General features: G+C 38.5%; 2 non-coding genes across 2 annotated transcripts; one reads left to right on the top strand and one right to left on the bottom strand.

Moving 5' to 3' along the window:
- Positions 1 to 49027: 49027 nt before the first annotated feature.
- LOC112768819 (small nucleolar RNA R71) lies at positions 49028 to 49131 on the top strand. Its single transcript, XR_003186205.1, has one exon. It is a non-coding gene; the product is annotated as a small nucleolar RNA R71 (small nucleolar RNA).
- Positions 49132 to 63259: 14128 nt separating this feature from the next.
- Positions 63260 to 63367, bottom strand: LOC112767643 (small nucleolar RNA R71). The gene has a single exon (XR_003185084.1). It is a non-coding gene; the product is annotated as a small nucleolar RNA R71 (small nucleolar RNA).
- Between the last annotated feature and the right edge of the window lie 8722 nt (positions 63368 to 72089).

Raw genomic sequence — 72089 nt, 5'->3', positions numbered from 1 at the left:
TTCGCTTATCTGACGTGGGAGGCCAAAACCTGGTAGCATATCTTTGCCCACTATGTCTTTCCCACCACTCACTTTTCAGAGATTCCGATGGATATGCTGGTTCTGATTGGGTGTGTGATGGAAGGGAAGGAGGTAAACTTTCCTCGACTGATCAGGCATAGTATGTGGAGAGCTCATATTTGCGGCTTGCTACCCTTCCCTACACTGGTCACCAGCATGATTGAGCTGGCAGGTGTCCCGTGAGAGGATGATGATGTGACACCACCACCCTCAGATGATGATGACAAGGAGACTACCACTCCATGGGGTGGGTGGGTGCACGAGAAGCCCCCGTCCAAACGCCGTTCCCGAGCCAGAGCAGTGGAGGAGGCAGCTCAGCCTTCATCGTTAGCAGCAGCAGCAAGAGCCTCCTCTACTTCAGCAGCCGCAGCATCCTTGCCACCAGCACCTGAGCCGACTTATCTGTTGCTGCAGCACCTGCTTCGCTTCATGGAGTGGTTCGAGCGTCGTGTCATGCGATGTCTCGATTGCATCGACCAGGTGTTTGTATCACAGGACATCGAGCTACCGCCGCTCCCAGACTCTCCCACTTTCGACGAGCAGGATCAGGAGGTGGAGCTGGCTGAGGAGCCAACTCATCAGGATGCACCTCCAGAGACACAAGCCACCATTGAGGTCCGGCAGCCACCTGAGGATCCACAGCCACACCCAGAGCCACAGCCAGTCCCAGTTCCACAGTCCGAGCCTGAGGAGCCCGGCGCGATAATTGACCCCCATCCCGAGCTTCAGCAGTAGCATCGAGGATGATGCTTGATTCTAAAGTGTGGGGAGGTCACCGTTTGTGACCGGTGTTTACATTTATGTGGTGAACTTTCGGACATCCATCTTTAGTTTCTGCTACTTTATTTTATTTTACACTTTATATTTTAGATCATTTTGGGATGACTGTATATATTTGCTACTGTAGATACTCTTGTTTTGGTTGTTGCATATATATATATATATATATATATATATATATATATATATATATATATATATATATATATATTTTGCATCTTAGTTTCTGATGGTGACTAGAAAAGTGTTTTTGATTGTTAAAAATCTAGTTGACCCTTTTTTGTATAAGAATTGTGTTTTGATTGAAAAAGGGCAAACTAGGAAAATTTTCAAAATTTTCTAAATCACAACATTGCATTAGAATAAGCTTAGTCAATATGATGAAAATTTCCAAGAAATTCAATTTTAGGGTACCACCCAATTGGTTGAAAAAAAAATTTTTAGAACTTGCGTGAATTATATACTTGTGGATCATGTTTTGAGCAAAGAACACAAGCATGTGAGATTTGAGCTTAATTGTGTGGTTACATCCTATGACCACTTACTTTCATTATTGTGTGCATTATTCTCCTCATATGATTGTAATCTTTGATTTGTTTGATTCTTTATATCCATTATTTTGTGTATACATGCAATTATATGATTGAGGCCATTGTTCAAATAGGCTCACTTACCCAAATAGCCTACCTTTTATCTTCCATTGTCAACCAATTTTGAGCCTATGCTTAACCCAATTGTTTATAATTATAGCACAATACAAGCTTAAGTGAAAAACAATAAATGTCCCTTGTTTGGATCTTTGATTAGCTTAGGCTAGTGAGAGTGTTCATTACTTGATTTTGGGAAGGTTGGGTACATTGGTTAGAGATAAAGTGTATTTATGTTTTTGTTGAAAAACTTTTAGGAATTGGGTATATACTCATGTATTAATCATGTGTAAACCATATGCATCGATGTTCTTGTATATATTTTAGTTAAAATATATATATATATATATATATATATTGCAACAAAAAGGGAACAAAAGGGTCCCAAAGTTTAAGGTTTCATAAATTCAATGCATATGTGAGGTATTAAAAAGGAATTGCATGAGTATGTGAAAAGTGAAGAAAGGATAGCTAGGTTTGTTTAGAATTGTTTAGGTTGTCATAGGTTAGGTGGGAATTTTAAGTTAATCAAAGATTCAAATTTCAAGCTCACTTGACCATATGCATCCTACCTTGACCCTAGCCCCATTACAACCTATGGGAAGTCCTCTTGATATTTGTATGCATGCATAAAGTAATTGTTGATTGTTAGATGAAAAATAAATCTAGGAAAGCATGATTAGGGGAGAATTTAGTGAATCAACCCCATATACTTGAGTGCCTAGAGCGGATACACATCCGGTGAGGGTTCGATCGCTCAATTACATGTTTCCACCCATGATCACCTTTTCTTGCAAGTTTGTGAACTCTTTCAATGATTCAATCCAATTGTGGTTTGCTTTGATTGCTAATACCTTAGCCCTTGTGCTTGTATATGTATTCTTGAAGATTGATTTATTGTGACTAAGCCATTGCATCATGTAGATAGGTTGTATATAGATAGATTGCATTTTGTTAGTTGCATTGAATAAATGTTAATACCATTTGCTTCTTCTTCATTTTAGCATGAGGACATGCTTAGTTTAAGTGTGGGGAGATTTGATAAACCCCGATTTCGTGATTTATCTTATGCTTATTTTGGGGGATTTTATCACCTTTTTCCACATTTATTCAATGAAATAGCATGGTTTTGTAATTCTCCCTTGAATTTTGCTTAAATGTAACAACATGCTTTTTAGGCCCAAAATTGGTGATTTTAATTCACTTTAATTCCATTCGATGCTTGATGTGTGTGTTGAGTGATTTCAGGTTTATAAGGCAAGTATTGGATGGAAGAAATGAGTAGTAAAGCATACAAAGGGGAGAATGCATGAAGAAACAAAGATTGGGAATGCATCAGAGGACGCGCACGCGCACAAGGCGCACACGCGCAAAAGTGGTCTCGCCCATGGACGCGCACGCGTACATGCCGCGTCCGCGCGGATGGAAAATTTGCCAATTGACGCGCACGCGCACATGGCGCGCACGCGACAATACTCTTACATGGACCACTTAAAGGCAAAATACTGGGGTGAGTTCTGAGCTGTCAAGGCCCAAATCCAACTTGTTTCTGAGTGTATTTCGCGCAGAATTGAAGTCCAAGAAAAGGGGGAGCAATTAGTTTAGCCAACATGAGCCTTTAGTTAGTTTTCTAGAGAGAGAAGCTCTCTCTTCTCTCTAGAATTAGGTTAGGATTAGGTTAGATTATTTTAGATTCATGTTAATTACTTGATCTCATCTTGTTTCTTTTATAATTTCTCATTTCTATACCTTGATTCTCTTAATTGTGATGTTAATTTCTCATTATGCTCTCTTTTGTGATGATGAACTCATGTTGGATTTAGTTTATTTTTAATGAAATTTTGATGTCGATGTTTTTTTAATTGATGAATTGAATTGTGATCTTACTTCTCTTGCACTTAGTAGTTGTTAGATTTTATTATTCTTGCAATTTGTGATGCTTACTTTTATTGCACTCTATGTGTTTGATAAAATGTTCTCTTTAGTTTTTGAGTAATTTTATCAACCCTTAGTCTAAGCCAAGAAAATTGGGTAATCTTGAGTCATTGGGCATTGACGGAATTGGTGATTTGAGAACCCTTATCAATATTCGGTTTGTTGACAAGGATGGTGATCCCAATTACCTAAGTCTTAACCAAGAGTTCTTTATCATACTTTCTTTACTTACTTGCTAAATTTATTTTCTTGCCATCTCATGAACCAAAAACCCCTCTTTACCCCTTCATAGCCAATAACTAAGCACTACATTGTTTCCTAGGGAGACGACCCGGAGTCTAGATACTTTGGTTAATTATTATTTGGGGTTTGTTACTCGTGACAACTCAAGTTTTTGATGTGAGAATTATTTGTTGGTTTGGAGCTATGCTTACAACGAAGTAATTCTTTTCTATAAGAAGAAAATTCTAGACCATCAAGTAAAAAAAATCTCATTATCACTTTTTGAGGTGCCCTTTTGGAAGGCGGCTTCTTTTGTGCTTTTCCCTTGTCCTTCTTGATGGCCATCTGAAAAAGAAGACATTAAAGTCAAAGAGACCACACCCATATTATAACATGCTAGTGAGAAAAAGTGCAACCAGAGAAAAGGGATCATGCAAACCTGACAGCTGTAACATGCAAGCAAGGCAACCATTGAAAACAGAGCAAGGCACGAGCATGGGATACAAGAGTAAAAAAAGGCATGCAAATAAGGCATGAGAAGAATAAACTCAAGCATCGCTAACAACCCCAAGTGACATATGCAAGTAAGATACAAGTGCGAAAAATTCAAATACCCAATCTAACTCCAAGACAATAAGGTATGTAAAAGGAATAAAGTGGAGTTAGGGAGGAGTGAAATACAATTCTTGCAATATGATCTAAGGAAGCAAGTCATGGGTATGCACATATAAGTGGTAAAAATGAAGTGCAAGGCGTGCAATGTGCAAAGCAAGTGTATTGATAGAGGAGCACCAATTTGAAAGCATAGTGTCAAAATTGACTAAAAATGTGATAGGTGCAATTTAACAAACACTTGGCGTGCACATTCGAACCATAAGCATATTGAACAAATGCAAGAGTGCAATACCCCAAAATGATATACCCACATCAAAACAACATCATATGATCACAAAGGATTCAAAAGATAATAAATCAACCCATCAAAGCAAGAAGTAATTCAAATATCAACATTTATAGAAAATAGCAAAGAAAAAGAAGAATGCAAATAAACAAGAGAAAATTAAACAAAGTGCAACTAAGAGAAATAAGAGAAAGTAAAGACATGCAACAAGAAAGAAAGGCATAGAATAACAACAAAGGGAATGGGAAAGAATATGACCTTGAGAGGAGATGGGAAGATAAGGTGTAAGTGAGAGAAAGGAAAGAAGGGAAAAGAGAGAAAAGAGGAGAGAGAAAAGAGGAGAGAGAAAATGGGACCACCAGAAGTGGTGGTCACCAGTGGATGAAGTCGCCGGTGGTGGTGGGCGAGAGAAGTGGTGAAGAGGGAGATGGAAAGAAGAGATGGGAAGAGGAAGAAGGAAGTGAAAAATGGGAAAGGAGAAGGAAAAGTTTGAACAGAGCGCGCTAGTTCATTACTTGCGTCCCAAGATCGACGCGTGCGCGCACGCCACGCCTACACGTGGAATGGAAGAAAAGAGAAACGGCGCGCGAGCGCCAACCACGCATGCGCGTGGGTAAGAAACAGGTAAGGGGCGCATTGATAAACCCCGATTTCGTGATTTATCTTGTGATTATTTTGGGGGATTTTATTACCTTTTTTCACATTTATTCAATGAAATAGCATGGTTTTGTAATTCTCCCTTGAATTTTGCTTAAGTGTAAAAAACATGCTTTTTAGGCCCTAAATTGGTGATTTTAATTAACTTTAATTCCATTCGATGCCTTGATGTGTGTGTTGAGTGATTTTAGGTTTATAAGGCAAGTATTGGATGGAAGAAATGAGTAGAAAAGCATACACAGAGGAGAATACATGAAGAAACAAAGATTGAGAATGCATCAAAGGACGCGTGCGCGCACAAGGCGCGCACGCACAAAAGTGGTCTCGCTAATAAACGCGCACGCGTACTTGCCGCCTCCACGCGGATGGAAAATTTGCCTATTGACGTGCACGCGCACATGGCACGCACGTGCCAATATTCTTACATGGCCCACTTAAAGGCAAAATGCTGGGGGCAATTTTTCAGCTGCGCAGGCCCAAATCCAACTTGTTTCTGAGTGTATTTTATGCAGAATTGAAGTCCAAGCAAGGGGGAGCAATTATTTTAGCCAACATGAGCCTTTAGTTAGTTTTCTAGAGAGAGAAGCTCCCTCTTCTCTCTAGAATTAGGTTAGGATTAGGTTAGATTATTCTAAATTCATGTTTAATTACTTGATCTCATCTTGTTCCTTTTATAATTTCTCATTTCTACATCTTGATTCTCTTATTTGTTATGTTAATTTCTCATTTTGCTCTCTTTTGTGATGATGAACTCATGTTAGATTTGGTTTACTTTCAATGCAATTTAATGTTTGATGTTTCTTTAATTGATGAATTGAGTTGTGATCTTACTTTTCTTACAATTTGTTAGATTTTTATTATTCTTACAATTTATGATGTTTACTTTTATTGCACTCTATGTGTTTGATGAAATGTTCTCTTTAGTTTTTGAGTAGTTTCGTCAACTCTTGGTCTAAGCCAAGGGAATTGGGTAATCTTGAGTCAACGGGTATGATGGAATTGGTGATTTGAGAACCCATGGTGATCAATTTGACACCCATTGACGCTAACCCACTACTAAGTTAATTAGTAGGTAGGTTAGGACTTAAGGGTTGATGTGATCAAATCTATTTGACGTACTTCAAGCTTAGGAGTAAACTTTACGTACTTAAAGCTTTCGGGAAGTAGACTTAATAGGTTGGCCTCTCATGATTATCAATATTCAGTTTGTTGACAAGGATGGTGATCTCAATTACTCAAGTCTTAGCCAAGAATTCTTTATTTTGTTTTCTTTACTTACTCACTTAATTAGCTTTCTTGCCATCTCATGAACCAAAACCCCCTTCTTTACCCCTTCATAGCCAATAATTAAGCATTACATTGTTTCCTAGGGAGACGACCCGGAGTCCAAATACTTCGGTAAATTTTCATTTGGGGTTTGTTATTCGTGACAACTCAAAATTTTTGATTGGGAGGATTGTTTGTTGGTATGGAACTATACTTGCAACGAAAATTCATTCATTTGAGGAAATTCTATACCACGACAACTATCCTCTTAAATCAAAATGGCGCCGTTGCCGGGGAGGTCACCGTTCGTGACCGGTGTTTACATTTATGTGGTGAACTTTCGGACATCCATGTTTAGTTTTTGCTACTTTATTTTATTTTGTACTTTATATTTTAGATCATTTTGGGATGACTGTATATATTTGCTATTGTAGATACTCTTATTTTGGTCGTTGCATACTTTTATTTTATATATATATATATATATATATATATATATATATATATATGTTTTGCATCTTAGTTTTTGATGGTGATTAGAAAAGTGTTGTGGATTGTTAAAAATCTAGTTGACCCTTTTTATATAAGAATTGTGTTTTGATTGAAAAAGGGCAAACTAGGAAAATTTTAAAAATTTTCTAAATCACAACATTGCATTAGAATAAGCTTAGTCAATATGATGAAAATTCCCAAGAAATTCAATTTTAGGGTACCACCCAATAGTTGAAGAAAAAAATTTTTTTAGAACTTGCGTGAATTATATACTTGTGCATCATGTTTTGAGCAAAGAACACAAGCATGTGAGATTTGAGCTTAATTGTATGGTTACATCCTATGACCACTTACTTTCATTCTTGTGTGCATTATTCTCTTCCTATGATTGTAATCTTTGATTTGTTTGATTCTTTATGTCCATTATTTTGTGTATACATGCAATTATATGATTGAGGCCGTTGTTCAAATAAGCTCACTTACCCAAATAGCCTACCTTTTATCTTCCGTTGTCAACCAATTTTGAGCCTATGCTTAACCCAATTGCTCATAATTATAGCACATTACAAGCTTAAGTGAAAAACAATAAATTTCCCTTGTTTGGATCTTTGATTAGCTTAGGCTAGTGAGAATGTTCATTAATTAATTTTGGGAAGGTTGGGTACATTGGTTAGAGATAAAGTGTATTTATGTTTTTATTGAAAAATTTTTAGGAATTGGGTATATACTCATGTATTAATCATGTGTAGACCAATGCATTGATGTTCTTGTATATATTTTAGTTAAAAATAATAATAATAATAATAATAATAATAATAATAATAATAATATTGCAACAAAAAGGGAACAAAAGGTCCCAAAGTTTAAGGTTTCATAAATTCAATGCATATGTGAGGTATTAAAAAGGAATTGCATGAGTATGTGAAAAGTGAAGAAAGGATAGCTAGGTTTGTTTAGAATTGTTTAGGTTGTCATAGGTTAGGTGGGAATTTTAAGTTAATCAAAGATTCAAATTTCGAGCACACTCGACCATATGCATCCTACCTTGACCCTAGCCCCATTACAACCTATGCGATGTCCTTTTGATATTTGTATGCATACATAAAGTAATTGTTGATTGTTAGATGAAAAACAAATCTTGGAAAGCATGATTAGGGGAAAAATGAGTAAATCAACCCCACACACTTGAGTGCATAGAGCGGATACACATCCAGCGAGGGTTCAATCTCTCAATTACATGTTTCCACCCATGATCATCTTTTCATGCAAGTTTGTGAAATCTTTCAATGATTCAATCCAATTGTGGTTTGCTTTGATTTCTAATACCTTAGCCCTTGTGCTTGCATGTGTATTCTTGAAAATTGATTTATTTTGACTAAGCCATTACATCATGTAGATAGGTGTATATAGATAGATTACATTTAGTTAGTTGCATTGAATAAATGTTAATACCATTTGCTTCTTCTTGATTTTAGCATGAGGACATGCTTAGTTTAAGTGTGGGGAGATTTGATAAACCCCGATTTTGTGATTTATCCTGTGCTTATTTTGTGGGATTTTATCACCTTTTTTCACATTTATTCAATGAAATAGCATGGTTTTGTAATTCTCCCTTTGAATTTTTCTTAAGTGTAAAAACATGCTTTTTAGGCCCTAAATTGGTGATTTTAATTCACTTTAATTCCATTTGATGCCTTGATGTGTGTGTTGAGTGATTTTCAGGTTTATAAGGCAAGTATTGGATGGAAGAAATGAGTAGAAAAGCATACAAAGGGGAGAATGCATGAAGAACAAAGATTGGGAATGCATCAAAGGACGCGTGCGTGCACAAGGCGCGCACGCGCAAAAGTGGTCTCGCCAATAAACGCAATTAAGTGTTACTAACTTGTCCTTCCTAACTATTATCTATTATTTAATATATGAGCCTGTGCCTTGTTAGAACGTTGCCAATTTTACGAGTAACTTTTTTTTATTTGCTGCGGATGATAATATAAAAATAAACAAGCATACATTGAGAGCAATAAAAGCAAGCATAGAGAAATATAGAAATATAGCAGATAATATACGTCATGTACACTATAATAAAACATGTAGCCTAACCACTATATAAAAGCCTAAACATGTAGCCTAAACCCTATACAAAAAGCCGCTAAACTGGCGCCCAGGCTAGCCTAACCACTATATAGCTCCTAGCTCTCGGGTATACTAACACAAGTGAGAGACTAACTAATAGATAATGTCAGACTAGAGTGTCATCAAAAGAATACCCCTACGGCTATCAAACTTTATCTACATGTGGCCGTTCAGAAGATCATCATGAGGCTCGCCCATCTCCTCATTCTGCACTATCTCTATCTCAGGGATCCTCCTCCTCATCGTTGCGGCTACAGCTATACGCTCAGATCCACCAGAAATACTACTGTCACTATGTACAAAACCATTCGTGAGCACAGGTCCATTCGCGTATATCGGAGCTACCTCGTCATCCGGTAGTGCCGACTCAGTAGGCTGTGGAAAGTCTAAGATTGGCTCAGGGGGAAAGTCCCACTCTGGTAGAATCACATGTACGTACTCTCCAGCTATCTCGGGCTCATCAGGAATGATAGGCTCAGGTGCCACCTCATTCAAGGGTTGAGCTGGTATAGAGTGTCTGTGATCATCGGGAAAAGGATTTCCAGGTGCATCAGGGTGTAACCAGGATAAAGGAAAGTCGTAGGGATCATCAGGATCAAAAAGCGGACTACACAAAGGATGTTGGAAGGGACGGTTTTGTAATGTATAACGTCTCATACGAAGCTCCGCACTCAGAATGTAGTAACCATAGTACACTGGATCCTCGTAAATGTATAGGTCTTCGACATCATAGAATATCACTCCCAATTCCATCTGAAGGGGAGGAAGGGAGAGAAGGGGGTAAGAATTGGGGAGTTCTTAGTAGGGCTAGGGTTATTAGTTACGTTCATTAATTCTATGTTGTTTAGCAGACTATTAGCAGAATACAAAGAAGCAGTAAATAGAAAACACAGATAAGTAGAGAAGATAGAGAAAATAGATACAGAACACAAACAAAAGAATACAAGAAAATGTAACACAGAAATAGCATACAAGCAAACAAACATAAGGAAATAGATCACATAGAAAGGAATGCAACAGAGAATGATGCGCAGACAAGAATGATGCATGTCTAGCCCTAGCGCAGGCCATGAGCTCATGTGTCGGTTGGCTGCCTGCAATCCCGACATTTATCCGGTCACGAGTAATCCCGATTTCTCAGATACGATTTTCCGTTCAAATAAATGTGCATATAATTATTAGCAGCTCTATTGAGATAGCCTCTGCTTTCTACTCGCAGGAAACATATACTCTTGGGAACGGAAAATTACTCTTGGGTTGCCTCAGGGCAACAAATAAATAAACATCTCTTAGGTTGCTTCAAGCAACAAACAAACATCTCTTGGGTTGCTTCAAGCAACAAACAAAACAAACAAATATCTCTTGGGTTGCCTCCAGCAACAGAAAATCATACAATAAGTACTTTATTCTTCTATTTTTCTTTCATAATTGCAGATACGCAAGTGGGACAAGACCCACGCCCTTGCCAACAACCTCATAAACTAAATAATCTTTTCTTAAAAGAATCATTGAAGTTATTATCGTTAATCAAGACTTAAATATTTATTTTGAATAAGTCCTTATACTTTTATAAAAATTCGGACATAATCTCTTCTGAAAATAGAACTTAACCACCCTTACGGGTTCAAACCAAACAATTTACTTTACTCTTTTCAACCTTTTCAGCATCACATCAATTCAGAATCAAGCAAAATTCAACATTGAATCAGCCATATAACACTAAGATTCATCTTTAGTTTTATAAACTCATAACTGTCACTAGGACATCCTCAACACTCTATCTTCTTTTCTATTTTTAATATAGCAAATAAACTCGGAATTACACAAACTTTATGTCCAGGCGTTCATCTTGAAATAAGATTTCTAAAAAAGTAAAGATCATAATTTTCTGGTTTCTCTAGCCTTAGGAATAGAGAAAAAACCGTGACTACTCTGCAGTGCGTAAAACCAGAAAAATAGAAGCAGCATGTGATATTCAAAAATCAATATAAAATCCAAGTTAAATCCAATGACTTTAAAAATTAATATAGTTCAACTTCACTCATCCGGGTTCCTTTCTCAATTAGTTCTGAGTTAATACCATTTTTAATGAAGAAGTTACATAACCTAGAATTTAAGTAAAAATGAGTCAGAATCTGTTTTAGAAACCAACAAGCTTGGTATTTTTCAATTTGAATAACTTTTATTACAAAACTACAATTAAGCTAAATTTTGGTTTGGAAACTCCTAACTCATCCAGAAACAATTGTATCTGGGTTGCAACCCAATTTCTATTTAATTCCAATAGTTTCAAGCATTGGAAGTGGATGCATAGCTTGCTGAAATCGATTTCTTTTTAGCTTTGACCACCAATATTCAAAAATTCACAACTCCCAATCCTTAAATTATAAACTTCTGAAGTTTTATACAAATAAAGCAAGTTAATCAGATTTTATAACAAAATTGGTTTTGCTCTAAAACTCAACTCATAGAATTCGCAGCAAGACAAACAAGTTGCTGCCTTGTTTAACCTTTTCTGCTGCAGGACAGATTTAACAACCTAACTTTAAAGATATGCCATAAATTGTGTATTTATCAAGAAAGTCCCAATTTTTTCAGTTTAGTTCTTTATATTCCCAAGTTTAGCCTAGACTTGGTCTCATACAATTCCGATCATTACATAATTAGTTATAGCTTTTCAAAGTTGCTTACTTGGTTTAGAAATTATGCAGAAAATCAGATTTTAGAATTCAACTTTGAAAAAAATCATAACTAATTCTCTAGTTGATACGAAACCTTCAAAATAGAATTTTCACAATTACACTTAATATAATGTACTTAACATTTAAATTCTTATCATTTCAGTCACTATAGAGTCACTAATTCACTTTCAAAGTTGCCGTTTTTCAGTCTTTTCAGCAACCGATTTTTACTATAATTCATAATAAATTAACAGCCACTAAAACCCCATCTTTTCTACATGATTCTAACAATTTAGGCCTAGGGTTTCGTTTTTCCAGCTGCTCCAAGAACATGAACTTTAAAGCTTGAATTTCATCAAATTTCATCAAAATTTCACCAGATTTTCACCAAGAATCAATCATACATGCAACCAATTTTTAGCACAGCCAAATCATAAAATATTCACACAACTCAAACACAAATAATCAAGATTAAGTTCGTGACAACATACCTTGATTTGCTGCTCCAAATCCGGTTACTCTTTGAAGTGTTCTTAAAGCACTTTTTCCTCCTAAAACACATCAAGAACAACTTTAAAACTCTAAACCATCAACTAAACAAACTTCAGCAGCATCTTAAAAAGGTTATCCTCACCTTTAACGTGCAGGAAATAAAAGATCTTTGGCCCACAAGTCAAGATGACCAAGAGATCTAAGGAAGAACTTCAAGAAAACACTTGTTTAAGCATGTTTCCTTGAAAACCGAATTGAAGAGGGAGGGAGACAGCCATCTCACCTTATTTCTAGCCTTGATAAATTACACGGTTATGTAGAGAAAGAAGAAAGGATCATTTTGGTGAAATCAGAATTTTGATTTGAGTTTTACTTTAGAAGAAATCAAGCTTTGAAGATTAAGTGTTCATGAAAGTTTCTCTCTTTTGTCTCTTGTTATTTTCGGCCAAAATGATGAAATGAGACAGCCTTGGAGATCTTGGGGGTGTAGGGTGAGTTGTGATTGGTTGACTTGGAGGTGGATTAAAATAATATTAAAATATCTCTAGTGTACAACTACTAAAACTAGGTGTATCGGAACACTCGTAAAAACATCTCTAAAAATTATTTTCTAAGCTACTAACATAAATGACACTAGTAACATATTTATTATGAGAATAGAATATGTATGATGAGGCCTTAGCATTGCTAAAGTCATCAGAGAGTGCTGGTGCTAAGTTGCACCAGTAAACCGTAAACCTGGTTAAACCGATTTCCTGTTTTTAACTAAAACAGACCATGTAACCTTATAATATTATTCAAGAATCTTCCAATACTAATATAATACTAATATTATAATATCATCTCTCTTCTCTCATGCATCGAGTCCGATTCGTCAAACTGATACTATTTACGACAACTAGAATCAAAACTCCTAAGCGATACGGTTAAAAAACTAGGTTCTTCTTGACTGCATTATCGAGCTTGCCTCAGAAAAGATTTTAGCTTAAAGATGACATAATGACAATGAGGATTGAGATACTTGATGATATATCAAAGGTTCTCCCCTTACTGATCTTCCGGAGAAATCCGTACTTTCAGAAAAGATCTCGCGTACTCAAAAATCAGGATTGTTACATTCTACCCTCCTAAAAGAAAATTTTGCCCTCAAAATTTCAGCCACGTGCAGAATTCATTTTCAGGCAGTCTATTTCCTTCAAGCCATCCTAACGAAAAGATCGGTTCGTTCCTTACAACATCCAAATCTCACACAGCCATAGCCATGAAGATCATAACAACTATGAGGATAGCTGTGTCTCGCATCGATTCGTTGTTCGGAGCTCGATTAAACTATGCCTATTCGCAGTCATTAAGGTCCTATCCGCACCAAATAATCAACATTAAGGTGATTGATAAACCACTATTTCATGGTTTATCTTGTGCTCAATTGAGTGGATTTTATCAACTCTTTACCCACTTATTCATAATATTTGCATGATTTTATATTTCCTTCCTGATTTTGTGCTATGATTCAAAACATGCTTCTTTGATCTTATATTTGCTTATTATTAATCCTCTCTTATTACCATTAGATGCCTTGATATGTGTGTTAAGTGATTTCAGATATAATAGGACAGGAATGGCTCAGAGGATAGAAAGGAAGCATGCAAAAGTGGAAGGAATACAAGAAGTTGGAGAAATTGCTAAGCTGTCCAGCCTGACCTCTTCGCACTCAAACGGCTATAACTTTAGCTACAGAGGTCCAAACGACGCGGTTCTAGTTGCGTTGGAAAGCTAACGTCCGGGACTTCGATTTGATATATAATATGCTATAGTTCCCTTGACGCTAGGCGATGCGACCGCGTGCTCCATGCGGCCGCATCGCAGTGACGAAAAACCAGCATGGCAAAATTCGAAACCAGCGAATTCTGGACTGTTTTTGACCCAGTTTGCGGCCCAGAAAACACAGATTAGAGGCTATAAAGTGGAGGAATGCATCCATTCATGGGAAGGCTTTCATATTCACAATTTTAGGAGTAGATGTAGTTTTTAGAGAGAGAGGTTCTCTCCTCTCTCTTAGGATTAGGATTTAGGACTTCTCTTAGTTTTAGGAGTGACTCTAAATCCCAGTTCAACATTCTTTTTTACTTTATATTTCTCTTTTTACTTTCAGATGCTTCACTGCTTGTATTAGATATGTTGCCCAATTGGCTTATGAACCTTTCCATGTTATGACTTGAATTTATGTTTAGACGTAGTTTGATTGCTTTATTTACATGAATACTTTTAATTTAATTTAGATATTTTCCCTTTTGGTCTTGGTTAAGAAATCAGTAACTCAGGAGTTATCCAATTCAACAGCATAATTGTTAATTGTTATCTTGCCAATTGAATTAAACTTCAATAATCCCAATCTTTTCTTAGGAAATAAATAGGATTCGAAGATCAAACTAATTAATCCCTTGACTTTCCTTTAATTTGGTAAAGGTTGTCCAAGTGGAATTAAGATTCAATTTTCATTATCATTGATAAGGATAACTTGGTCTGGACTTCCAATTTCTCTTACCTTGCCAAGAGTTTAGTTTACAGTTATTTATTTATTTTTATTGCTTTGAAAATATACCTGTGCCCATTGCCCAAACTCCAAATTTCCCCAATTTACAAACTCATAACCAATAATAAGAACATACCTCCCTGCAATTCCTTGAGAAGACGACCCGAGGTTTAAATACTCGGTTATCAATTTTAAAGGGGTTTGTTACTTGTGACAACCAAAATGTTTGTACGAATGGGATTTTTGTCGGTTTAAAGACTATATCTACAACGCGACTGTTTTTATGACATTCTATACTGGCAAAAATCCCAACGTCAGTGATCAGTCTTAATATCTCAAGTTAAGCACGAACATTCCCAAAATGAGTACTCATAGACATTCATGCCAAATGTATCTTAAAGATACCCTAACAGCATGAGACACACAACAGAGTATGCAATGAAGCATAGTCAGTCCACTCCCTAGGCTCTACTGGGAACGAACTGCTCTGATACCAAATTGTAATGATCCAACTCCCAGTATGCCATGTTCATAGAAGAAGCTAAGTGTTACTAACTTGTCCTTCCTAACTATTATCTATTATTTAATATATGAGCCTGTGCCTTGTTAGAACGTTGCCAATTTTACGAGTAACTTTTTTTATTCGCTGCGGATGATAATATAAAAATAAACAAGCATACATTGAGAGCAATAAAAGCAAGCATAGAGAAATATAGAAATATAGCAGATAATATACGTCATGTACACTATAACAAAACATGTAGCTTTTACACAGGATCAAGTCAGTTTACATCCTCGTCAACCTACGTAGCTAATATATACACGACACTCCCAGGGCCTGGCCTATACAAAAAGCCGCTAAACTGGCGCCCAGGCTAGCCTAACCACTATATAGCTCCTAGCTCTCGGGTGTACTAACACAAGTGAGAGACTAACTAATAGATAATGTCAGACTAGAGTGTCATCAAAAGAATACCCCTACGGCTGTTAGACTTTATCTACACGTGGCCGTTCAGAAGATCATCGTGAGGCTCGCCCATCTCCTCATTCTGCTCTATCTCTATCTCAGGCATCCTCCTCATCCTCATCGTTTGCGGCTACAGCTATACACTCAGATCCACCAGAAATACTACTGTCACTATGTACAAAACCATTCGCGAGCATAGGTCTGTTCGCGTATATCGGAGCTACCCCGTCATCCGGTAGTGCCGACTTAGTAGGCTGTGGAAAGTCTAAGATTGACTCAGGGGGAAGGTCCCACTCTGATAGAATCACATGTACGTACTCTCCAGCTATCTCGGGCTCATCAGGAATGATAGGCTCAGGTGCCACCTCATTCAAGGTTGAGCTGGTATAGAGTGTCCGTGATCATCGAGAAAAGGATGTCCAGGTGCATCAGGGTGAAACCAGAATAAGGGAAAGTCGTAGGGATCATCAGGATTAAAAAGTGGACTATACAAAGGATGTTGGAAGGGACGGTTTTGTAATGTATAACATCTCATACGAAGCTCCGCACTCAGAAGGTAGTAACCATAGTACACTGGATCCTCGTAAATGTATAGGTCTTCGACTTCATAGAATATCACGCCCGATTCCATCTGAAGGGGAGGAAGGGAGAGAAGGGGGAAAGAACTGGGGAGTTCTTAGTAGGGCCGGAGTTATTAGTTACATTCATTAATTCTATGTTGTTTAGCAGACTATTAGCAGAATACAAAGAACCAGTAAATAGAAAACACAGATAAGTAGAGAAGATAGAGAAAATAGATACAGAACACAAACAAAAGAATACAAGAAAATGTAACACAGAAATAGCATACAAGCAAATAAACATAAGGAAATAGATCACACACAGAAAGGAATGCAACGGAGAATGATGCGCAGACAAGAATGATGCATGTCTAGCCCTAGCGCAGGCAATGAGCTCATGTGTCGGTTGGCTGCCCGCAATCCCGACATTTATCCGGTCACGAGTAATCCCGATTTCTCAGATACGATTTTCCGTTTAAATAAATACGCATATAATTATTCGCAGCTCTATTGAGACAGCCTCTGCTTTCTAGTTGCAGGAAACATATACTCTTGGAAACGGAAAATTACTCTTGGGTTGCCTCAGGGCAACAAATAAACAAACATCTCTTACGTTGCTTCAAGCAGCAAACAAACATCTCTTGGGTTGCTTCAAGGAACAAATAAACAAAGAAATATCTCTTGGGTTGCCTCTAACAACAGAAAATCATACAATAAGTACTTTATTCTTCTATTTTTCTTTCATAATTGCAGATACGCAAGCGGGACAAGACCCACGCCCTTGCCAACAACCTCATAAACCAAATAAACTTTTCTTAAAAGAATCGTTGAAGTTATTATCATTAATCAAGACTTAAATATTTATTTTGAATAAGTCCTTATACTTTTATAAAAATTCGGACATAATCTCTTCTGAAAATAGGACTTAACCACCCTTACGGGTTCAAACCAAACAATTTACTTTACTCTTTTCAACCTTTCCAGCATCACATCAATTCAGAATCAAGCAAAATTCAACATTGAATCAGCCATATAACACTAAGGTTCATCTTTAGTTTTATAAACTCATAACTGTCACTAGGACATCCTCAACACTCTATCTTCTTTTATGTTTTTGATATAGCAAATAAACTCGGAATTGCGCAAAATTTATGTCCAGGCATTCATCTTGAAATAAGCTTTCTAAAAAACTAAAGATCATAATTTTCTGGTTTCTCTAGCCTTAGGAATAGAGGAAAAACCGTGACTGCTCTGCAGTGCGTAAAACCAGAAAAATAGAAGCAGCATGTGATATTCAAAATTCAATATAAAATCCAAGTTAAATCCAATGACTTTAAAAATTAATATAGTTCAACTTTACTCATCCGGGTTCCTTTCTCAATTGGTTCTGAGTTAATACCATTTTTAATGAAGAAGTTACATAACCTAGAAGTTAAGTACAAATGAGTCAGAATCTGTTTTAGAAACCAACAAGCTTGGTATTTTCCAATTTGAATAACTTTTATTACAAAACTCCAATTAAGCTAAATTTTGGTTTAGAAACTCCTAACTCATCCAGAAACAATTGTATCTTAGTTGCAACCCAATTTCTATTTAATTCCAAGAGTTTCAAGCATTGGAAGTGGATGCATAGCTTGCTGAAATCGGTTTCTTTTCAGCTTTGACCACCAATATTCAAAAATTCACAACTCCCAATCCTTAACTTATAAAATTCTGAAGTTTTAGAGAAATAAAGCAAGTTAATTAAATTTTATAACAAAATTGGTTTCGCTCCAAAACTCAAGTCATAGAATTCGCAGCAAGACAAACAAGTTACTGTCCTGTTTAACCTTTTCTGCTGCAGAACAGATTTAACAACCTAACTTTAAACATATGCCATAAATTGTGTATTTATCAAGAAAGTCCCAAATTTTTCAGTTTAGTTTCTTATATTCCTAAGTTTAGCCTAGAGTTAGTCTCATGCAATTTAGATCATTACATAATTAGTTATAGCTTTTCAAAGTTGCTGACTTGGTTTAGAAATTATGCAGAAAATCATATTTTAGAATTCAACTTTGAAAAAAATCATAACTAATTCTCTCGTTGATAGAAAACCTTCAAAATAGAATTTTCACAATTAAACTTAATATAATGTACTTAACATTTAAATTCTTATCATTTCAGTCACTATAGAGTCACTAATTCACTTTCCAAGTTGCCGTTTTTCAGTCTTTTCAGCAACCGATTTTTACTATAATTCATAATAAATTAGCAGCCACTAAAACTCCATTTTTCTACATGATTTCAACACAAATTGAATCTCAATTTAAGCCTAGGGTTTCATTTTTCCAGCTACTGCAAGAACATGAACTTTAAAGCTTGAATTTCATCAAATTTCATCAAAATTTCACCAAATTTTCACCAAGAATCAATCATATATGCAACCAATTTTTAGCACAGCCAAATCATACAACATTCACACAACTCAAACACAAATAATCAAGATTAATTTCGTGACACCCTACCTTGATTTGCTGCTCCAAATCCGGTTACTCTTTGAAGTGATCTTAAAGCACTTTTTCCTCCTAAAACACATCAAGAACAACTTTAAAACTCTAAACCATCAACTAAACGAACTTCAGAAGCATCTTAGAAAGGTTATTCTCACCTTAAATGTGCAGGAAATCAAAGATCTTTGGCCCATAAGTCAAGATGAGCAAGAGATCTAAGGAAGAACATCAAGAAAACACTTGTTTAAGCATGTTTCCTTGAAAACCGAATTGAAGAGGGAGGGAGACAGCCATCTCACTGTATTTCCAGCCTTGATAAGTTAAATGGTTATGTTGAGGAAGAAGAGAGGATCATTTTGGTGAAATCGGAATTTTGATTTGAGTTTTAGTTCAGAAGAAATCAAGCTTTGAAGATTAAGTGTTCATGAAAGTTTCTCTCTTTTCTCTCTTGTTATTTTCGGCTAAAATGATGAAATGAGACAGCCTTGGAGGTCTTGGGGTGTAGGGTGAGTTGTGATTGGTTGACTTGGAGGTGGATTAAAATAATATTAAAATATCTCTGGTGTACAACTACTAAAACTAGGTGTATAGGAACACTCGTAAAAACATCTCTAAAAATTATGAGAATATAACATGTATGATGAGGCCTTAGCATTGCTAAAGTCATCAGAGAGTGCTGGTGCTAAGCTGCACCAGTAAACTGTAAACCTGGTTAAACTGATTTCCTGTTTTTAACTAAAACAGATCAGGTAACCTTATAATATTATTCAAGAATCTTCCAATACTAATATAATACTAATATTATACTATTATCTCTCTTCTCTCACGCATCGAGTCCGGTTCATCAAACTGAGACTATTTACGAAAACTAGAATCAAAACTCCTAACCGATAAGGTTCAAAAACTAGGTTCTTCGTGACTGCATTATCGAGCTTGCCTCAGAAAAGGTTCTAGCTTAAAGATGACATAATGACAATGAGGATTGAGATACTTGATGATATATCAAACGTTCTCCCCTTACTGATCTTCCGGAGAAATCCGTACTTTCAGAAAAGATCTCGCGTACTCAAAAATCAGGATTGTTACATGTTTGATGAAATGTTCTCTTTAGTTTTTGAGTAGTTTCGTCAACTCTTGGTCTAAGCCATGGGAATTAGGTAATCTTGAGTCATCGGGTATGATGGAATTGGTGATTTGAGAACCCATGGTGATCAATTTGACACCCATTGACGCTAACCCACTACTACGTTAATTAGTAGGTAGGTTAGGACTTAAGGGTTGATGTGATCAAATCTATTTGACGTACTTCAAGCTTAGGAGTAAACTTTACGTACTTAAAGCTTTTGGGAAGTTGACTTAATAGGTTGGCCTCTCATGATTATCAATATTCGGTTTGTTGAAAAGGATGGTGATCCCAATTACTCAAGTCTTAGCCAAGAGTTCTTTATTTTGCTTTCTTTACTTACTCACTTAATTGGCTTTCTTGCCATCTCATGAACCAAAACCCCCTTCTTTTTCCCTTCATAGCCGATAATTAAGCATTACATTGTTTCCTAGGGAGACGACCCGGAGTCCAAATACTTCGGTAAATTTTCATTTGGGGTTTGTTATTTGTGACAACTCAAAATTTTTGATTGGGAGGATTGTTTGTTGGTATGGGATTATACTTGCAACGAAAATTCATTCATTTGAGGAAATTCTATACCACGACAACTATCCTCTTAAATCACGCGTACGCGTCAAGGCGCACGCATGCTTGGATATAACTGCGCGTCTCGCGCAATGCTTGCACAATGCTCGCACAAGTCTGGGGTGCCAAGTACTGGGGAGGCATGCAATAAAACCGACGCGTACGCGTCATCGGCGCAAGCGCGTGGTTGGCCAGGTTGGCGATCGACGCGTTAGCGTCCCCTACGCACACGTGTGACCAGGAGTTGTGTGTTGCACACAATGCTTGAGCAATTCATGCGCAACTGTTGGGAAAAATTTTACCAAGGATGGCATGCAGCGCAACCGACGCGTACGCGTCGTGTGCATGTACGCGTGGACAAGCAGATGAAGCAGGCGGCGCATGGGCGTGCCTCACGCGTACGTGAGGTAGGCATTTACGCGTTTCGTGCATTGCTTGCGCGATGCTTGTGCAACTTTCGGGAAAATGTACCCAGAGTTGCTTAAACACGATCGACGCGCACGCGTCCTGCACGCTTACGTGTGCATCCCATTTTTTAACATAGAGAGAGGTATTTTTAACACATTCCTGGCAGGTATTCGAGCTAGATAGTCAAGAAAACACTCACAAATACATGCATCACTCAAAATAAAGCATTTTCTCTAACCATATCAAATCATCCATGACAAGATTAATGAAATCTACATAACTATCATAGCAATTCAACAAAATCAATAAAAGCTAGCATACCTAAGCAACTCAACAACATCAAGAAATCACAAAATTTGCAAGAATCTAAAGCTAGAAGCAAGAAGGTATATACAAGGAAGATCTTACCACGGTGAGGTGTCTCCCACCAAGCACTTTTCTTTAACATCCTTAAGTTGGACGGTCAGTCGCTTAAGCTTCTCCTCCTCTTGGTGCATCTGTGAGCAGGGACACCTCTAGCTCCTTTGGAGACTTGTAGCCATGGTACTTCTTCACTCTATACCCATTCACCTTGAAAGTTGTATTGCTTTTAGGGTCAAACAACTCCACTACTCCATAAGCCTTTACCTCCTTCACCTTGAAGGGGCCTTCCCATCTAGAACAGAGCTTGCCATGCATGAATCTAAGCCTCGAGTTGTAGAGGAGAACTTCGTCACCTTCTTGAAAATCCTTTCTTCGGATATGGTGATCATGAAATGCCTTAGTCTTTTCCTTATAGATCAGGGCATTCTCATATGCTTCATTCCTAAGACACTCAAGCTCCTCTAGTTGTAATTTTCTGGCTACACCCGCCTTGGTGAAATCCATGTTACACTGCTTTACCGCCCAATAGGCTTTATACTCAATTTCTACTAGAAGGTGGCATGCCTTACCATAGACAATCCAAAAGGGACTCATCCCTAACGGAGTCTTGTAGGCCGTCCTATACGCCCATAGTGCATCTCTCGATCAGAAGCTCCAATCATTCCTTTGTGGATTCACCACTTTCTCCAAAATTCGCTTAATCTCCTGGTTGGACACCTCCGCTTGTCCATTGGTTTGGGGAGTGATAAACAGTTGCAACCTTGTGCAATACCCCATAGCGCTTGAGCAGTGCCTCTACTTTTCTGTTGCAAAAGTGGGAACCTTGGTCGCTCACGATTGCTCGTGGTGACCCATAGCGGCATACAATGTTATTTCTAATGAAAGAAATCACGGTATTTGCATCATCAAGGCGGGTAGGTATTGCTTCTACCCACTTTGACACGTAGTCAACCGCCAACAGAATATATAGATACCCACTTGAGTTGGGAAATAGTCCCATAAAGTCTATGCCCCATGCATCAAATATCTCACAGAACAACATTGGTTGTTGAGGCATTTCATCCCTTTGAGACGTATTTCCTGACTTCTGACATTGGTGGCACGACACACAGAATCGATTAGCATCTTTGAATAAGGTTGGCCACTAAAATCCACAATACAACACCTTTTTAGCTGTCCGTTGTGGGCCAAAGTGGCCGCCAAACTCGGACAAATGGCAAGCTTCAAGAATGGGTTGGATCTCAGATTCTAGGACACATCTTCGAATTACTTGGTCCACTCCCCTCTTCCACAAGTGAGGGTCATCCCAAATGTAGTATTTGGAATCACTCCTCAGCTTGTCCCTTTGGTGTTTAGAAAAGTTAGGAGGGAAGATCTTAGTAACCAAGTAGTTCGCCATTGGTGCAAACCAAGGAAAGCTATCCGACATAGCATGCAAACTATCCAATGGGAATGAGTCATCAATCGGAAAAGGGTCATATATCAGATTCTCAAGGCAGCTCAAATGATCCGCAACCAAATTTTAAGACCCACTTCGATCCCTAATCTCAATGTCGAACTCTTGCAAGAGCAAGATCCAATGTATGAGCCTAGGTTTTGACTCATTCTTTGTCAATAGGTACTTTAAAGCTGCATGATCCGTGTATACCACTATCTTGGACCCTAGCAAATAAGATATGAATTTATCTAAAGCATGAACAATAGCTAGGAGTTCTTTTTCTGTAGTGGTATAGTTGGATTGTGCCGCATCCAATGTTTTTGAAGAATAAGCAATGATATAAGAGAGTTTACCATCGCGCTGTGCAAGCGCGGCACCTACAGCATGGTTTGACGCATCGCACTTTATCTCGAATGGTAGTGTCCAGTTGGGGCCTCGCACAATTGGTGCCATGGTAAGAACTCTCCTTAACTCCTCAAACGCATTCACACATGCACTATCAAACTCAAAGTCTATATCCTTTTGGAGCAGGCGCGACAATGGCAAAGCAATCTTTCTGAAATCCTTGATAAAGCGCCTGTAAAATCCTGCATACCCCAAAAAGGAACGGACCTCCCTAACAGATGAGGGGGTGAGGTAAATTGGTGATAACATCGACCTTGGCCGAGTCTACAGAAATGCCTTCATTAGATACTACATGTCCTAACACTATGCCTTGTCTTACCATGAAGTGACATTTTTTAAAATTTAATACAAGGTTAGTATCAACACATCTAGCTAAGACTTTGGCCAAGTTCTCTAAGCAACAATCAAATGAAGTTCCATAAACGCTAAAGTCATCCATAAAGACTTCCAAACAATTCTCCATCAAATCGGAAAAGACATTTGTCATACACCGCTAAAAAGTAGCAGGTGCATTGCATAGCCCAAATGGCATCATTTTGTAAGCAAAGGTGCCAAAAGGACAAGTAAATGTGGTCTTTTCCTGATCCTCAGGAGCAATGTGAATCTGGAAGTAACCAGTGAAGCCATCAAGAATGCAATAATGGGATTTACCCGCGAATCGGTCCAACATCTGATCAATAAAGGGCAAAGGGTAGTGGTCCTTCCTTGTAGCGGCGTTCAACCTTCTATAATCGATGCACACTCGCCAAGCGTTTTGCACTCTCTTGGTAAACACTTCACCATCATCCTTTTTAACCGCAGTGATGTCCGATTTCTTGGAAAAAACCTGGACCGGGCTCACCCACTCACTGTCAAAAATCGGATATATGATACCCGCATCAAGTAGCCTAGTGACCTCCTTCTTTACCACGTCAAGGATGGTGGGGTTGAGCCTTCTTTGCGGTTGCCTAACCGGCCGAGCTCCCTCTTGGAGAAAGATACGATGCATGCACTTGCGGGGGTCAATCCCCACAATATCGGCCAGGCTCCAACCAATTGCTCTCTTGTACTTTCTTAGAACATCTAGGAGCTTTCCTTCTTCTTCACTAGAAAGCTCACTAGCAATAATGACCGGAGATCTTTGGTTGTCCTCTAAGAAAGCATACTTCAAATGAGATGAAAGAGGCTTCAGTTCACTCTTTGCCTCAAGTTGAGGTTCCTTTTCATCAAGCTCCTGGAGTTCATTCTCAACAACTTTCTTTTATTCACCCTCTTGGTCATCCGTCTCTTCAACAATGAGGTAGCACAACTTGTTGTGGTCTTCTCTTTGTACCTCCGCTACCACCTCATTGATTATATCACATCGGAGAACGGAATGCTCTTCGGAAGGGTGTTTCATGGCTTCTTCCAAATTGAACTTCATAGTCTTGTCTCCGACCTCAAAGGAATATGTGTCGATGAAGGCATCTAACTTGAATTTAGAGGTTTTTAGGAAGGGTCTACCAAGTAGAACGGAGGAGGCGCTTCTATTCTCTATTGGGGGCATTTCAAGGATGTAAAAGTCAACTGGAAATACCAAATCTGTGATTGCTACAAGTACATTTTCTTCTATTCCCATCACAGTATTCACACTTTTATCAGCTAAGGCAAATTTCGCCGCCGACTTCTTTAATGGAGCTAAGTTCAACTGCACAAAGATAGAAAGCGGCATGATGCTTACTCAAGCTCCTAGATCACACATACAATCGTGAAAAGTACGCCCACCAATACGAAAAGACACCAAACACGGTCTAGGGTCACCACATTCTTCTGGAATAGGCTTCATTAAGGAAAAAATTGAACTACCCAAGGATAATGTCTCCAACTCTCCTATCCTATCCTTGTGTGTACACAAGTCCTTCAAAAATTTTGCATACTTCGGAATTTGTTGAATAGCATCAAGAAGTGGTATGGTTACCTCAACCTTCTTGAGCACTTGAAGCATATTTAAATCAAACTCTGGAGTCTTCTTGGCCTCCTTTACCATGGACAGGAATGGGATAGGGATAGACTCATCTACTATAGCCTTCCTCTTGGGTTCCTTAAGGCTCACTTCTTCTTCCTCATGCCTTGTGTCTACCTCTTCTTCTTTGTGTGGAACTTCAACAACCACTTCTTCCTCATGAATGTCTTCCATGACCCTAGGAGGTATCTCCTCCAATGTAGTTCCCAACCGTAGAGTGATGGCGTTGAGACCGCCCTTTGGATTTGGGTTGGGTTGGGATGGAAGATTAAAAGAGCTTGAGGGTTGGTTGGTGTTGTTGTTTGAGAAGGACATGGCTAACTTTGAAATCATATCGGTGAGATTGGCTAATTGAGCGCTCATGGCATCAAATTGAGCCTTGTTGCTCTCGTCCCGTTTCTCCATAGCGGCACTAAGTTCATCAACTTAGTTGGCGGAAGAGGAGGAGGATTGGTTAGATTGTTGTCTTTGATGTGGTGCTTTGTACTTGGTGTAGTTGTTTTGGTTTTGATGGAAAGCTTGGTTGTGGTAATTTTGGTTGGTTTGGTGGTTGTTGTTGTTATGGTGGTATTGGGATGAAGATTGGTTGTTGTTGTAGTGAGAAGAAGAGTTGTTCCATCTTTGATTTTGATTGCTCCCTTATGCATTATCCCTCCACCCTTGATTGTGATTATTGCCATGAGAGTAGTTGTTTTGGCCTTGAGAGGGATAGGTGGACGGTTGTTGTAATTCACATTGGCCACAGCAAGGGCATACTCCTCTTGAATTTGGTGGCATTGATCGGTGTAATGTGTGGTGCTAGAGCATAAACCACAAATTCTAGGAGGACCTTCAAGTTAAGCAACTTGGGGTGGGGCTTGGATGGCTTGGATGGAATAGAATGCCTTTTGATCTTTTTGTATCTCTGTAAGGATAGTGGTCATATCCCCAAGCGCCTTGGTCAAGCTTGTTTCGGAAAGGGACGCTTCCACCACACCCATGAGAGGGTTGCTCCTTACTCTTACATGTTGTGTAGCCTCGGCAACATCATTTATTAAGCTCCAAGCTTCCCCCGCCATCTTGTTTTTGGAAAGAGAACCACCACTAGCGGCGGTGAGCAATCTTCTATCTTCCGCACAAAGACCTCCGATAAAAAAATTGATGAGCAACTGAGTGTCTAACCCATGGTGCGGACAAGATTCCAATAGCCTCTTAAACCTAGTCCAATACTCATACAAGCTCTCTTGATCCTTTTGCATTATGCCCGAGATCTCCTTCCGGATGTAATCGGTCTTCTCCGGCAGAAAGAACTTGTCTAAAAATTCCCTTCTCAAGAAATCCTAACTGGTCACAATCTCATCCAGTTGTGAATAAAACCATGTTTTTGCTTGCCCCTTAAGAGAGAAGGGAAGGCAAAAACCATAATAGCCACCTCATCGGCTCCATGTCTTCGAGCCGTGGAACAAGCAACTTGAAAATCTCTTAGATGTCGGATGGTGTCTTGACCCGGAAGCCCATGATACTTGGGAAGTAGATTTATCAAGCTATTCTTCAACTCAAAGTTTGGGTCAAGGTTGGGATACTTTGCTTGCAAAGGTTGAAGTATGATATCTGGAGCCCTTTGTTCATGTAGAGTGATCTGGCGTAGCTCCACCATATATGGTTCACCTGTGGAATGCAATGATGTATTAGTGGTGCCAACAGAAGAATAGGAAGTAGCGGATTCCAAGTCACTCTCGGTACTGTCTAGTGATTCGGTATGTTCCTCAAGAGATGCCGAAGTACTAGCCGTATAGTCCAACCGCCGTCTAGCTTGCCGAGTGTGTAACAAAGTTCTTTCAATCTCAGGGTCAAACTCGACTAAGCTAGAATTAGGTTGAGACCGAGTCATCAAACTTGGGAGTCATAGCACATGCATAAAAGATATCTAAACTATAACTAAAGGTTGAAAGCAAGTAAACTATCTACACTAATCACATATTCACATAACCAATGTCAAGGCATACGTTGCAACCATTCCCCGGCAACGGCGCCAAAAATTTGATGGCCAAGGATTTCTACCGGTCTAGAATTCTCACATTGATTTCGCAATAGTATAGTCCAAACTGATAGTCGACCCTCGAATCAAATTTTAAGGAATTGGTTGTCACAAAGTTCAACCCCAATAAAAGTAAACGAAGTATTCAAATATCAGGTCGTCTCACAAGGAATGGGCAAACATGCGCATCAACATTGGTTAAAATTCCGGGGTTGCAAGTTGATGAGCGGATAATTTATACGCTTTTTGGGATTGTTTTTAGTATGTTTTTAGTAGAATCTGGTTACTTTTAGGGATGTTTTCATTAGTTTTTATGTTAAATTCACATTTCTGGACTTTACTATGAGTTTGTGTGTTTTTCTGTGATTTCAGGTATTTTCTGGCTGAAATTGAGGGACTTGAGCAAAAATCAGATTCAGAGGTTGAAGAAGGACTGCTGATGCTGTTGTATTCTTACCTCCCTGCACTCAAAATGGTTTTCTGGAGCTACAGAACTCAAAATGGCACGCTTCTAATTGTGTTGGAAAGTAGACATCCAGGTCTTTCCAGAAATATATAATAGTCCATACTTTGCCCAAGTTTAGATGACGCAAACTGGCGTTCAACGCCAGCTCTCTGCCCAATTCTGGCGTCCAGCGCCAGAAACAAGTTGCAAAGTGGAGTTCAACGCCCAAAATGGCACAAAAGCTGGCGTTCAACTCCAGAAAGAGCCTCTGCACGTGTAACATTCAAGCTCAGCCCAAGCACACACCAAGTAGGCCCCGGAAGTGGATTTATGCATCAATTACTTACTTTTGTAAACCCTAGTAGCTAGTTTATTATAAATAGGACTTTTTATTATTGTATTAGACATCTTTTGATCATTTTTAGATCTCTAGCCCTCCATGGGAGGCTGGCCACTCGGCCATGCTTACCCTATATTCACTTATGTATTTTTAACGGTAGAGTTTCTGCACTCCATAGATTAAGGTGTGGAGCTCTGCTGTTCCTCATGAATTAATGCAAAGTACTACTGTTTTTCTATTCAATTCAACTTATTCCGCTTCTAAGATATTCATTCGCACTTCAACCTGAATGTGATGAACGTGACAATCATCATCATTCCCCATGAACGCGTGCCTGACAACCACTTTCGTTCTACCTTCGATTGAATGATTATCTCTTAGATCTCTTAATCAGAATCTTCGTGGTATAAGCTAGATTGATGGCGGCATTCATGAGAGTCCGGAAAGTCTAAACCTTGTCTGTGGTATTCCGAGTAGGACTCTGGGATTGAATGACTGTGATGAACTTCAAACTCGCGAGTGCTGGGCATAGTGACAGACGCAAAAGGATAGTAAATCCTATTCCAGTATGATCGAGAACCTCCAGATGATTAGCCATGCAGTGACAACGCATCGGACCATTTTCACAGAGAGGATGGAAGGCAGCCCTTGACATCGGTGATGCCTCCAGACGATTAGCCATGCAGTGACAGCGCATCGGACCATTTTCCAGAGAGGATCAAAAGTAGCCATTGACAATGGTGATGTCCTTACATAAAGCCAGCCATGGAAAGGAGTAAGATTGATTGGATGAAGACAGCAGGAAAGCAGAGGTTCAGAGGAACGAATGCATCTCTATACACTTATCTGAAATTCTAACCAATGAATTACATAAGTATTTCTATCCTTATTTTCTATTTATTATTAATATTCGAAAACTCCATAATCAATTATTATCCGCCTGACTGAGATTTACAAGGTGACCATAGCTTGGTCATACCAACAATCTCCGTGGGATCGACCCTTACTCACGTAAGGTTTATTACTTGGACGACCCAGTGCACTTGCTGGTTAGTTGTATCGAAGTTGTGACAAATTATGAATTGAGATTAGAGCACCAAGTTTTTGGAGCCATTACCAGAGATCACAATTTCGTGCACCACAAGTCATGAGCAAGAAATTAAACTAAGAGACTTAACAAGCAAGAAATCTTAAAGTGCAAGAAACTAATTCAAGTAACTAAAGCAAGGTATGAGCAAATCCAAACTAATAAGAGAACATCCAATATAATTCTACTCTAAAACTAAACAAGTAACTATAACTAAGACAAAGCAATTAGAATTTTTTTTTTTTGGGTTTCAAATATGATTAATAAAAGCAACTCTTGGCTAGGCATAGGAATTGGGATCACTATCCTTGTCTAATAACCATATATTAACAATTATGAGGAACCAAACTCATTAAGTTTATTTCTATACGAAGTATATTAAATGGCTTGGTCAACATCAATCCATAAGGTCCAACCTAGCTACCAATTGACTTAGTAGTAGGCTAGTGTCAATAGTTATCAAATTGACCACTAAGGGTCCTCAAATCATCAAATCCATTAGACCCAATGACTCAAGTTTACCCAATTCCCTTAGCCTAGGCCAAGAGTAAAGAAAACTACTCCATGATCAAAGGAAATATTTCATTAAACATATGGTAAGCATTACTAAAAGACATATTCAAAATGCAATTAAATTGAAATTAAAAGATACCCACTAACAATTATCAATGGAAAATTACTCAAACAACACAATTAATCATGGAAATCATCAATGTAACATTAACAATTCAAGATCCACAATATTCACAAAATGGGTAGAAAATGACAATTGACAAGAAAACATAAATCTAACACAAGATCTATCAAAATTATACTAAGGAATTCAAATTAAGTAATCAAAACTAGAAATCAACAAGATCCAATTCTGAATTCAAAAAGGGAAGATCAATCAAACTAGATCTCGAGAGGAATAAGGGTTTCTCCCTCTAGAAGAACAAAAACAAAAAAACTAGCTAAAATTGTGTCTAAGTGTGTAATGGTTGATCCCCCCTTTTCCCCTAGTGTTCCTGGGTCTTTTCCATGCAGAACCAGCTTGAATTTGGGCCTGTTGATCCTCAGAAATTGCCAGGCATGATTTCTTTAATGAAGTCACGTGCAGCTAGTCACGCGTACCCGTCATGTACGCGTGCGCATCGATGGAGAATTCGCTAATCCACGCGGATGCGCCAATCTTCGCATGCCATTCCCAACTTTCCGCACCCACGCGTGCGCGTGAGGTGCGCGTGCGCATCGAAGCTGAATTCCCCAAAATTCAATTCTTCATGTTCCTTCCACTTGTGCATGCTTTCTTTCTCTCTTCTAGGTTATTCTTGCCCTATAAACTCTGGAATCACTCAACAAACACATCACGGCATCGAATGGTAATAAAAGAAGATCAAAATATGGCAATTTTAAGACAAAAGAAGCATGTTTTCCATCATGAAGCAATATTAGGAAGAGAACACAAAATCATGCAATTCTTGTGAATAAGTGCGGAAAATATTGACAAAACCCCTCAAATTCTACACAATATAAACCACAAAATTGGGGTTTATCAAATTCTCAGGTCATCTCCCAACTAGTTGATAAAAGAGTGCTATTTTATTGGTCAGGAATTCGCCAACAAAAGGATTAGCGTTAGTGACTAGAGAATTCGCCAACAACTTCCAATTAAAATCAACACTTGAGTATTCCAACTCAAGGGTCTCCTTTTAATCAACTTCCAAGTCAAGTTGGGAGTCTACTCCATTAACATGAATGCCATTTTCATAAACGATAAAAGAGGAAGAAAAGAAGACATATAAATTCAAATAAAATAATAACAGAAAATTAATTAAAGGTAAAAATAAATCTTTGCATTAATAAATTCCAAAACCAATGATATCCATATGTAATATCTGAACATTGTTAATGGGTGATTAAAAGAGTAAGGAAATAAGGAAACAAACCAAAATGATGGCAACTTCAACGGAGGTAGTGACTCTTCTCAATATCCAAATCAAAAGTATAAAATCCTAAAAACTATGAATATGAAGAACCCTAGGGGAAGTAGTATTTTGTCTCCAAGATTCAAAACTAAAACTAAAAACTATGCAAAAGTGAATGTGTGTTGAGTCTCTGCTTGTCCCCTGGCTCTAGTCTGTGTTTCTGGGCCGAAAACTGGGTCCAAACTCATCCCAAAATCGCCCCAGCATCTTCCGCACTTTCTACACGTGGCGCACGTCATGCGCGCGTCGATGGTCTTCTTCGCGTGTCACGCATATGTGTCAGGTACGTGCACGCGTACGCGTCGATGGTCTTCTTCGCGTGTCATGCGTACGCGTCAGGTACGTGCACACGTCACTGTGGAATGTGCCAAGTTACGCACACGCGTCAGGTACGCGCGCGTCGCTGTAAAAATCTTCAGATCACGCGCACGCGTGAGGTGTGCGTACGCGTTGATGCTTGCTAGTCATCTCCTTTGTTTCTTGTGTTCCTTCCATTTTTGCAAGCTTCCTCTCTATCCTTTAATCCATTCCTGCCCTATAAAGCCTGAAAACACTTAACACACAGATCACAGCATTGAATGGTATAAAGGGGAATTAAAAATACATAATTTAAAGGCTTAGGAAGCAAGTTTTCAACTATAGAACAAAATTGGGAAGGAATTGTAAAATCATGCAAAAATAAGTATGCAAAGACATGATAAAAACCACTCAAATTAGCATAAGATAAACCATGAAATAGTAGTTTATCAATCTCCCCATACTTAAACATTAGCATGTCCTCATGCTAAGCTCAAGGAGACAGAAAGAATGAATGGGGGACAGTAAGACTCATGTAATGCAACCTATGTATGTGAATGCAACTATATGCTAAGATGTTTCTATCTACTTGGTTGAAAGTAAACAAGTTCTTCAAGACAAACATAGATCATATTCCACTAATTCAAATCATATAATAAAAGACAAGTAAACTTGTAAGAAGACATCTCATGAAAGCAGAGAACATAGAATCAAGCATTGAACCCTCACTGGTAGTGTATATGCACTCTAGTCTCTCAGGTGTCTAGGGTCAATCACTCTACTCTTCTCTAGTCATGCTTTCTAAAACTGTTCTTCATCTAACCAATCAACAAATATTTAGTGTACACATGCAAACATCATGAGGTCTTGTCAAGGTTGTAATGGGGCTAAGGTAAGGGTGAGGATATATGTATGGCGCACTACAAGAAAAATACCCATTCAGGTACACTTGAAAAGTGTAGCCAAAAGTAAAAAAAAAAATAATGCCTTAGGCTACGACTACGTTTTCTGGACTACAGCTACGCTTTTTAGAGTGATTCCTATTCGGCCGTTGCCTATTCTCAAAGGCTACGCTTTTCTGCACCAAGGGCTACGCTTTTGGTGTTTGGGAATAGGGTGCGCTTTTCAAGTGATGCTGTCCAGGACCAAAGGCTACGCTTTTCAGCTTCCATTTTTACCAGAATAGGCTACGCTTTTCAGTGCTACTGCATCACCTGTAAAAGCGTAGCCACATTATATACCATAGCTACTCTATATATGTGTAGCCTTAGATTCCTCTGTTTTTTTTTTATTTTCTATATATATATATATATATATATATTCTAATAATTTTTTGTACATAATATTTAGTAATATGATTACACGTATAATTCTGTATTTTTAATTAAATGAGTTAAATATTATAAAATAAAAATAGGAGAATTGTATAAAGTATGAGAAGCTCCCAACAATATGCTATTTTTGTAGGATGATAGGGTTTGATGAAGGGTCTTGCGAAAAAGCAGAGGAGAAAGAAGATGGAACCCAATGAAAATCTAAAGAATAGGGACCTTCGATCAGGGCTAAAATAATAGGGGTAAAAATAGCAAATGGAGAGGATGGAGATGACAGAAAAAAGGGAAAACGAAAGAAGGGCATATGAAAGATGCAAAGAATGGGAATAGCTAGAAGAAACTATTGGAGAAGCTAGCGAACCTGAAGATACAAAAATAGAACAATCCAGGCACGACTAGAAGAAGAGGCTCCCAACAAAAATAGAAAAGAAAATAAACTGCAGCAGGAGAAGAACAATACAGTTCAAATAAAAGAGTCAAACTAAAGCTACAAATGATGCAAAAAACAACAAAAGAGAACAAGGAAAAATCCAAAACAAATGCAGACAAAGATAAATGGGCAATAGACAATGATAAACAGATGCACAAATCTAGGCACAAATTCGAAAGTGCAATTCTAGCAAACAGAAGTGCACAAAACTAGAATTACAACAAGCAGAATTGCACAAACAATTTTCAGCCATAACAATACAACTTTAAGTGTTAAAGTGTCAATAAAGCTAACAACATATGATTTTCAGCCAAAGCCATTAACTTAACCATATGCAAATATAAGAGGTATAAGATATTATACATATACCTAATATATTATACATATAAAAAAAGGTGAAAAAGAAATCCTAATCTATTATTATTTGTTTTAAATAGGAATCCTAAAGTATACTTTGGTTTTAGTTTTGCAACTGCATTCTAAGAATTTAACTTTATATGATTTTTTAAAAACCGGCTACTAATTTAGTACGCTTCAGAAAAACAGCAAGCAGTAACCAATTTATAAAAATCATATAAAATCCATCTTTGGTTGGATTCTCCTAAAGTTTGGTGTGGTTGAACCAGACTTACCCATCTTTTACCCAGTTTAAGTCCTAGAGCATTTTCACTTCTTTAGAAAAAGTTATGCCTCTCGAAATATGGTTTTGTTTTAAGGAAAGGGTGCTGTCGCAGCAGTGAACAGCCCTGCTTCCAGAAGACACAACTTTCTCTATAAAATTTGAATTGTCCTAAAATTTGGACATAAAATACTAGACATTCTAATATTTCATTCCTCTTTAGTTTCACCTCCAAATCGTTTCAGAGTATTGAGATATATGATTTTGAAGTTGATGTTCCAGAATTCGTACAACATTATTTCTGCAGAAAAATGACCATTTTCTAAAAATCATATCTCCTAAACCACACATCAGAAAATTCTGAAATTTTAGGGGAATAATATAGACATCTTAAGGTTCCATAGAAAAATAATTTCACTCATTTTGAGTGGCTAGATTGCTCCCAGTTTTGTTCACAAATTGCTGCCCGAAATTGCATAATTCTGCAACATGTAACCTTGGGTTTTGAGAGGTCAAAAATTGATTCCTTGCTTTTCACTCACTCTAACCTTGCATTCTAACTTTCTTTTATCTATTGTAACTTGTTGGAAAGATTAAATCAGCCCCAAGTACTCAGGATTAATAAATCAATATTTTTTGTCACTTTTCACATTTAAGCATACTCATATGAAATCAACAATTTCTGCATTACTCAACATAGCAATCCAGCCACAAATCACTTAAACAATTCACATATATTATCGTCAATTTACTGCATCATATATAACAAATAGACCAGCATCATCTCAAATAATCATTAGCATGTATCATCAATTAATTCAATCATGAAACTTGGCTTTTAGCCTTTCATCAAATTCTGCACTCTCATAAACAAAATTTTCAGCATCATCATCATTCAATAAATCAAACAACATCATTCAATTAGTCACAACCTCAATTCTATTACCTCATTCCCGTGGCTACTCAGCAGTATCTGATGAGAGGAACTTTTGCGTGGTCTAGAAATTTGCGGATAAATCCTCGTTGCAAGTATAGTTTCTAAACCTTCAAAAGTCCTTTCATACAAACATTTTGGTTGTCACAAGTAACAAACCCCTTTGAAATTGATAACTGATTATTCAAACCTCGGGTCGTCTTCTCAAGGAATTGCAGGGAAGTATGTTCTTATTATTGGTTATGAAGATTGTAAATTGGGGGTTTTGGAAGTTTGGGCAATGCGCACAGGTATATTTTCGACCAATAAAAATAAATAAATAACTGTAAAATAAACTCTTGGTAAGGTATGAGAACCGGAAATCCTGTCCTTGTTATCCTTATCAGATGTGATGAGAATTGGATTTTAATCCCACTTAGTTAAGTCAAGTGGACTAATTAGCTTGATCCTCAAGTCCTAGTCAACTCCTGTGGAGAGACTAGTGTTAGAGCAATCCTAGCTAAAGCAAAATCTGCCAATTTCAACTACTCTTGAGTTTGACAACTCAAGTGTTACCAATTATTTAACCAAAGCCAAAAGAGAGAAAAATATCTAAATTAAATTAAAAGCATCAATATAAGCAAGGCAATCTTAAATCTGAAAATACCTCGAATTGCATTAACAAAAGAAATTAAATCTGGCATAGATGTTCATAAATTAAATTGAGAAAATAAATAAAAATAAAGAACCTGGGATTGAGAGTCACTCCTAAAACTAAGAGAAATCTTAAATCCTAATCCTAAGAGAGAGGAGAGAACCTCTCTCTCTAAAAACTACATCTATTCCTAAAATTATAAAAATGAGAGCCTCTTCATGAATGGATGTATTCCCCCACTTTATAGCTTCTAATCTGTGTTTTCTGGGCTGCAAACTGGGTCAGAAACAGTCCAGAATTCGCTGGTTTCGAATTTTGCCACGCTGGATTTCTGTCACTGCGACGCGGCCGCATGGATCACGCGGTCGCGTCGCCTAGCATCAGGGGAACTATACCATATTATATATCAAATCGAAGCCCCGGACGTTAGCTTTTCAACGCAACTGGAACCGCATCGTTTGGACCTTTGTAGCTAAAGTAATAGCCGTTTAAGTGCGAAGAGGTCAGGCTGGACAGCTTAGCAACTTCTTCATCTTCTTGTATTCCTTCCACTTTTTCATGCTTTCTTTCCATCCTCCGAGTCATTCCTGTCCTATAATATCTGAAAACACTTAACACACATATCAAGGCATCTAATGGTGATAAGAGAGGATTAATAATAAGCAAATATAAGATCAAAGAAGCATGTTTTCAATCAAAGCACATAATTAGGAAGGCAAATGTAAAACCATGCAAATAGTATGAATAAGTGGGTAAAGAGTTAATAAAAACCACTCAATTGAGCACAAGATAAATCATAAAATAGTGGTTTATCAGTATCACTATCAACATTTCCTCTAAACCAATTTGAAGCACGAAAGCAATTTCCAAAGCTGGACAAGATATTTCCAAACTTTTGAAATAAATCATGTAATCCCACATTATCTATGGATTCAGTTAAGTTCTCTCGCAGTACAAGAAAAACAAAAGAATTCACTTTAGAAATGATATTGATCTTGGCATATGATTAAGTATGGTGTATCAAAGCTGCAAACAAATAGACATATACGTTAACAAAAACATTCCCTCTGCCACTTTTTCCCACATCAGGATCGCGACAAGACCACATGACCCTTATCACTTTTTCATGTAGTAAAGAATGATTCTTCAACTCAATTGCACGACTTGCTATTCATGAAAATCAAAGAAAACGAATTGAATTAACAGTAATTAGACTACATTAATTAACAAGATAGCACTCTTAATATTCTATAATTTTATTTTTTCAATCCTTTTCAGTTAGTGAAAACTTAGAATTTTCATCCTACATATGAAAATCAAGAATAGTAGTAACACAACTTGGTTAGAAGAAACGACTAGAAAAAACAATTGAAAATTGTAAAACCTATCTTGTAAGTTCCTAGCTGATACGGTTTAATCAAACTCAATCACGTGTATGACTATCCTTTACAATTTACAATTTCTAGTTTATTAAAAACCGATACACAAGCCCAGCTTAATGGAAGCCTGAAGCTTATATCCACATATTCCCAAACTAATATAATAAGAAGAAATCAAATTAAATCATTGAGAATGTGAGAAAACCTCATATCGCAAGTTTTTTGTTTCAATTATAATCAAATGGCAAGAATCTGTGGTAATGACCAAACAATTTCAAAAAAGGACAAACTGAAAAGTCACCAAGGCAAAGCAAAATAAGGCAGTGTCCCTTGGAATTAATACTAAATGCATTTCTCAACTCCTATATTAAGAGAAAAATGCTCAGAACCTGAAAAGTACCTAGAAGCAGAACACACAATAATTCAGGACTTGCTCATTTCAGGAATAGCAGCACATTCATTAATGAACTAGAACACACGTTCCTCTATAAACAAGAAGTAACACAAAACTTTTCTACAACAAATAAACAAATTCCCTTGTGGGCACAAACAGAGAAATAAATATAAAGAACCAAATGTGCTCTCACAGTTTAATACAGAACAAGTCTTTGCACATCAATTCAAAGTAACTAATATTTATTATATCTATTATTTGAATAAAAGAATTTTAATTTCATATATGTACACACTAACACACACGTTCAAAATTCTCCAAATTGAAGAAAAAGACATCAATATGAGCCAAACTAGTTTGTATATTGTGAATATTGAGGATCCTGAATTAATTATTACTGCAGATTATTATTCATAATCTGTGGAAAAAGAATAGATGTATTTTTGTCCCTTTCACTCGCTACTATTCATTGGTACTATTCCATACAATTGAAAACTGATTTTTTTCTCTTTTCTTTTTTTTTTCACTCACTTCTAAAAGTAGCTTCCCATATTGTCCTCTTAATCTTACTAAGATAGCTGATTGCTTAATATCCACAATGCATGATTCATAACACAAGTCAATGCTAGACTACTAGGTAAGAATGAATATCTTCAAAAATTCAGCTTAACCATAAATGGAAAAGGCTGAGAGAGCATCTAGTAACTCTATAAAGCTTTTTATTTTTCCTTCCAATTTCAACGATCCAAAGCTATCTACCAACACTATTATGAGCACGGCAGAAAATGTGATGCATACCATTTCAAATACGGTGCAGAACTTACAAGCATCAATTATTCTCTGGAACAATTTCACTAACATCTTTATCTGCTATGTTCTCCTTCCCAAATAGTGAAAAATATACAATGGCCTGCATGGAGAAGGGTCATTGAGTCAATATAGTGAAGGGAAGGAAAACAAATCAGGTAATATCGTAACCAGGTGATTCACACATTATTTAAGGGATCAGACTTTCACAGCCATATTTTATTTTATTTTGAGTTCATCAAGAATCCAACAAATTTAGCTTGAGACCTAATAATAAGAATTGAAACTACACGGTACTTGAAACTATTAATAAGTAGAATTGAAAGAAAAAGAAAACTAATAATAAGCAACAAACATAATAAGCAACTAATCTTGGTATTCTTGCACCGCAACTAATCATGGCCAAGCTCACCTGTGTTAACAGAATAAAATCCCTAAATTCACGAGTTCTCCTGCGCTGAAACAATAGCATTGACGAACGTAATTTTTGCTAGTAAAGAATTTGTAAAAATAGTCGCGTTGTAGATATAGTTTCTAAACCAACAGAAATCCCTTCGTACAAACGTTTTGGGTGTCACAAGTAACAAACCCCTTTTTAAATTGTTAACCGAAGTATTCAAACCTCAGGTCGTCTTCTCAAGGAACTGCAGGGAAGTATGTTCTTATTATTGGCTATAAAGATTGTAAATCGGGGTTTAGAGGATGAGAAGCAAGTGATTTAAATGACAAATAAAGTAAATGAAGAACAAGTAATTTAAATAGCAAGTAAATTAAATAAATGAATGTAAATAAGCTTTTGACAAGGTATGAGAAATTAGAGGTCCTATCCTAGCTATCCTTATCAAAGATGATGATGATTGAATCTTAATTCCGCTTTGTTAACCTTTACTAAAGTAAAGGAAGGTCAAGGGATTAATTAATTGATCTTCGAATCCTATTTATTTCCTAAGAAAAGATTGGGATTATTGAAGCTCAAATTAACAAAGATAACAATTGTCAAGCATGTTTGAGTTTGATAGCTCCTGAGTTACTGATTTCTTAACCAAGACCAAAAGGGGGAAAAATAAATCTATCGAAATAAAAACGCCTTCAGATTGGGAATGACAGTAACATAAATAAAAGAAAGCGATATCAAACTGAAATACATTAATTCAAAATAGTAATCTGTAACATGGGAGTATTCATAAATTCAATTATAAAAGTAAACAAGCAACTAAAGCAATGAATAAAAGTAAAAGGGAAGCTTAAAGTAAAGGAATATTAAAACCTGGGATCGAGAGTTACTCCTAAAGAGAGAAGTCCTAAATCCAAATCCTAAAGAGAGAGAGAATCTCTCTCTAAACTAAATCTAAATCATGAAAACTAAACTAAAGTGGTCTCTCTTTGAATGAATACATTTCCTCACTTCATAACCTCTGGTCTATGCCTTCTGGACTTGGATTTGGGCCAAAAAGGGCTTCAGAAATCGCTGGGAGCGTTTTCTGCAATTTCTGGTGCTTGGCCTCTGTCACGCATCCGCGTGGGTCACGCGGTCGCGTCATTCGGAGCTTTTCTTGCCACGCGGTCGCGTCAGTCATGCGGCCGCGTCGCTGTTGATTCGCGCTTGGCACGCGTCCGCGTCGCCCATGCGATCGCGTGGATGCCAGTTTCTTCATAAGCTCCGTTTTGTGCTTTCCTTCCATTTTTGTATGTTTCCTTTCCATCCTTTAAGTCATTCCTATCTTAGAAGATCTGAAAACTACTCGACACACTAATCACGGCATCGAATGGAATTAAAGGTGATTAAAATAATTAATTTAAAAGCATAAGAATCATGTTTTTCACATACATCACATAATAAGGAAGGGAAAGCAAAACCATGCAATTAACATGAATAAGTGGGTGAAGGATTGAATAAATCACTCAAACTAAGCACAAAATATATCATAAAATATGGGTTTATCAAGCATGCATGTTCATCAATTCACAATGTCATTGATTATTGTACCAAACCCCCAAATTGAAACCTAAAATCAGAACCCTAACCTCGTGAATGAGGAAAGGCTTTCAGTTGAGCGCAGAGTCTTCGTGATGTGACCGTGCAGCGAAGAGAAGCGACAATGAAGATGAGTGAGCAAAGAGTCTTCCTGGAGTGGTGAGTGGTGACGCTGTGAGTGGTGAGTGGTGATGGAAAACCCTTTTCTCTGTTTTGGGGGTGATGACGATGGTGAGGATGGCGCAACGACGATGGTGAGGGTGGCATAGTGACGATAAGTGCAGGATGGCAAAGAGGAGCGACGGTCAGTAGTGCAGCAATGTGGAGAGTGGTGAGTGCGGGTGTGTGGTGAGTGGGGGGCGACGATGGTCAATGGCGAGAGTGAGACGGTTTCTTCGCGATGGTGAGCTTTGGAGGGTTTCTACTTCGCGATGGTGAGTAAACTTTGGAGGGTTTCTGAAAGGGGATGAAGGCGCTTTGGAGGTGAGTGAGCTTTGGAAGGAATGCATAAAAATTTTACTCAGTGTGAGTTTGCTTTTCGAGGGAAAGGACAAAAATTTACTAAGTGCGAGTTTGCTTTCAGAAAAAAGAGGAAAAAAATTTAGCAAGTGTCAAGTTTTTTGCTCTAGATACATTAGGCATCACTTTTAAAATGCACCCAAAACTTAACAAATAGGCTACCATCTAAAAGCGTCTTCTTTGATACGAAAAGTGAACCTATAGATATCAACCTACGGCTATGCTTTATAAGTGATTTCTATAATACCTAAGGCTACACTTTTTAAATGATGCCACAATTGTGTATCATTTTCTCTTATGAAAAGGCAACACGGAGAAAAGCGTAGCCTATTCATAGAATAGGCTACGCTTTTCAAATGTAGCTTAAAAAAAGTGTTGCTGAATGGGTATTTTTCTTGTAGAGGGCCAAGTGAGCTATAATATGAATCTTTGACTAACCTAAGTTCTCACCTAACATACACACACTCTATATATATGAAATTATTCCTAGCTACCCATAATCCCACTTTTTCATCACATACTCATGTATCAAATTTTCTTTAATTTCACCATTTATGCATTGATCTTTTATTAAGCTTAACATTGGGGTAATTTTGTCCCCTATTTATTTATTTATTTATATTGTAAGAATTTTTTTTGAATATGAAAGCATAATATATCAATGCATATGTTTCTCTAATTTCACATGAGTAGGCACCCAAATTCCCAATATTTGTCAATATAAGCAAAAACACATTCTCATTAACCATAGGTCCCACATTTCCCCACACTTAGTTGATACTTGATACACAGAAAACCTGTCTCATAACAAATTTCTTTCGGCAAGTGTACCGAATTTGTCGTCAAGTAAAAACTCACAATAGAGTGAGGTCGAATCCCACAGGGATTGATTGATCAAGCAACTTTAGTTAGAGGAATGTTCTAGTTGAGCGAATCAGAATTTGGGTTGAGAATTGCAGAAAATTAAATGGCGGGAAAGTAAATAACAGAAAAGTAAATGCTAGAAATAAAGAGCTGAATGTAAATGACGGAAAGTAAATTGCAGAAGCTTAAATGGGAATGGGGTAATTGCTCATAAAAGTAAATGACAGAAATTAAAGAGAATGGGTAAGATCAGAAATGGGGAGTTCATTGGGCTCAGGAGATGTTTCATTCTCCGGATCAATTTCATTTTCATCTCTTCCTCAATCAATGCACTCATTGATCTCCTTGGAAATCTTAAGTGATCGAATTACAATTCCTTGTAATTCAATCTCTCAAATCTTCATCAATAGCCAATTCCTTGGTCAATTGCTCATGAGAAGAGATGAAGTATGGTCACTGATTATACCACATGCATTTTCCAAATCAAGTGTTGAGAGGATTATAGTCACATATCCATCCAAACCCAATTTGGTCCAGCATGAGAAAGCATTTTAGTATGATCTCTTCATTCCTCTTTCAAGGTTCAGAAGAGATCCAAGTTTGAATAGCTTCTTTTCCAAGATAACTACCCAATTGGATGAAGATCGAAAGCTTTCAAGTAAAATCAAGAGAAAAGATAGAAGAAGAATAATGAAAACTAGTATTGATCCATCAAATTACAACAGAGCTCCCTAACCCAATGAAAGGGGTTTAGTTGTTAATAGCTCTGGAAAATGAAAATAAAGATGGAGAATACATTATGAAACTAGAAGTACAGAGAAAGTAAAATACAGAGAGTAGTCCTATGACAAGAGGCTCCCTATAATTTCCAACTCCCCAAAATAATTCAAAGCTACTCCTATATATACTACTCTTCTGATCTTCTAGTTGGCTCTTCAAGTCTTGGGTATGGGCCTTTGGATCTTGAGTTTGAAGCAGTTATCTTCTTCATTGGGCTTGGCTTTACGTGCAGAGAGAAAGTGTGAAGTGGGCAGAGACTTTAGCTCAGGACGTTAGTAGTGTTAACGTTCAGTGAAAATATGGGTTCGAGAACGTTAGTGACAATTACCTTTTTCACTAACGTTCCTCACCAGAGTAAGAGCCACGTTAACTTCAACGTTAGTGGCACAAACGTTGCCACTAACGTTGCCTCTATGTCCTTCGCACACGTTATTGGGACTCACCTTTCCCAGTAACGTTGAGAAGTCTCCCCCTTCCTTACGTTAGAGTCCACGTTAACTTAGTTAACGTGGCTCTTTTAACGTAGGCTTGCCAACCTTCGAGAACGTTAGTGAAACTTACCTTTGTCACTAACGTTCCAATGTGCCCTTAGCTATCACGTTAGAGTCCACGTTAACTAGGTTAACGTGACCTCTAACGTGGCTATGCTAGCCATCTCCAACGTTAGTGACAAGGGTGAATGTCACTAACGTTGGCTCATCATCTCTCCTCCTTACGTTAGCTTCCACGTTAACTAAGTTAACATGGGAGTTAACGTGGCTCATTGTGGCTTGTGTGGCCTCCTTCCAACGTTAGTGACAATGTTAGGTGTCACTAACGTTGGCGATCACCTTCCTTCTTCACGTTAGCTTCCACGTTAACTAGGTTAACGTGGGAGTTAACATGGCTTATTGGGGCTTGTGTGGGTTAATCCCAACGTTAGTGACAATGTTTGGTGTCACTAACGTTGTCGACCACCTACTTTCTTCACTTTAGCTTCCACGTTAACTAGGTTAACATGGGAGTTAACGTGGCTTATTGTGACTTGGCCAACGTTAGTGACAAAGTTGAATGTCACTAATGTTGGCTTCCCCTTTACCTCTTAACGTTAGAGGCCACGTTAACTAAGTTAACGTGGCTCTTAACGTGGCCACTTATGAGCTTGGTCCAACGTTAGTGATAATGTTAAGTGTCACTAACGTTGGCTCCCTTTCCTTTCTTCCACGTTAGAGTTCACGTTAACTTAGTTAACGTGACTCTTAACGTGGGCAATGATGGCTTCGAGAGCGTTATTGGCGATTACTTTTCTCATTAACTTTGCAAGTTACTCTCATTCCACGTTAGTGCCCACGTTAGTGTAACTAACGTAGCCACTAATGTGGTTCTTCTTTGCTTCCTTTGTCCTGAAATCAAGCAATAAAGTGCATCAAAGTTCTAGTCCAAGTCATGGTAAATACAACATCAAATTTGTCATTAAATTCATGCAAAATCCTCATGAAATCATGTAAAGTGCACAATGTATGCTTGAATCAAGATGTAAGTGAATATCTACCCAAAACTAGCTTATTTTCTAAGGAAATGCATGAAACTACCCTAAAAAACAGTAAAGAAAAGGTCAGTGAAACTGGCCAAAATGCCCTGGCATCACAACACCAAACTTAAAGTTTGCTTGTCCCTAAGCAAGTACTGGAACAAGAGAATGATGAATGGAATGCCAAGAGAAATGAGTCATTCTTGTGGAGGTCATGCCCCTGGTTTTATGGTCGTTTCATGCATAGCAACTTAGGTTCATTCCTGGCTTTCAGACCTTTATCATGTCCTAGAACACTCACTGTGATTGCATCCCATGAGACTTTTATTCATTGTTCCTTTTATTGTTATTTCAGGGCTTATTTGTGTTCTTAGGCTAAGTGCTCTGTAAGGGGGCGACTCTTTAAGATAAGCTTTCAGCCAACACTCCCGAACCAGTTGGTTCAAGGTGCTAGGTGTTAAGACACCCCTAAGAACTTACTCCCTCAAGTCTCTTTCCCCCATACATACACACCACAGGCATATAGTTTATTTTTTTTTCTTGAGACCTTGGTGTCCAGCACCTCTTTGGGTTACTAAATGCTCTGTAGTGAAGGTTACTCTTGATAGTGGACTTTCAATTGATAATCCCGAGTTAGTTAACCCAAGTTACCAAGTAATAAGGCACCCCTAAGAGCTTATTCATCCAAGTAGATCCCTCACACAGGAGCACCACAGACACATGCCTCAAGATTTAAACCATTGGTGCCTAGCCTTATTGCTTACTCTTTTTCTTTTATTTTTCAACCTTTATTGTTCTTTCCCTTTTTCTTATTAGGATCTTCTTATTTAGCTAGTCTCATGGGGTGTGTCTCAAGCATAGTTTTCCTGACAGATAGTTATCTTCCCACCTTATGGTTGAACCAACTTAGCTAACTTATGACTATACCATAAACTCATGAACTTACTCCATAGTATGAACTCCTCTCTGGTCTTTTGAAATACACATTCTCTTTTTCATTTGATTCAAAGGGACAAGCATACAAGTAAGTAAAGAGATGATGCAGTGACATAGACACTAGCAAACATAGACCTATTCAACAAAAAAAACTTTAAAAGACAGAATTGAAAAGGTTCAAACTATTATGGAAGCAGGTTCTATTTCATACAAGATCTTCCTTATTCAAAACATAGAAAAAGATGGACCAAAGAAGGAACTCCACCACCTTTTACTTATATGGTTGCCCATGCTCTCCTCCTTGCTTGTCCTCCTTGTGTCCCTCTTGAGTGCTCGTACTCCCACTCCCTTTGCTTTTTCCAATCAACTTCCTCCAGAAACCACCATCTTCCATCTTCTTCTTTAGTGTTTCCTTCTGCTGTTTCACCTTCCTTTCTTCTTGTTCTACAAAATCTTTTTGGACCTCATCATATGTAGGGATGGCATAGTATAGATGATACATATGACTAGACATGTAGTTCAACTTGGCCTGAGTGTTTATGTTGAACTCCTCCCTATGTAGTTGCCGTCCTTCATTAAGTACAGTGAACTCATTGAATGCTTTCATCTGAGCTATTTGCCGCTGATTGAGTTCTTGCAAGTGCTTATCTTGACGTTCTTGCCTCTCAGTAACTTGGTGGATGGCTTGAGTGAGCTGGGAGTATTGTTCCAGTTGCTGCTCCATTTGTTGTTTTTGCCACTCTTCTTGTTGTCTCATCTAGTTGGACTGAAGGTTTAGTATTTGCTCTTGTCCTTCCATATGTCTCATCCCCAAATCTTCAATGGCTTTTAGTAGGTGATTCATATTCAAGTCGGCTGGGTAAGGATGCTCTTCTTGTTGATATTCTTCCTGATGAGACTCCTTTTGGTGAGCTCCTTCTTTTGCTTTTAGTTTTCCTATTTGTGGCCTTCTTTGTTGCTGAGCAGGTGTAGTATAGACCAGACGCTGGATTGTCATTAGCCTCCCTGGGTTCACCCAGTCTGGATTGTTATCCTCAAAGACCACCTTGGCCTTTGTGCACAATCTAAAAATGGTGCTGGGGTACCAAAGTCTGGCACCTGATTCAAGCTTCTCAGCTGAATCTTGAATTCCTTCAGCTATCAGTTCATGCACATTGATTTCTCCACCTTGTACTAGGTAATGTACCGTAGTTGCTCGATTAATATTGACCTCTGAATTATTTGTAGTTGGGAGGATAGACCTCCTCACGAGTTCAAACCACCCCTTGGCTTCTGGGCTAAGGTCTCCCCTCTTGATGAACCGAGGTCTCCCATCTCCATACCTTTCCCAGTCAGCTGCTATAACACAGATGTCATTCACGATTTCTGTGAGCTCATCATTGTCTTGGCTTTTACTTATCCTTGCATGATAACTGGGCTCATCAAAATGTGGTGATTTCAGGTGAAGAGTTCTTGTTATAGCATTTGGGCTGAAGTCCACCTCCTTTCCTCTTACATAGCTTTTGAAGGTTGGAGCCCTGGTTTTGTCTTCTCTAACCACATTTGCGTAGAACTCTTTGATGAGATTTGCATTGATCTTAATGACCGGATCAGTGAGGAGCTCCCATCTTCTCTTTTTTATCTTTTTTGTGATTTCGGGACACTCAGTTTTCCTAACTTGAAATCCCAGCTCATAAATGATCTCCTTATCCACCATCCACCCGTATTGCAATGCATGGTGCAAGCTTCTAAATCTCTTTTCATCATATGGGTGTTGCTCCATAGGTTTCTTTCTCTTCCTTCTTTTAGAGCTCGAAGATGCCATGAATGAGGGTTAATGTGTGAAGTTGGCAAGGGTGTGGAGACTTTCGGTTGTTTAGGGTTGAGTGCAATGGATGGAGTGATTGCTTTGATGGACGGTTGGGGTTATGCATGGAGAAGGGATAAGGATCATCACTTTATGAGGGTTATTGTTTCGGTCTTCAAGGGTCTCTTTTTTTCAATGTTGCATGGCAACATTTTCCAATGTGTTCCCTTTTGAGAAAAAGTGTGTAGTCCCTCTTCATGAAGTGGCCGAACCTTTCTTATTTAGTTGTCCAATTAATCTCCTTCAATGTTCCTCTCCTTTTTCCTATAATGATCAAATAAGAAAAGTAAGAATTAATATCATAAAAAAACAAGTTAAACTTTACGGCTAGAATAATAAAAAGAAGAAAAGATTTTGTTTATTCATGAACTCCAACTAACTAACTAACTGTGTATCCTTATATGCACATTGGTGGCATCATGGGGTGACACCAAACTTAGTTTGGAGCACTGTGATGAAAAGTTCTGTTCAAAGTTCCAAGACTAGCATGCTCTCAGCTACATTCATGCTTTCTTGGCACGCTTTGAACACCAAACTTGTTCTTCACTATATACTGCAATATAAGGATTTCACCAAGTGTTTGTCAAGTTTGGGTTAGGATTCATGAATATTGACTTATTCACTATTTTTTAAAAGTATATAAAACATGGGTTGCCTCCCATGAAGTGCTTCTTTAGCATCACTAGCTTGACGTTTCTCCCTCATTAGGGTGGTTGGTAATGCTTAAAGTCCTCCCCTCTTGCTGTCGACTTATATCCATTGGTTGTATCAATGATCTCTACATGTTCCAAGGAGAGAACTCTGTTGATAGTGAAGACCTTAGGTATCTGAGATGGTACAGTGCGGAGATTAGGGGGGATATCTGGGAAGTAAGCTGAGATCACTTTATCCCCTGGAGAGAAGTCCTCTGTAGGGATCTTCTTGTTCCTCCACCCCCTTGGTACCTTCTTCTTTGTGACTTCTTCTTCTAAGGGAATTTTGTTGTTATCTTCACATGTCTCTGGTGGTTTAGGTTCCTCCAGTTTTTCTTTGAGCTGTGACAACTGCTTATTTCCTTGTTCATCAAGCAAGGGCTTTCCCAGATGGGCTGGTTGTGCCTCAGTGCTTGCTTCCTCTGTCAGCATCTCATTATGATCTTTGCTTGGTTCTTTGTTCTCTTGGTCTGATTCTTGTGAGAGTTTGAAGACATTAAAGCTGAGTTGTTCATTATGGATCCTCAATATTAACTCCCCTCGCTCCACATCTATGAGTACTCTGGCTGTAGCTAGGAATGGTCTTCCCAATATGATTGGGTGAATGTGACTCTCTTCCATGTCTAGAATGACAAAGTCTGTGGGAAGAAAGTATTTCCCAACCTTTACCAACACATTTTCCACCACTCCTATTGCTTGTTTTTGAGTTTTGTCTGCCAGCCTGATGACTACATCTGTGGGCATTATCTCATTGATCTTCAGCCTTTTCACCAGGGATAAAGGCATTAAGTTGATGCTTGCTCCCAAATTGCAGAGTGCTTTATCAAAAATTGTTCCTCCTATGGCACAGGGGACATGAAAACTTCTTGGATCTTTTCTTTTTGTAGGCAACTGTGGTTGAATGAGGGCACTGCACTCCTTGTTTATCACTATAGTTTGGCCTCCTTTGAGTGAGCTTTTCCTGGGAAGCAGCTCCTTCATATACTTGATGTATGTAGGCATGTGTTGAATAGTCTTGATGAATGGTATATTGACATGCAGAGATGCAAACAAATCTAGAAACCTTGAGTATATTCTCTTCTCCACAGCACCATTGAGCAGTTGGGGAAAAGGTGCATAGAGTCTCAGCAGCTCCTGTTTTGAGATTTCTGGTTCTTGGTAATCTTTTTCCTTCTTCTCTACTGAGGTATCTTCAGGTTGTTCTGACAGCTTGCTTGGCTTGTCCTCAGTCTCCTTATCACTTATAGTGACCATCTTGCAATCTTCCCATCTTACTTTCTTTGTTTCACCTCTCAGATTCTTCTCTGTGTCACTTGGGAATCCATCTGTGGGTTTGGAAATTTGCTCAGAGAGGTACCCCACTTGAGATTCCAACCTCTTGATTGTGTCTCCTGGTTCTTGAAACTGGCTCGCACTTCCCCCTTGAACACCTTGTTGTCTTGAATCTCCTTGCCTATGCCTTCAAGTAGGTTCTCAATCCTTGAGAGTCTGTCATCAAATAATTGTAGATCGGGATTAGAGGTGGAAGGATGAGGTAAGTTATTTTGGTTTTGATGTGGATGTGGAGAGGTGTTGTTATGGGGGTGTTGATATGGTCTAGATGTGAAATGTTGGTGGCTTGCATTGTTGGGATTTGGGCGTCTTTGATCAAGGCTTTGGTCTTGTTGATTTCCCCACCCAAAGTTTGGGTGATTCCTCCATCCAGGGTTGTAGGTCTTGGAGTATGGATCATGGTTTTGCCTAGGTGAATTCCCAATGTAGTTGACTTGCTCATGACTTCCCTCTGCTTCTTCATTCACTCCTTCTTGGGTTGTTGATGAAGTAGTGATTGCTGCTACTTGGTTCCTCTTCATCTTCTTGGTTAGGTCAGCCAGTTGCTTGGTGATAAGCTTGTTCTGAGCCAGCAGAGCATCTACATTGTTTAGCTCCATCACTCCTCTAGTGTTCCCTCTTTCGGAAGCATAGAAGTAGTCATTCTCTGCTACAGTTTCAATGACATCTATGGCCTCCTCAATGGTCTTCTTCTTGTTCAAAGATCCTCCGGATGAATGGTCTACGGCCTTCTTTGACTCATAAGAGAGCCCTTCATAGAAAATGTGCAGCTGCACCCATTCGTTGAACATGTCAGGTGGACACCTCCTTGTTAGGTCCTTAAACCTCTCCCATGCTTCATACAGAGTCTCACTATCTTGTTGACTGAAAGTTTGGACCTCAGCTCTCAGCCTATTGATTCGTTGAGGGGGGTAAAATCTTGCTAAGAATTTGGTCACCACATCTTCCCAAGTTGTCAAGCTCTCCTTTGGAAAAGACTCCAGCCACTTGGCTACCTTATCCTTGAGTGAGAATGGAAATAAGAGCAGTCTATAGGCGTCAGGATGAACACCATTAGACTTCACTGTGTCACATATTCTCAGGAAGGTGGTTAGATGTTGATTGGGGTCTTCTTGGACACTTCCTCCGAACGAACAGTTGTTCTGAACAAGGGTAATGAGCTGTGGTTTTAGTTCAAAATTGTTGGCATGGATGGTTGGCTTTTGAATGCTACTTCCACAGTTTCCTGGGTTTGGATTGATGTAAGAGCCTAAAACTCTTCGATCCTCCCCAGCATGATTTGCTCGACCTCCTTCGCCATGGTTGTGAGCCTCTTCTTCATGATGGTTCTCCATGTTTTCTTCCATGTTTGGTTCAAAGTATTCCTCCTCTTCCTCAACACCAACTACTTTCTTTCCTCTTGCTTCCCTCCTTAATCTAAGGAAGGTTCTCTCAGGTTCAAAATCAAAGGAAGTTGAAGCCCCGCTTCTTCTCCTTGTCATACAACCAACAAGTACAAGCAAGGAAAATAGACGCAGAAAGTATTTCTGTCAGAATGACTGTTAGTGTGAGTGATGTAATATATTAAACAGTTAGTGGGTTAGTGAAATGAATTGTAAATAACAAAGAAAGATGTAGGGGGAAGGGAGGAAATTAACTCAAATAGAAAGTAAATGACTCAAACGGAAAATTAAATCAAACAAAAATAAAATGCTCAATCTAGTTATCCTCCAATTTAATCATTGTTGATGCACAATCAATCCTCGGCAACGGCGCCATAAACTTGATGCATGGAAAACTTGTCTCATAACAAATTTCCTTCGGCAAGTGTACCGAATTTGTCGTCAAGTAAAAACTCACAATAGAGTGAGGTCGAATCCCACAGGGATTGATTGATCAAGCAACTTTAGTTAGAGGAATGTTCTAGTTAAGCGAATCAGAATTTGGGTTGAGAATTGCAAAAAATTAAATGGCGGGAAAGTAAATAATAGAAAAGTAAATGCTAGAAATAAAGAGCTGAATGTAAATGACGGAAAGTAAATTGCAGAAGCTTAAATGGGAATGGGGTAATTGCTCATAAAAGTAAATGACAGAAATTAAAGATAATGGGTAAGATCAGAAATAAGGAGTTCATTGGGCTCAGGAGATGTTGCATTCTCTGGATCAATTTTATTTTCATCTCTTCCTCAATCAATGCACTCATTGATCTCCTTGGCAATCTTAAGTGATCGAATTACAATTCCTTGTAATTCAATCTCTCAAATCTTGATCAATAGCCAATTCCTTGGTCAATTGCTCATGAGAAGAGATGAAGTATGGTCACTGATTATACCACATGCATTTCCCAAATCAAGTGTTGAGAGGATTATAGTCACATATCCATCCAAACCCAATTTGGTCCAGCATGAGAAAGCATTTCTAGCATGATCTCTTCATTCCTCTTTCAAGGTTCAGAAGAGATCCAAGTTTGAATAGCTTCTTTTCCAAGATAACTACCCAATTGGATGAAGATCGAAAGCTTTCAAGTAAAATCAAGAGAAAAGATAGAAGAAGAATAATGAAAACTAGTATTGATCCATCAAATTACAACAGAGCTCCCTAACCCAATGAAAGGGGTTTAGTTGTTCATAGCTCAGGAAAATAAAAAAAAAGATGGAGAATACATTATGAAACTAGAAGTGCAGAGAAAGTAAAATACAGAGAGTAGTCCTATGACAAGAGGCTCCCTATAATTTCCAACTCCCCAAAATAATTCAAAGCTACTCCTATATATAATACTCTTCTGATCTTCTAGTTGGCTCTTCAAGTCTTGGGTATGGGCCTTTGGATCTTGAGTTTGAAGCAGTTATCTTCTTCATTGGGCTTGGCTTTACTTGCAGAGAAAAAGTGTGAAGTGGGCAGAGACTTTAGCTCAGGACGTTAGTGGTGTTAACGTTCAGTGAAAATATGGGTTCGAGAACGTTAGTGACAATTACCTTTTTCACTAACGTTCCTCACCAGAGTAAGAGCCACGTTAACTTCAACGTTAGTGGTACAAACGTTGCCACTAACGTTGCCTCTATGTCCTTCGCACACGTTATTGGGACTCACCTTTCCCAGTAACGTTGAGAAGTCTCCCCCTTCCTTACGTTAGAGTCCACGTTAGTTAACTTAGTTAACGTGGCTCTTTTAACGTAGGCTTGCCAACCTTCGAGAACGTTAGTAAAACTTATCTTTGTCACTAACGTTCCAATGTGCCCTTAGCTCCCACGTTAGAGTCCACGTTAACTAGGTTAACGTGGCCTCTAACGTGGCTGTGCTAGCCATCTCCAACGTTAGTGACAAGGGTGAATGTCACTAACGTTGGCTCATCATCTCTCCTCCTCACGTTAGCTTCCACGTTAACTAAGTTAACGTGGGAGTTAACGTGGCTCATTGTGGCTTGTGTGGCCTCCTTCCAACATTAGTGACAATGTTAGGTGTCACTAACGTTGGCGATCACCTTCCTTCTTCACGTTAGCTTCCACGTTAACTAGGTTAACGTGGGAGTTAACATGGCTTATTGGGGCTTGTGTGGGTTAATCCCAACATTAGTGACAATGTTTGGTGTTACTAACGTTGTCGACCACCTAATTTCTTCACATTAGCTTCCACGTTAACTAGGTTAACGTGGGAGTTAACGTGGCTTATTGTTACTTGGCCAACGTTAGTGACAAAGTTGAATGTCACTAACGTTGGCTTCCCCTTTACCTCTTAATGTTAGAGGCCACGTTAACTAAGTTAACGTGGCTCTTAACGTGGCCACTTATGAGCTTGGTCCAACGTTAGTGATAATGTTAAGTGTCACTAACGTTGGCTCCCTTTCCTTTCTTCCACGTTAGAGTTCACGTTAACTACTCTTAACGTGGGAAATGATGGCTTCGAGAGCGTTATTGGCGATTACTTTTCTCATTAACTTTGCAAGTTACTCCCATTCCACGTTAGTGCCCACGTTAGTGTAACTAACGTAGCCACTAATGTGGTTCTTCTTTGCTTCCTTTGTCCTGAAATCAAGCAATAAAGTGCATCAAAGTTCTAGTCCAAGTCATGGGAAATGCAACATCAAATTTGTCATTAAATTCATGCAAAATCCTCATGAAATCATGTAAAGTGCACAATGTATGCTTGAATCAAGATGTAAGTGAATATCTACCCAAAACTAGCTTATTTTCTAAGGAAATGCATGAAACTACCCTAAAAACAGTAAAGAAAAGGTCAGTGAAACTAACCAAAATGCCCTGGCATCAATACACAATCTCTATCTTAAGCTAACCAAAGATTTAAATAGGGTAATTAATTGTTTTTCCTCTTAAGACTAGTGATGTGGTAATATAAAGAACAAAAAGGGGGTTAAAAAGGCTCAATGTGGTAAACAAAGGTAAATAGAATGGTAGGCTATTTGGGATAAGTGAGCTAATATCAAATGATGGCCTCAATCACATATAAGCATGAACATACATTAACTAATGGACATATAGAATGGAACAAACCATAGATTGCAATCATATAGAAGAAAACACACAAGAATAAAATTTATGGTTAAATAATGTAACCATATAATTAAGCTCAAAATCTCACAGGTTGTGTGTTCTTAGCCATAATTCATGTTCCAAATTACAATCTTCAAACAAGTTTAAGACAATTTTTTTTAATTTGAATTAGTGAAATACTATAAAATGGGGTCTTGAAAAGAAACTCATTACTTTAACCAAGAAGACATACATGCAAACAATTATTATCATGCAATCTATCCTACCTAAAAAAAGAAAAACTAAAATGTTGGTGTTAAAAGAGAGAGATTACCTCCGGAAGTCAGGGACTGACCTCTGGAAGCATCGCCTCCGTTGTCTGGTTTGCCATGGCTCCCTGTGCTACTGGATGAAGGGGAATCCGGGGTGTCCTTTTGTTTTGGAGGTGGGTGGGTACCAACTATGAGTTCCTTCAGATAGTTGTATCGGCGCTTGTTACGGTGCTCCATTTGCTCCATCCACCGGTCTTGCCGGTCGAACCGCTCAAGGATCTGAAGGAACATCTGATAGGTGGATGGTGCTTGTGGTGTAGATGACGATGGAGTAGAAGAAGGAGGAGTATCCAAAGATGGGCCTGCAGGCCGGCTCGCAGATAGAACTGGTGGCCTGATGTACTTCCCATTCAGGACATACTGGTCGGCCCTAGGGATAATGACCTTGTGATGACAAGTCATTTTAGCCTAGTTTCAGTAGCCTTTTTCTTTTGTTTTCAATGGAATTATGCACTTTCTTGAGCCATAAGCAAGCCAATTGGGTAGATTTTCATGTTTCCTTTGATTTAATCAACCATGTATGAGTTCATGCTATTTCATGAAATTTTATGCTATAATTGTCACATATTATGAAAGAATGAATATCTCATGATTTTGAGCATAGCTTTGATGTGTTTGGTTGATTAATGATAGGTGAAGAAAGCTTGGTGAAAGGTTGAAGCAAGAAGGAATGGTTAGGAGGAAGAGAGGACAAAAAGTTTGAGCAAAAGTTTGCCTCAAACTTTAGCTCAAACTTTTGGATTAATTGAAAATGAACCAGGGAGCAAAAAGCTGGACCAAAAGTTAGCCTCAAACTTTTTGGCTAACTTTTGGGCAAAAAGCTGGAGCAAAAGTTAGCCTCAAACTTTTTGGCTAACTTTTGGCATCACAAATCAACACCCTGGAGAGCAAAAGTTTGCGCCAACGTTAGCCTCTAACTTTTTGGCTAACGTTGGCGCCATGAGTATGCAAGGGGAGGCCAACGTTGGAGCAAAAGTTAGACCCCTAACTTTTGCCCCAACGTTGGTATCAGCAAAGAAGGGTGGCTGATGTGAAAAGTTGGAGTAAAAGTTAGCCTCCAACTTTTACTCCAACTTTTACTCAAGCTTTCATGATTCCAACCCGGTTCAATTTGGTTCTTCTCCAAACTCCAAGAGCAATCAACCAAGGCCTCTATCAACCCAATTCCATCAAGAGCAAAGGCCCAATTGAAGGCTTGAAGACCATTTGAAGAAAGTGTATAAATAGCATAGGATTTAAGTTTTTCGGGGAGCTTCCTTTTTAGAATTTTTCAATACTTGCAGCAGAGAGCTCAATTTTACATTCTAGCATTGTTATTTTAATTCAAGAGAATTGGGGAGGAGAATTGATCTCTCTTCTTCCTTGTTCTTGCCCAGCACTCTTTAATTTTCTTGCTTCGGATCTTGGGTGGAGAATTGAAGAACTTCTGTTTCAATCTCACCTTGGGATCTTGTTTAATTCTCTGCTTAATTGAATTTTATTTTCTGTTACTTGCTCTCTCATCTACTTTCTCTGCAATTTACATTTCCTTTGCAATTACTCTTGTTGGATCTAGGAAGGCATTGAGATCTAGACTTGGTTATCTAGTCTCTTGGGTCCTGAGATCTGAATTCCAATTTTACATCCTCTGTTTAATGTTTTCCAATCTCATTTACATTTCTGTTTTAAGATCCGGTTCAATCCAAGTCATTTTCTATTTCTCTGTTTGTTGAATTTTACTTTTCCTTGTTTAATTTCTGCAAATCCAATTCCCAATTCCCTTTACAATTCAAGCCATTTACATTTCTTGCACTTTAAGATTCTGCAATTTACATTTCTTGCGTTCTAAGTTTCTGCCATTTAATTTCTTGTTCTTTAAGATTCAGCACTTTAAATTTCAGTTCTCTTTAATTTCATGCCAATTACCCATTCCCTTTACTTTCCATGCGATTTAAATTCTGCAATTCACAAATCTCTCAACCAAATCTTGATTTGCTTGACTAAATCAACCACCAAACTAAAATTGCTCAATCCTTCAATCCCTGTAGGATCGACCTCACTCCCGTGAGTTATTATTACTTGATGTGACCCGGTGCACTTGCCGGTTAGATTTGGGTGTTTTGGAGAAATTTGTTTTTCCACAAAAATATCCCATCAAGTTTTTGGCGCCGTTGCCGGGGATTGATTAGATTGACAATGATTAAGTGAGGTGACAATTTAGATCAAGCACTTTTTCTTTAATTTTTGACTGACACACTAACTGTTTGAACTTTTGCCTGAGCTAATTGAAACCTCACTTTAGCAATAGAGTGTAGTTTTCTTGGTTTATCTTGCTGAATATGATTCTCATAGCTTGATAAATAAACGAGAGAAGTGATTTTCGTTCATTAATCTCTCAAGTTTACCAACTGTTTGACACAAGGTGTCAACTAATCCTCTGACTACATTCGGGCATGAGAATATCCAATTTTCATTTGGATCGTTTGTGATTGTGCAGGTCATGGAGGAAAGGAATCCTACAGCAAGAGGAGAAAAACTGAGGCATTATGATTTCCAGCCTCCATAATCAAAGAGCAAGATGTCAAGCTAGTGACAATAAAAGAGCGCTTGTTGGGAGGCAACCCAACCGGAGGTAACCATCTCTTCATATCTATTTTAATAAAAAGGCTAATTAGTTTTATCTATATTGCAAGAAGCTAAGTTTGGTGTTACACACCAAAACAATATAAAGGAGAATGAAAGATTCTAAGTTTGGTGTTCCACCAAAATCCCATCATAAAACACATTCTCACTTTCTGCATAATGCTGGCTTCAAGCATGTTGGATGAACTAGTTAACTATTCTGCTGTTTCCTAGTTTTCAGTTTTATTGCTTTTGAAAAAGAAAAAAAAAAGAGTTTTACACATGGTTAATCTGATGCATGAGAACCATTGGCAAGGTACTAAGTTTGGTGTTCCCACACCAAAGTAAGTACAAAGGCCCACAAATAAATCATGCATGCTAACCATTTCTCAAGTACTTGGGGAACAAGCAACTTTCAATATCATTGCAGAGCATCATACAAGCTTTTGGGAGGATTAAGCATCATCAACCAAAAAAATGAAAGAGGAATATGTGGATCAATGATGATGATGATGAGGAGTAAAGCAAGCGAACTCCAAAAGGTTGTATTGTTAAGTGATTATCTTACATCAAACACTGCTATGATTGAGAGTGGTTTAGTTTCCATGATTATCTGTCTGTTTAGCATGGTTTTTTTTCTGCAATTCAATAAGCAAGATGCTTGATCATTCACAATATTTTTCTCTTCAAAACTTGTTTGCACTCAATGTTCAAAAATTGCATCACATGAAAGTTCTTTGAAAAGAAGGATTGAGGAATTAAACAATTTTGAGGAAAGCAAAAGATTAGAAGAAGTGGTAGTTCTAGTTGTATGATTATGTATTGAGGTTGCATGCTTGTGAAAACTTGCATGGGAGCTCATAGGCAGGACAGGAAGTTCAAAGAAGTATTGTGGAGATTCTCAAAAATTTATTGATCCAAGAAGCAGCAAACAAAACAAAAGAAAGAAAAGAAAATTCAAAAACAAAAAGAACATGGCCCAAGGCTCTGAGCATCAATTACTAGGCAGAAAAAGAAAGAAGAAACAATGACTCAAAGAGTTGTTAGCCTAGTAAATGCTTGTGGTTGAGTTGTGTCAAAGAAAGAGGCTTGAGCAAGTAAATCCTTAGGGGTGCTTTAACACCTAATACCTTAAAACCAACTGGTTTAGGAGTATTGATTGAAACCTTATCTAAAGAGCCGCTTTGAGACATGACACTTAGAGTCGAGGCCAAAGCACAGAAATTATAAGCTGCTTCAAGGTGACTACATATAAAGAGATCTCCATGATACCATTTGGATGAAAATCCTAAGACCTAAGACTCCCAATATGTGAGGACTAGTAAGCACTGAAGCCCTTGTATGAGCATATAATTTAGAGTTCACCCCACTGTTACTTGATCACTTCACTCACAGGACTTTACAAGTTGTTCTTCAATCCATCTTAAATGAAAGAACCATTGAGCATAATTCATTCCTTGCTTGGGGACAAGCAAGCTTTAAGTTTGGTGTTGTGATGACAAGTCATTTTAGCCTAGTTTCACTAGCCTTTTTCTTTTGTTTTCAATGGAATTATGCACTTTCTTGAGCCATAAGCAAGCCAATTGGGTAGATTTTCATGTTTCCTTTGATTTAATCAACCATGTATGAATTCATGCTATTTCATGAAATTTTATGCTATAATTGTCACATATTATGAAAGAATGAATATCTCATGATTTTGAGCATAGCTTTGATGTGTTTGGTTGATTAATGATAGGTGAAGAAAGCTTGGAGAAAGGTTGAAGCAAGAAGGAATGGTTAGGAGGAAGAGAGGACAAAAAGTTTGAGCAAAAGTTTGCCTCAAACTTTAGCTCAAACTTTTGGATTAATTGAAAATGAACCAGGGAGCAAAAAGCTGGACCAAAAGTTAGCCTCAAACTTGTTGGCTAACTTTTGGGCAAAAAGCTGGAGCAAAAGTTAGCCTCAAACTTTTTGGCTAACTTTTGGCATCACAAATCAACACCCTGGAGAGCAAAAGTTTGCGCCAACGTTAGCCCCTAACTTTTTGGCTAACGTTGGCGCATGAAAAACACACCCTGGAGAGCAAAAGTTTGCGCCAACGTTAGCCTCTAACTTTTTGGCTAACGTTGGCGCCATGAGTATGCAAGGGGAGGCCAACGTTGGAGCAAAAGTTAGACCCCTAACTTTTGCCCCAACGTTGGTATCAGCAAAGAAGGGTGGCTGATGTGAAAAGTTGGAGTAAAAGTTAGCCTCCAACTTTTACTCCAACTTTTACTCAAGCTTTCATGATTCCAACCCGGTTCAATTCGGTTCTTCTCCAAACTCCAAGAGCAATCAACCAAGGCCTCTATCAACCCAATTCCATCAAGAGCAAAGGCCCAATTGAAGGCTTGAAGACCATTTGAAGAAAGTGTATAAATAGCATAGGATTTAAGTTTTTCGGGGAGCTTCCTTTTTAGAATTTTTCAATACTTGCAGCAGAGAGCTCAATTTTACATTCTAGCATTGTTATTTTAATTCAAGAGAATTGGGGAGGAGAATTGATCTCTCTTCTTCCTTGTTCTTGCCCAGCACTCTTTAATTTTCTTGCTTCGGATCTTGGGTGGAGAATTGAAGAACTTCTGTTTCAATCTCACCTTGGGATCTTGTTTAATTCTCTGCTTAATTGAATTTCATTTTCTGTTACTTGCTCTCTCATCTACTTTCTCTGCAATTTACATTTCCTTTGCAATTACTCTTGTTGGATCTAGGAAGGCATTGAGATCTAGACTTGGTTATCTAGTCTCTTGGGTCCTTAGATCTGAATTCCAATTTTACATCCTCTGTTTAATGTTTTCCAATCTCATTTACATTTCTGTTTTAAGATCCGGTTCAATCCAAGTCATTTTCTATTTCTCTGTTTGTTGAATTTTACTTTTCCTTGTTTAATTTCTGCAAATCCAATTCCCAATTCTCTTTACAATTCAAGCCATTTACATTTCTTGCACTTTAAGATTCTGCAATTTACATTTCTTGCGTTCTAAGTTTCTGCCATTTAATTTCTTGTTCTTTAAGATTCAGCACTTTAAATTTCAGTTCTCTTTAATTTCATGCCAATTACCCATTCCCTTTACTTTCCATGCAATTTAAATTCTGCAATTCACAAATCTCTCAACCAAATCTTGATTCGCTTGACTAAATCAACCACCAAACTAAAATTGCTCAATCCTTCAATCCCTGTGGGATCGACCTCACTCCCGTGAGTTATTATTACTTGATGCGACCCGGTGCACTTGCCGGTTAGATTTGGGTGTTTTGGAGAAATTCGTTTTTCCACAAAAATATCCCATCACCTTCGTGTCTCCTGCCCGATAGGACACACCTGCTGTAGAGACTAAATTTGAAACCAATGCAGGGAAAGGCAGGTTACCCGCTATCTGCATGTGTCCCATGGCCTGTCGAATGTGTCGGGACAGGTTAAGAGGTTGCTCTATTAGGATGCACCAGATGAGAACAGCCATGCCTGCTGTGAAGGTCGACTCTGAGTGCTCTGAAAGATATAGTGGGACATAATCTGTGCCCACACGTGAGCCTCCAAGGTAAACGATTGGGCTGAGATGTGATGAGCGGATAATTTATACGCTTTTTGACATTGTTTTTAGTATGTTTTTAGTAGGATCTAGTTACTTTTAGGGATGTTTTTAATAGATTTTGTGTTAAATTCACATTTCTGGACTCTACTATGAGTTTGTGTGTTTTTCTGTGATTTCAGGTATTTTCTGGCTGAAATTGAGGGACTTGAGCAGAAATCAGATTCAGAGGTTGAAAAAGGACTGCTGATGCTGTTGGATTCTGACCTCCCTGCACTCAAAGTGGATTTTCTGGAGCTACAGAACTCGAAATGGCGCGCTTCTAATTGCGTTGGAAAGTAGACATCCAGGGCTTTCCAGAAATATATAATAGTCCATACTTTGGCCAAGAATTGACGACGTAAACTGGCGTTCAACGCCAGCCTTCTGCCCAAATCTGGCGTCCAGCGCCAGAAAAGGATCCAAAACCAGAGTTGAACGCCCAAACTGGCACAGAAACTGGCGTTCAACTCCACAAATGGCCTCTGCACGTGCAACACTTAAGCTCAGCCCAAACACACACCAAGTGGGCCCCGGAAGTGGATTTATACATCAAATACTTATTCATGTAAACCCTAGTAGCTAGTTTATTATAAATAGGACCTCTTACTATTGTATTAGGCATCTTTGGACGCCTGGTTCTTAGATCAGAGGGGCTGGCCATTCGGCCATGCCTGGACCTTTCACTTATGTATTTTCAACGGTAGAGTTTCTACACTCCATAGATTAAGGTGTGGAGCTCTGCTGTTCCTTAAAGATTAATGCAAAGTACTACTGTTTTCTATTCAATTCTTCTTATTTCACTTCTAAGATATCCATTCGCACCCAAGAACGTGATGAAGGTGATGATTATGTGTGACGCTCATCATCCTTCTCCCTTATGAACGCGTGCCTGACAAACACTTCTGTTCTACATGAATTAAGCTAGAATGAGTATCTCTTAGATCTCCTAACCAGAATCTTCGTGGCGTAAGCTAGAATGATGGCGGCATTCAAGAGAATCCGGAAGGTCTAAACCTTGTCTGTGGTATTCCGAGTAGGATTCAATGATTGAATGACTGTGACGAGCTCCTAACTCGCGATTGCAGGGCGTTAGTGATAGACGCAAAAGGATAGTAAATCCTATTCCAGCATGATCGAGAACCGACAGATGAATAGCCGTGCCGTGACAGGGTGCGTGAGCATATTATTCACTGAGAGGATAAGATGAAGCCATTGACAAGGGTGATGCCTCCAGACGATTAGCCGTGCCGTGACAGGGCATTGGATCATTTTCCCGTGAGATGACCGAAAGTAGCCATTGACAGTGGTGATGTATCACATAAAGCCAGCCATGGAAAGGAGTAAGACTGATTGGATGAAGATAGCAGGAAAGCAGAGGTTCAGAGGAACGAAAAGCATCTCCATTCGCTTATCTGAAATTCCTACCAATGATTTACATAAGTACCTCTATCCCTATTCTTTTATTTATTATTCGAAAACTCCATAATTATTTTATATCCGCCTGACTGAGATTTACAAGGTGACCATAGCTTGCTTCATACCAACAAGCTCCGTGGGATTCGACCCTTACTCACGTAAGGTATTACTTGGACGACCCAGTGCACTTGCTGGTTAGTTGTATCGAAGTTGTGACAATTATGAATTAAGATCAGAGCACCAAGCTTTGGAGCCATTACCAGGGATTGTTCAAGCCTGGACATCACAATTTCGTGCACCAAGTTTTTGGCGCCGTTGCCGGGCATTGTTCGAGTTTGGACAACTGACGGCTCATCTTGTTGCTCAGATTAGGTAATTTTCTTTTTGTTTTATTTTCAAAAATTTTTCAAAAATCTTTCAAAATTTTCTCCTTTGTTTTCGAAAAAAAATGTTTTCAAAAATAAATTATTCTATGGCTTCAGAATTTTTAAGAATGAATTCTAGTGTTTCATGAAGCATGTTGAAGCCTCGCTGGCTGTAAAGCCATGTCTCAATCCTTATACTCAAGAGAAGAGCTTCTTTATCTTTCTTAGCCAATTGGCTGTTGAATGTAAGGAATGTCAGGCGTGTCATGTCTGAGTTACATACTAAAGCTTGGCTGGCTATTAAGCCATGCCTGACCCTTTGATTGGAGCTTTAGAGCATAAGATTCCTGGAATTCATGTTGAAAAATTTGGAATCCTTATTTTTTCTTTTTCATATAAATTTTCGAAAAATATAAAATAAAAATCCAAAAAAATTTAGAAAATCATAAAAATCAAAAATATTTTTGTGCTCTTGTTTGAGTCTTGAGTCATATCATAAGTTTGGTGTCAATTGCATATGCATCTTGCATTTTTTTCGAAAATATCATGCATTCATAGTGTTCTTCATGATCTTCAAGTTGTTCTTGGTAAGTCTTCTTGTTTGATCTTGATGATTTTTTGTTTCGTGTCTTTTCATGTTTATCATATGCATTCTTGAATTCTTAGTGCGTAAGCATTAAAGAATTCAAAGTTTGGTGTCTTGTATGTTTTCTTTGCATTAAAATTTTTTCAAAATTGTGTCTATGATATTCATCTTGACATTCATGGTGTTCTTGGTGTTCATCTTGACATTCATAGCATTCTTGCATGCATTCATTGTTTTGATCTAAAAATTTCATGCATTGCATAATTTTCATGTTTTTCATAAAAATTTCAAAAATAAAAAAAAAATATCTTTCCCTTTTTCTCTCATCAAATTCGAAAATTTGAGTTGACTTTTTCAAAAGTTTTTAAAATCAAATTGTTTCTTATGAGTCAAATCAAATTTTCAATTTGAAAATCTTATCTTTTTCAAAATCTTTTTCAAAAATCAAATCTTTTTCAAAATTCTTAGTTATTTTCGAAAATTTCAAAAATATTTTTCAAAAATCTTTTTCTTATTTTTATATAAAATTTTCGAAAATAACTAATCAATTAATGTTTTGATTCAAAAATTTCAAGTTTGTTACTTACTTGTTAAGAAAGATTCAAACTTTAAGTTCTAGAATCATATCTTGTGATTTCTTGTGAATCAAGTCATTAATTGTGATTTTAAAAATCAAATCTTTTTCAAAAACTAATTTCAATCATATCTTTTCAAAAATATCTACTTATCTTATCTTTTTCAAAAAAATATCTTCTCAAAATATCTTTTCTAACTTCCTAACTTCTTATCTTTTCAAAATTTGTTTCAACTAACTAACTAACTTTTTGTTTGTTCCTTAACTTTTTCAAAACTACCTAATTAATTCTCTTTCTCTCATTTTTCGAAAATATCTTCCCCCTTTTTCAAAATTTCTTTTTAATTTATTAATTATTTTAATTTTTAAATCTTAATTTTCGAAAATTACTAACATTTTTCAAAAACTATTTTCAAAAATCACTAACTCTTTTTCAAAAATTATTTTCGAAAATTCTCTTCTCTCTCATCTCCTTCTATTTTTTTTTTATTTATTCATCTACTAACATCTCTCCCTCGTTCAAAAAAAAAAAAGATCTCTATTATTATTATTTTTCTGTGCCTTCTTCTTTGTCATATGAGCAGGAGCAAGGACAAGAATATTCTTGTTGAAGCAGATCCAGAACCTGAAAGGACTCTGAATTACAACTAACCAGTAAGCACCTGTTAGGAATTTTCAAACAAGAAGAGGAGATGGCAGCCGAAAATAATAATAATGCAAGGAGGATGCTTGGTGACTTTACTGCACCTAATTCCAATTTACATGGAAGAAGCATCTCCATTCCTGCCATTGGAGCAAACAAATTTGAGCTGAAACCTCAATTAGTTTTTCTGATGCAGCAGAACTGCAAGTTTCATGGACTTCCATCTGAAGATCCTTTTCAGTTCTTAACTGAATTCTTGCAGATATGTGATACTGTTAAGACTAATGGAGTAGATCCTGAAGTCTACAGGCTCATGCTTTTCCCTTTTGCTGTAAGAGACAGAGCTAGATTATGGTTGGATTCTCAACCCAAAGACAGCCTGAACTCTTGGGATAAGCTGGTCACGGCTTTCTTAGCCAAGTACTTTCCTCCTCAAAAGCGGAGCAAGCTTAGAGCTGATGTTCAAACCTTCAGACAGAAAGAAGGTGAATCCCTCTATGAAGCTTGGGAAAGATACAAACAGTTGACCAAAAAGTGTCCTTCTGACATGCTTTCAGAATGGACCATCCTGGATATATTCTATGATGGTTTTATCTGAGCTATCAAAGATGTCACTGGACACTTCTGCAGGTGGATCCATTCACCTAAAGAAAACGCCTGCAGAAGCTCAAGAACTCATTGACATGGTTGCTAATAACCAGTTCATGTACACTTCTGAAAGGAATCCTGTGAGCAATGGGACGCCTATGAAGAAGGGAGTTCTTGAAGTTGATACTCTGAATGCCATATTGGCTCAGAACAAAATATTGACTCAGCAAGTCAATATGATTTCTCAGAGTCTGCATGGAATGCAAGCTGCATCCAACAGTACTCAAGAGACATCTTCTGAAGAAGAAGCCTATGATCCTGAGAACCCTGCAATAGCAGAGGTGAATTACTTAGGTGAACCTTATGGAAACACCTATAACTCAACATGGAGAAATCATCCAAATTTCTCATGGAAGGATCAAAAGCCCCAACAAGGCTTTAATAATGGTGGAAGAAACAGGTTTAGCAATAGCAAGCCTTTTCCATCATCAACTCAGCAACAGACAGAGAACTCTGAACAAAATGCTTCTAATTTAGAAAATCTAGTCTCTGATCTATCTAAGGCCACTGTAAGTTTCATGAATGAAACAAGGTCTTCCATTAGAAATCTGGAAGCACAAGTGGGCCAGCTGAGTAAAAGGATCACTGAAATCCCTCCTAGTACTCTCCCAAGCAATACAGAAGAGAACCCAAAAGGAGAGTGCAAGGCCATTGACATAAGCGCCATGGCCGAACCTCTGAGGAGAGGAGAGGACGTGAATCCCAAGGAGGAGGACCTCCTGGGACGTCCAGTGATCAATAAGGAGCTTCCCTCTGAGGAACCAAAGGACTCTGAGGCTCATCTAGAGACCATAGAGATTCCATTGAACCTCCTTATGCTCTTCATGAGCTCTGATGAGTATTCCTCTTCTGAAGAGAATGAGGATGTCACTGAAGAGCAAACTGCCAAGTTTCTTGGTGCAATCATGAAGCTGAACGCCAAATTGTTTGGCATTGATGCTTGGGAAGTTGAACATCCCTTGTTCATCAATGAACTAAGTGATCTGGATCAACTGACATTGCCTCAGAAGAGACAGGATCCTGGAAAGTTCATAATACCCTGTACCATAGGCACCATGATCTTTAAGGCTCTGTGTGACCTTGGTTCAGGAATAAACCTCATGCCCCTCTCTGTAATAGAGAAACTGGAAATCTATGGGGTGCAAGCTGCTAAAATCTCACTAGAGATGGCAGACAGCTCAAGAAAACAGGCTTATGGACAAGTAGAAGATGTATTAGTAAAGGTTGAGGGCCTTTACATACTTACTGATTTCATAGTCCTGGATACTGGAAAGGAAGAGGATGAATCCATCATCCTAGGAAGACCTTTCCTGGCCACAGCAAGAGCTGTGATTGATGTTGACAGAGGTGAAATAGTCCTTCAATGGAATGAGAACTCCCTTGTATTCAAAACTCAAGGATCTCCCTCTGCAACCATGGAAAGGAAGCTTGAAAAGCTTCTCTCAAAGCAGAGTCAACCAGAGCCCCCACAGTCAAACTCTAAGTTTGGTGTTGGGAGGCCACAACCAAACTCTAAGTTTGGTGTTGAACTCCCATATCCAAACTCTAAGTTTGGTGTTGGAGAGTCTCAACAAAGCTCTGCACATCTGTGAGGCTCCATGAGAGCCCACTGTCAAGCTATTGACATTAAAGAAGCGCTTGTTGGGAGGCAACCCAATGTTTATTTATCTAACTATATTTTTCTTAGTTATGTGTCTTTATAGGTTCATGATCATGAGGAGTCATAAAATAAATATAAAAATTGAAAACGGAATCAAAAACAGCAGAAGAAAAATCACACCCTGGAGGAGCATCTGTCTGGTGTTCAAACGCCAGAACAGAGCATAGTTCTGGCGCTGAACACCCAGAATGGGAGCATCCTGGCGCTGAACGACCAGAACAAGCATGATTCTGGCGTTCAACGCCAGAAATGGCAGCAAAGGGGCGTTGAACGCCCAAAATGGGCACCAACCTGGCGCTGAACGCCCAGAGTTGTGTGCAAGGGCATTTTACATGCCTAAATTGGTGCAGCGATGTAAATGCCTTGACACCTCAGGATCTGTGGACCCCATAGGATCATCTCAGGATCTGTGGACCCCACAGGATCCCCACCTACCTCATCATCTCTCTTTCCATTCATGATCATCCCTTCTTTTTTTCCATTTACCACTCACATCCATACACCCACTACCTTAAAAAATTCAACATCTCTCTCCCACCCAATCCCACCCATATGGCCGAATACACACTCCCATCCATCTCCTCCATATCTTCTTCTTATTCTTCTATTCTTTCTTCTTTTGCTCGAGGGCGAGCAACATTCTAAGTTTGGTGTGGTAAAAGCATAGCTTTTTTGTTTTTTCCATAACCATTGATGGCACCTAAGGCCAGAGAAACCTCTAGAAAGAGGAAAGGGAAGACAAAAGCTTCCATCAAGGGTCTATAGCTCAGTGGTAGAACATTTGACTGCAAATCAAGAGATCCCTGAGATACCTCAGGGGATACATTTTCCTCCACACAATTATTGGAAGCAACTAAGGGTGGAACATCAAGAGCACTCCATCATCCTTCATGAAATCAGAGAAGATCTAAAAGCAATGAAGGAGGAGCAGCAAAGACAAGGAAGAGACATAGAAGAGCTCAAGGACATCACTAAGGTGGACTCATTCCTTGTTCTTACTTTCTCTGTTTTTCGTTTTCTATGTTATATGCTTATCTATGTTTGTGTCTTCATTACATGATCATTAGTAGTTAGTAACTTTGTCTTAAAGTTATAAATGTCCTATGAATCCATCACCTCTCTTAAATGAAAAATGTTTTAATTCAAAAGAACAAGAAGTACATGAGTTTCGAATTTATCCTTGAACTTAGTTTAATTATATTGATGTGGTGACAATGCTTCTTATTTTCTGAATGTATGCTTGAACAGTGCATATGTCTTTTGAAGTTGTTGTTTAAGAATGTTAAATATGTTGGCTCTTGAAAGAATGATGACTAGGAGACATGTTATTTGATAATCTGAAAAATCATAAAAATGATTCTTGAAGCAAGAAAAAGCAGCAAAGAACAAAGCTTGTAGAAAAAAAATAAAAAAATAAAAAATAGGCGAAAAAAAAAATATAGAAAGAAAAAGAAAAAGCAAGCAGAAAAAGCCAAAAGCTCTTAAAACCAAGAGGCAAGAGCAAAAAGCCAATAACCCTTAAAACCAAAAGGCAAGGGCAAATAAAAAGGATCCCAAGGCTTTGAGCATCAGTGGATAGGAGGGCCTAAAAGAATAAAATCCTGGTCTAAGCGGCTAAACCAAGCTGTCCCTAACCATGTGCTTGTGGCGTGTAGGTGTCAAGTGAAAACTTGAGACTGAGCGGTTAAAGTCAAGGTCCAAAGCAAAAAACGAGTGTGCTTAAGAACCCTGGACACCTCTAATTGGGGACTTTAGCAAAGCTGAGTCACAATCTGAAAAGGTTCACCCAATTATGCGTCTGTGGCATTTATGTATCCGGTGGTAATACTGGAAAACAAAGTGCTTAGGGCCACGGCCAAGACTCATAAAATAGCTGTGTTCAAGAATCATCATACTGAACTAAGAGAGTCAATAACACTATTCGAAATCTGAAGTTCCTATAGATGCCAATCATTCTGAACCTCAATGGATAAAGTGAGATGCCAAAACTATTCAAGAGGCAAAAAGCTATAAGTCCCGCTCATATGATTGGAGCTATGTTTCATTGATAGTTTGGAATTTATAGTATATTCTATTCTTTTTATCCTATTTTGATTTTCAGTTGCTTGGGGACAAGCAACAATTTAAGTTTGGTGTTGTGATGAGCGGATAATTTATACGCTTTTTGACATTGTTTTTAGTATGTTTTTAGTAGGATCTAGTTACTTTTAGGGATGTTTTTAATAGATTTTGTGTTAAATTCACATTTCTGGACTCTACTATGAGTTTGTGTGTTTTTCTGTGATTTCAGGTATTTTCTGGCTGAAATTGAGGGACTTGAGCAGAAATCAGATTCAGAGGTTGAAAAAGGACTGCTGATGCTGTTGGATTCTGACCTCCCTGCACTCAAAGTGGATTTTCTGGAGCTACAGAACTCGAAATGGCGCGCTTCCAATTGCGTTGGAAAGTAGACATCCAGGGCTTTCCAGAAATATATAATAGTCCATACTTTGGCCAAGAATTGACGACGTAAACTGGCGTTCAACGCCAGCCTTCTGCCCAAATCTGGCGTCCAGCGCCAGAAAAGGATCCAAAACCAGAGTTGAACGCCCAAACTGGCACAGAAACTGGCGTTCAACTCCATAAATGGCCTCTGCACGTGCAACACTTAAGCTCAGCCCAAACACACACCAAGTGGGCCCCGGAAGTGGATTTATACATCAAATACTTACTCATGTAAACCCTAGTAGCTAGTTTATTATAAATAGGACCTCTTACTATTGTATTAGGCATCTTTGGATGCCTGGTTCTTAGATCAGAGGGGCTGGCCATTCGGCCATGCCTGGACCTTTCACTTATGTATTTTCAACGGTAGAGTTTCTACACTCCATAGATTAAGGTGTGGAGCTCTGCTGTTCCTCAAAGATTAATGCAAAGTACTACTGTTTTCTATTCAATTCTTCTTATTTCACTTCTAAGATATCCATTCGCACCCAAGAACGTGATGAAGGTGATGATTATGTGTGACGCTCATCATCCTTCTCCCTTATGAACGCGTGCCTGACAAACACTTCTGTTCTACATGAATTAAGCTAGAATGAGTATCTCTTAGATCTCCTAACCAGAATCTCCGTGGCGTAAGCTAGAATGATGGCGGCATTCAAGAGAATCCGGAAGGTCTAAACCTTGTCTGTGGTATTCCGAGTAGGATTCAATGATTGAATGACTGTGACGAGCTCCTAACTCGCGATTGCAGGGCGTTAGTGACAGACGCAAAAGGATAGTAAATCCTATTCCAGCATGATCAAGAACCGACAGATGAATAGCCGTGCCGTGACAGGGTGCGTGAGCATATTATTCACTGAGAGGATAAGATGAAGCCATTGACAAGGGTGATGCCTCCAGACGATTAGTCGTGCCGTGACAGGGCATTGGATCATTTTCCCGTGAGATGACCGAAAGTAGCCATTGACAGTGGTAATGTATCACATAAAGCCAGCCATGGAAAGGAGTAAGACTGATTGGATGAAGATAGCAGGAAAGCAGAGGTTCAGAGGAACGAAAAGCATCTCCATTCGCTTATCTGAAATTCCTACCAATGATTTACATAAGTACCTCTATCCCTATTCTTTTATTTATTATTCGAAAACTCCATAATTATTTTATATCCGCCTGACTGAGATTTACAAGGTGACCATAGCTTGCTTCATACCAACAATCTCCGTGGGATTCGACCCTTACTCACGTAAGATATTACTTGGACGACCCAGTGCACTTGCTGGTTAGTTGTATCGAAGTTGTGACAATTATGAATTAAGATCAGAGCACCAAGCTTTGGAGCCATTACCAGGGATTGTTCGAGCCTGGACATCACAATTTCGTGCACCAAGATGCTCTTGGGTTTTGACCGATGCTGCCCATAGATCCAGGTGCTGCCCAGTTGGGCTATAACTCCAAGGGCGCTATCCCAGTTGAACTGATACATCTGGCACTAAAGAGAGGCTTCTTGATATCATCCAATCCCTCTGGGCTAGGTGGAAGATCTAGTGCTCTCTGTATGGCACTCTCGGAGATAAGGACTTGCTGCTGACGAACATAGATAGTCTGCAGAGTAGGCGAGTAGAAGTTGGAGTAGAATTTAACTACCCATGATAGGTTGACCTCTCGTGGTTGCCTCCTCAAAAATCCCCTCTGTCTCCTCTCTATGCGGGGCTCCACAAAATTAACAAAGTGTGTTGGGACAATGAGTAGATGCTCATTATTGTAGTTTCTCTCAGCTAGGATGTGAAACATCTGCTCACAGTAACGGTTAGTGAACCGTGTGGTGTCCCAAGCGGGAAGGGCTTTCCCTACTTCATCAACTTTAATGATCCTCTTCACCCGCTTTGTAGGCGGCTTGACTCTGGTAGATGGTGGTGCTTTAGCTGGTGTTCTCTTGGTTCCTCGCCTTGCTGGTGTTTTGCCAGTGGCCTTTTCTTTTCCTTTCTTGGTACCCATGCCTAAGGAAGAAAGAAAGAGGAAGATTGTTAAATATATATAACCAAAAACCAAAGGGAGAAAATTCCAAGTGATAATGAATGCCAAAGAAAAGATAATAGCTTAAATACATGGTAGCTACAACATGTAGGTAAGACATCAATTAGGAGCAAAAAGGCAATGCATAATAATTAGATGCAAGAGGATAAAAGCATGCAAGTAATAGGCATGAGAAGCATAATTCAAGCATCAATTATTAAATGTGCCAAAATAAAAAAAACACTTGTATGATGACAATTGTGAATGATAATCCCAAATACATGTAGAGTACAAGTGTTGTGAAAAAGAGGCATTCAAGTAAAAGAGTAAAAGAAAATAGGATTCAACAAGCCATAAAAGCTTTTTCACAAACACTTGGTGTCCAAGTTAAAATAGGAAGTAGAATAATGAATCCAAGTGTATATGAGAGTCAAAATTAAAAGTCAATTGTCAAATCACTCCTCATAATATCCACAAGCTCAATTATAATAAGGTACTACCCAAAAAAAACCCCAATACCAACATAAAAATGCATGGAAAAAGAATGCCAAATAAACCACAAATAACGAAGCTAATAAAAATTGAGAAGAAAAAGAAATTATTAATATGCAATAATGAAAGAAGAATGAAAGAGTAGATGGGGGAAAGAAAAGAACCTGAGGTAGAAGATGAAAAAGGGAGGAAGAAAGTAGTAGATAGTAAGAAGGAATAAGGAAGAAAGAAGGAAAAATAAGGATTGAAAGAGAATTAGGAATGGGGGAGGGAATAATTGAAATCTGGTAGTGGACTGGTTTAACCATGCGGTGCATGCGACGCACACGCATACAGCACGCGTATGCATGGGTCACGTAAAATTTAAGCGATGCATAAACATCTGGGATGCGTACACGTGACATGGGCTGTGCCAATCGCACGAAGGCAGCCCTGTGCACGCACAACTCTCGGGTTGAAATGGATAGCGACATAGTGAAACTGATGCGCACGCATTAGTGACGCGGACGCGTGGCTAAATTTGTGCCTCTAGCACAGTTCCAGTGTGAGGTCAGCACAACTCCCTGTTCAGCATGCTAGTTACGCCGATTTCCAGGGTCACGCGTACGCGTCATGGACGCTTACGCATGGGTGGCTAACAAAGCAAGTGACGCGGACGCGTGAGGTACGCATACGCGTGGGCTTGCTTGTTGGTGCACGAAAATTACTTCACAATGTAATTCCGCACAACTAACCAGCAAGTGCACTGGGTCGTCCAAGTAATACCTTACGTGAGTAAGGGTCGATCCCACGGAGATTGTTGGCTTGAAGCAATATATGGTTATCTTGTAACTCTTAGTCAGGAAAACAATAAAATAATTCACTTATCAAATTTGATTGCAAGGAATAAAAGGGCAGAACACAAATTATACTTGTATGCAATGATGGAGAATATGTTGGAGGTTTGGAGATGCTTTGTCTTCTGAAATTCTGCTTTCCTCTGTTTTCTGATTCACGCACGCACGTCCTCCTATGGCAAGCTGTGTGTAGGTGGATCACCGTTGTCGATGGCTACCATCCATCCTTCCAGTGAAAAGGGTCCAAATGCTTTGTCACCGCACGGCTAATCATCTGCAGGTTCTCAATCGTACCGGAATAGGATTTACTATCCTTTTGCGTCTGTCACTACGCCCAACACTCGCGAGTTTGAAGTTCGTCACAGCCATCCAATCCCAAAATCCTACTCGGAATACCACAGACAAGGTTTAGACTTTCCGGATTCTCATGAATGCCGCCATCAATCTAGCTTATACCACGGAGATTCTGATTAGGGAATCTAAGAGATATTCATTAAATCTGATGTAGAACGGAAGTGATTGTCAAACACACGTTCATGGATTGAGGAAGGTGATGAGTGTCACTGATCATCACCTTCTCCATATTTAGGCGCGAATGGATATCTTAGATAGGAACACGCATGTTTGAATGGAAAACAGAAATACTTGCATTAATTCATCGAGACACAGCAGAGCTCCTCACCCCCAACAATGGAGTTTAGAGACTCATGCCGTCAAAGAGTACAAAGTTCAGATCTAAAATGTCATGAGATCCAAAATGAATCTCTAAAAGTTGTTTAAATACTAAACTAGTAGCCTAGGTTTACAGAAAATGAGTAAACTATAACAGATAGTGCAGAAATCCACTTCTGGGGCCCACTTGGTGTGTGCTGTGGCTGAGACTAAAGCTTCTCACGTGCCTAGGGCTGTTTTGGGCGTTCAACGCCAGCTTTGGATCCTTTTCTGGCGTTGAACTCCAACTTGCAACTTGTTTCTGGCGCTGGACGCCAGAATTGGGCAGAGAGCTGGCGTTGAACGCCAGTTTACATCGTCTATCCTTGAGCAAAGTATGGACTATTATATATTGCTGGAAAGCCCTGGATGTCTATTTTCCAACTCAATGTGAAGCACGTCATTTGGAGTCCTATAGCTCCAGAAAATCCATT

Source organism: Arachis hypogaea, chromosome 17 (genome assembly GCF_003086295.3).
Source record: "Arachis hypogaea cultivar Tifrunner chromosome 17, arahy.Tifrunner.gnm2.J5K5, whole genome shotgun sequence".
Taxonomy (NCBI): Eukaryota; Viridiplantae; Streptophyta; class Magnoliopsida; order Fabales; family Fabaceae; genus Arachis; species Arachis hypogaea.
Note: the sequence above shows the minus strand (reverse complement) of the source record. Positions and strands in the feature narration are given on the sequence as shown.